The 72,089-nt window shown below is 38.5% G+C and overlaps 1 long non-coding RNA gene and 2 pseudogenes across 6 annotated transcripts; 2 read left to right on the plus strand and 1 right to left on the minus strand.

Moving 5' to 3' along the window:
- Positions 1–2,781: 2,781 nt before the first annotated feature.
- On the plus strand, positions 2,782–6,042 carry LOC116072760 (annotated as a pseudogene).
- A 573-nt stretch (positions 6,043–6,615) lies between these two features.
- Positions 6,616–22,627, plus strand: LOC116072763 (annotated as a pseudogene).
- A 9,034-nt stretch (positions 22,628–31,661) lies between these two features.
- LOC116073007 lies at positions 31,662–59,809 on the minus strand. Of its 6 annotated transcripts, XR_004111633.1 has the most exons (5): positions 59,736–59,809; positions 49,827–49,930; positions 47,417–47,527; positions 42,350–42,434; positions 39,508–39,919 (listed from the first exon to the last, which is right to left on the minus strand). It is a non-coding gene; the product is annotated as an uncharacterized LOC116073007 (long non-coding RNA). The 6 variants fall into 6 exon arrangements; XR_004111629.1 differs by lacking the exons at positions 39,508–39,919; positions 42,350–42,434 and adding an exon at positions 31,662–31,896; XR_004111632.1 differs by lacking the exons at positions 39,508–39,919; positions 42,350–42,434; positions 59,736–59,809 and adding exons at positions 31,662–31,896; positions 56,740–56,799.
- Positions 59,810–72,089: the final 12,280 nt, after the last annotated feature.

Below are 72,089 nucleotides of genomic sequence, written 5' to 3' on the forward strand. Positions count from 1 at the left end.
GTCAATTGGTTATTTTCATCAATTGGTTATTTTGGTGGTGTGGGGAATGGAATTTTATTTTTACTTTATATATTTTTAATTCACTTTACATCCCTATCACACTCCCTCCCATCTCTGTTCTAGTCACACCCTTACATATCCCCCATTGTCTCCTCTTCTCCTCAGAAAAGGGGAGCCTCCCCTTGGGTAGGCTCATTCCTGGGACATCTAGTTGAAGCAGGACTAGGCACATTCTCTCTCCTTGAGGCCCAGCCAGGCAATCCAAGGAGAGGGAAGAGGCTCCAATGGCAGGGAACAGAGACCTAGACAGCTCCTACTGAAATTATTAGGGGACGCACATGAAGACCAAGCTGCACAATTGCTACAAATGTGTAGGGTGTATAGGTCCAGCTACTGCATGCTCCTTGGTGGGTAGTCCAGGCTCTGTGAGCCCACTCTGGTCCCAGGGGAGTTGACTCTATTGGTCTTCTTATGGTGTTCTTGACTTATTTTGCCCACTCTTCCAGAAGACTCTCCCAACTCTGCCTGATATTTGGATGTGGGTCTCTACATCTGCCTCCATCCATGGCTAAATGAAGCCACTCAGGAGACAGTTCCACTGGGTTCCTGTCTGCAAGCATAGCAGAGTATCATTAATTGTGTTAAGGGTTGGCTCTTTAACAGGGGATGAGTCTCAAGTTGGTGTACTCATTGGTTGGCTGTTCCCACAGTCTCTGCTTCATCTTTATCCTTGCACATCTTGTAGGCAAGACAGATTTTCTGCTGAGGTTTTTGTGGGTAGATTGATGTCCACTTTCCCTCCTCTGGAAGTCATGCCCAGGTATGGAAAATGGCTACTATAGTTTCGATCTGCCTCTGGTATGTATCTCAGCTAGGTTTACCCCCATAGGTTCCTAGTATCCTCTCCCTCCCCAGGCCACCAGCTATTCACCAGAGATGTCCCCTTGTAAGTTTTCATTCTCACTCCTAGGCCTTTTCTCCCTTTGACTGCAACCCCTGTTCCCTTCCTTACCTCCTCCCCTACCCAGTTCCCTCTTTCCATCCACCTTAATGACTATGTAGTTTCCTTTTCTGAGAGAGATTCATGCATCCTTCTTGAGGTTGTTTTTTAACCAATTTCTTTAGGTCTGTGGATTGTAACATCATTGTCCTGCACTTTATGGCTAATGTCCACCTATAAGTGACATACCAATCATGTCTTTTTGGCTCTAGGTTACCTCACTTTCTCAAATTTCATCCATTTGCCAACAAAATTCAACATGGGCTGATTTCTTAATTGTTGCAAGTTTCTTTGGATACTGGTGTGACAGAGAAGAAAAGTAGTATAAAGAGAGATGGGCCTCTGAAGGACAAGAATAAAAAAAAGTTCTAGAATAAATAGAAAATATACAAAACATAAAAAATGTAAAAGACCATTTTTAAATACAAGCACAAGAAAGCATATTTATGACCTTAACATTAGTATGAAGAAACCACTTAGTTAACAAGGCTATGCTAAAAATTTCAAATCTATCATAGAGCATTTTTAAGTTATCTGGAACAAAAATGGCAGCTTTGTGGCAACCTATCTCATAAAACTTCCTTTTCTGAATACATAAGACAGCCCCACATTTGAATTACCTATACAGAGCCGTGTCCTCAGTGTTATGGGCAGGGATAGAGCTCCAAAAAACCTAAGAGGGTCAGGAAACATCACACACTCCTAGGCCTCCTGGTCATCCTTCCCTCATCCTATTGGAAGGCAGAGGCAGAAGACAGAGGAAGACAGAGAGTCACAGGACAGGAAGGAGTGGGCAGAGAAGAGGGAAATCACAGACGCCTGGGAGTTAGTTGAAATCATCAGAAAGATTTGAACCAAAATAAATCTAAAAATATTACAGTTGAACCAAACACAAAATGTAGAGAAGGAATTTCAAAATGATTTAAATGGCCAGAACCCATATGCAAGCAAGATCTATGGTTTAAAGGGATAGGTACTATTCAAGGGGAAAGATGATTGAAAATGTTTCTTTAAAATCACTCCCATTCTTTAACATCACAATTAGAGACATGAAAAAGGACAAAGGTGTTCCTTGACAATTTACTAGTGAAACGGAAGCTTTAAAACATGATAAATAGTGCTGTGCATAAACAAGAGTGAGAAGATCAGAGGACACGCAACCCTCACTCCACCAACAGAGCGAGCAAACAAAACAAACACAACGAGCAAACAAAACACAGCACTCAAGGACCTAGACTTTCCTAGACTGTGAGAATCAGATGGCAGTGAAGAAGGAATTGTGGAAGATGCTACAGTATGATTTAAAAACAAAACAAAACATAAAAAACCTAGAAAGCCAGGTCACATCTTACCTGAATCAAAAAAAGAAAATATCCACAGAAAGACAAATCCAGAAACTTTAGGACAATAGTCAAACACAATTGTGCATAAGCAGATGAAAAAGCTGCAAACGTTATTATATTAGAAATTCTGAAAAGCAAAAATGAATGAAAAGTGTGAACTAAAAGAGCTTTGTTCAATCCAGAAAAGAAATTGAAGAAAATGGCATAAATTTCTCAGAAATTAAGTAACTACTTTTTTTTTTTTAACAATCTTTATGCCCACTTAAATGTTGGACACAAATTAAAATTGAATGAAGTGTTAAGAAAGATGGAGTTCGGCTATGGCCCCGCTCTACTCAGGAACAGGTCTATAAGGCATTGTTCTTGGTTCCCATCGTAACTTAAAAGGGAAACTTACACAATGTTCGAAGTCCGAGACGGTCCTGCAGATGAACCCATTTAGTTGGCACCAACCTTGACTTTCAGATGGAGCAGTACATCTACAAAAGGAAAAGTGACGGTATCTACATCATAAATCTGAAGAGGACCTGGGAGAAGCTGTTGATCACAGCTCAAGATATTGCCATTGAGAACCCTCCTGACGTCAACATCATCTCCTCCAGGAGCACTGGCTAGCGAGTTGTGCTGAACTTTGCTGCTGCCAAAGGAGCCATTCCAACTGCTGGCCCCTTCACACCTGGGACCTTCACTAACCAGATCCAAACAGCCTTCAGGGAGCCACCACGGCTTCTAGTAGTGACCCATCCCAGGGCTGACCACGAGCCACTCTCCAAGGCCTCTTTGTCAACCTGCCCACCATTGCTCTGTGTAACACAGATTCTCCCCTGCTCTGTGTGGACATTGCCATCCCACACTACAACAAGGGAGCTCACTCAGTGTGGAGGACGCTGACTCGGAAAGTATTCCACAGGGAGGTTATGCCTGATCTTTACTTCTACAGAGACCCAAAAGGAGATTGAGTATTACCCTCCTGGTTTGAGGCCTGCCTCTCATAGCCACACCTCTCTGCCCATCTCCTGCTATTTGCCACACCTCCAACCTGGTTTCAGTTACATTCGGAAGTTCCACCTCCACAGAGAAAAAAGGAAGTCACTGATTGGACTGACGTGCTGACGTACTTGGGGGTGTGGTTTTGCCTGACTTATTCTACCTGTTGGTGAGAACAAAGGATTCATAAAAGGGAAGACGGCTGAGCTTTTACGACTCCCGTCTAATTTTGTAAACCAACCATGTGGACAGGTATATCTGTGGCCACTCTGTCTTTTCCCTAACTCTCTCTTGCTGCTGCTCTCCTTTCTAAGTCCATTTTCCAGGTACCTTACCTCTTTTAACATTGCTGCTGGACAGCAACAATTGAGGAGGAAGGGCAGGTGGCTGTGGAGGAGGCTGTGGCCAGGGAGGAATTCCAGGGTGAATTCCATCCACACGGGTTCCTGAGCTCACTGCTCCTCAGCCTGAGGTAGCCAACCGGTCTGAGAGTATGCAGGTACCCTCTGTGCCCATCCAGCAGTTCCCCATGGAAGAGTGGAGTGCGTAGCCAGCCACTGAGGACTGGTCAGCAGCTCCCACTGCACAGGCCACCGAGTGGGTTAGAACCATCACTGAATGGTCCTGTGTTGCTCTACAGACAGCAGAGCAAAGGGGGGGGGGAGGTAGAAGGAAAATAAAGTTCCTAAAATCTGAAAAAAAAAGTTAGGGCTGAATATTAAGGAAGTAAAAATTACACAGAGAAGTAAAAAGAAAATTAGTGAAAAGGAAGTAATAAGAATAGAACATCCTCAGAAAAGCAATACTATCCACATCATTAGAATAAATAAAGAAAAAGTAACGGAAAAGAGATTTTGTGAATCAGAAACATTTTCTACAATGAAACAAAATACCTTCTATGTAGCAAGGTTTTCCCAAGTACCTTGGAACACTGAGGCAGGGTGATCATTCTTGAACACATGATACTAAAAACATTCAATTTCCAAGGTAAAGATGAATTCCCCGGGTTTTCTAGGCATTAAGGTAAGAAACATAAAGCACAGTGGAGTCAAGCTCACCCATTTAAACCCACAAGCAAACCAAGGGAACACCGCAGTAGCACGTTCAAAAATCTCAGTGAAAGAATATGTGACTTTATGTCCAGCTACGCTGTCTTTCCAGTATGTGGATTTTAAATACACAGCATTTAGGAAACACTGAGCCCTGAAGCCCATTCCTAGGAATCTGCAAAGGCCCGAGTTCTTCCTAAAGGGTGACAGAAATTTAGCCAAGAAACAGCAGAGTGGGCGGTGGCACGTGAACTTGTACACATAAATAAAATAAATATAAACAACAATAACAAGACAAACAGAACATCTGGACTGTTGAGGGGATGGCTCAGTAATGTGGCAGCCCTGAAAGTATGAGCACATGCATTTACAAGCAAACAAAATAAAAAGCCAGGTGCTGTGGCATACAGCTGTAACTTAAAAACTAGGGATGTAGAAACAGCTAGATCTCTAAGGCTTGGCCAGCCAGTCTAGCACAGTAAGTGCACTTTCAGTTCAATGAGAAAACTCATCTTAAAAAATGAGGAACTGAGAAAAATACCCAGTATTAACCTGTGACCTCCATATATGTACACATATGAACACCACACACACACACACACACACACACACACACACACACACACACACAGCCTGTATGGATAGAGATACATATCCAATGTCCAAAAGACTGGCTAGAAAGGGAAAGAGAAAATTAAATTGGAGAATTAAACATGCAGAGTGATGATAAAACAGTATGTGCCAGAATCCTTGATAGACACTTAAAGCTGCCATCAACTTTCATTCATTGTTCTAAGCGTATTTATTAGTGGAAATGAAAGAAGACAAGTAAACTAATAAATACCTAATTCCACTCCAAACCCTAGAGGAAAGAAACAAAGGCTTGTAAAAATAGAATACCAGGCTGCTTGCAAAATAGGTCAGTTCTGTTTTCAAAGCAAGCAAATGAGTTCTGAGATATCAAAGAAAATGGCAGCATTATTCTGAAATGGATCATGCTCTAATACTTTCCATTTTGCATCTTTGTTCACCAAATGACAGTAGCAGTGGACTGAGCATCACTTCCTCTATTAAGACCACTTATAGCTCTCTGCTTCTTATAGGAAGGCATTATCACTCAAGACATTACTGCCCAGTGAAGTAATGCCTCCCAAAATCAAAGAAAGTTTGGATGATGGCATATTTCTGAGTACTAATTAATCAGTGAAAAGAAAAACGTCTCAAAGTGATGAAGTGAGCCTTTTCCTCTCGGGTACTTTTTCTCTTTGTCGGACAGCAGTGAGTCCCTGTGAACTTTTTCTTGTGTGTGTAGAATGATCCACTATTTAAATGAGAGGCCCATCAAAGCTATCCCAGAATAGACTGTAAACTGGAGAAGGCAAATATTTGTGCAGATACAAGGAGCACCATCAAGCCATGGACCAAGGAGAATCAGAGTCACATGATAGGGTGTGAGGAATATATGTACTGAGCAAGTCAATTCAGTACCCTTTGTAGAAGAAAACCAGGACTTGAAAATGGTCATAAAGATGTGCATTTCGACCTTAGTCCAACAGAGAAATAAAAGAAGAGGAGGTGTAGCCATAGTTGGTTAATCCTCTCTAATCTCCCTGCAGTGGCTCGAGGATTTCTTGCTACCCATCCGAATGCTCTACACTCTTAAATGAAACACACACACTCACCCTTCAGTTTAATATGCCTTAAGCATATTATGCCACAAAACCACCTGAGCATGAAGTAGGAAATGGCTTTTAATTTTACCTGCCGCCTACTCCTTTAGCTCACTGAATCTTGTTTACATTTTTTAAGTTTACTTTGTTCTGATTATCTTGATCCTGAGTAAGTTCAGAGGCAGATATTCCAAGAGTGTCTTGGAGTTAGAGCCTCATAATGAGATCACTGACATCTTTACTTGAGTCACAACCTCCAAGGAAAAATTTCAAGTAGGACCAGATAAGAAGTGGGAGCTGTTGTATGTTCAGGATTTTCTAGGGGAAGCTTAGAAGCAGTACTCCCAGGAGAAGGCATAAATGATTCATAAGGAAGCTCCCATCAATTCAAGATCCTCAAGTTGTGCCTTATGCAAATATTAAAAGCCCCCAAACATGCAACATCTGGAAATCAAGACCAAAAGATGAGAGGTGGCACAAAGGCAATTGCATCATGTGACTCAGCTTTGCTTGATCTTTGTTAAACTGCTGTGCTGGCTGTATGTCTTTTGTTGTTCCCATTACATATGGCTGTGCCAGGTTGTGACCCTCACTATCAAGATGATTCTTCATTACCATTAGAAGGAGTCATACAACATTACCAGATATGGAATGAGTTGATTTTGTACTTGTCTTCCATTTATTTTAGAAGTAAGATATTTCACACTCAGGTGCTTTGTATAGCTGTAACATGGACATTAGAATCAGGTACCCCTGACTCTCAGTATGATGATTTCATTGGCTCTAATTTAGATTGTCTCATTGTTGTCAGAACTGTTTCCCAGACACTGTGCTCTGGTATGTGTTAAGGAAGCTAAACCATCACTTAAATCCATTCATTTAGCTCACATTCCCAGTTTTAGTTCACTTGCCAGCTACAGAGGAAGGAGGGCGTTAGATATGTGTCTTTCCCTGTGACCTGTTTCAAATAATGCTATTGTTTTGTTCCTTTTTTTTTCCTTCTGGGAGCAGTGTTTGTGTCTGGATTTACTCTTTCATTTATGCTAGGTATAAGATCGAAAGTTTCATGTGGTCAGTTTGAATGCATTAATAATAAACTCTGAGTTGCCAAAAATGTAGTGTCACAGTAAAGAAAGAAATAAAAGAACTTTCCCTTGGAGTCATTTACCTGGAGCAAGTCCAGATTTGAATTCTTTACACACCCTGAGGCTTCCATCCTCTGGCTGTCTGTTTCATGAGTCTGAAATTATACCTACCTGACTGCTCTTGTGGGAATCTTTTCCTGTGTCTGTCCCCATATGCTTGTGTGTTTCCGTCTGTTGTCGGACTGTGTGTGTCTGTCCGGGTCCATGTGTGTCTCTATATTTATTGAACAACACAGAAAGCACTGCAAAAGGAAGGAAAGGGGAGTACTTTACAGAATTTTTTGAGAGTTTTACAAGGAATTAAGTAACTGACTCCAACTGATCCCAATTGATTGAGATCGCAGAGTATTGCAAACATCATTGATTATCAAGAAGTATTTATACATTGTGCTCAACATTATCCATAAAAGTTCTCTTCAATATTCTCAGTAGATTCATTTTATAAGTTTGCTTTTAATGTCAATTTTTGCTACTTTCAGCAAATTATTATTAGAATACAAATGTATTGCTCATGTCAGAGGCATTGAAGAGAACATATCTTAAGATTATAGCTCTGAATTAGTTTAGGGTGTAAACATTGATTAAAGGGGAAATACAAGGCAAGTAAGGTTGATTATTATATTGTTCACTTAAAAGCAGGTTAAACAAGCAGGCTGAGTACACAGTAGGATAGCAGTCTTAAGTGACCTCGATGCATATTGTTAACTGTGACTGTGAGATCTGCAAAAGCTCTGGTCTTTCAGACTCTAAGAGTTATTTTTATAATATTGCACTGTCACAGTTTCAAATTGTTTTCTAAGTGAAGAAAAATGCCCAAAGACTTGGCTTGAAAGAAGTGGCATGAAATATTTTAAGACAAGATTTAAAGAAATGAAATGTAAAAATGCTTGTATCAGACTGATGGCATGGGCCAGCAGGTAAAAGTGTTTTCCCCAAGCCTGACCACCTGAATTCAGTCCCTGGAACACACAAAGCAGAAAGAGAAGGGAAGTTGTCTTCTGACTACCATGAGCTCACAGTGAAAGGTACACCTCCCCACATACACAAACATACATAAACATAAAAATAAAAAATAAAATGTTAGAATCTCATCGTGACTTTGTTGTTTTTGAAAGTAAAACCAATCCATTTAAAAAGTCTGTTGGAAACCTAAAAAACTGTCATTAAACCTGCTAACTCATAAACCTCAATAAAGTTTTGGTTTATATGTCTTGATGCCTAGCTTTAAATTGATTTCTAGGAGCGGGGGGGGGGGATAGCTCAGTGGGGTAAATGCTTGCTATGAGAACATTTAGGAGTCGAATTCAGATTCCAAGCACTCAGAACATTTAAACCTGGCGTTCCAAGTAAGCAGTCCAAGTACTGTGTGGGACACAGTTAAGTAGGCTCTAGGGGCTTGCTGTGAGTCTTAAATAGTCTTAAATATGTCCCCACTCAAATGCTTGCCTCAGATACTTGGTTAAGCACAGTTAATGGAGTTACAGATTTCTGACTATATTGCTTCGCATTGCCAGCTCTTTCAACACACACATATCTTTAAGTATTAAAGTATTTAATGCAAATTCTGTAACAAGGTAGAATAACTATATATTTTGAACTTATAATTTTCTTCTTCATGCTTGGAGGTTTGCAATAAGGGGACAGGAAGGGCAAATGTTATGTAGCCTGACATTGCTGATGATTATGTCTATCTATCCCCAGAATGCCTTACTGCTATGCAGGGTTAACTGGATGTGCAGATCAAAACTGGGTGAGGGAGCTCAGAGGACTCATCCCAGGTCCTTCTGGATTATAAGGCCATGGACTGCCTACAACCTGTTAAAACATGGTCACTGTCTATCAATCTGATTATGGTTTGCTTAATAGTCTTGTGGATATTTTCTATATTCTCTTAAGCATACACTTGACCCTTCTGACAAGTCACTGAGCAATCTGTAGTTTCTTCTGATATCACACCATTCAAACATTTCTAAAACAAAGCCATCTAAGGTACATAGAGTTAATAATTTGAATATTACAGACAGTAAGCTAATAATTTCAATATTACAGATGACTTCGGTTTGCTGTTTGTTTCGTTGGTTTTTGTTTGTTTGTTTGTTTGTTTATCTGCTTGTTGATTTGTTGGTTTGTTTCTTTGAGGCAGAGCACTGCTGTGTATCTTAGGCTGGTCTCTAACTCATTATCTTTCTGCCTCTGCTTCCTGAGTGCTGGGACTGCAGAACCCATAGCCCTGTCCTATTTGGATTTCTATTCCTATAATGAACATCATGGCCAAAGGCAATTTGGAGAGAAATGTGTTTACTTGGCTTACGCTGTCCTTCATTGTTCATCATTAAGAAAGTTGAGGTAGAAAGTGGAGCAGAAGCCATGGAGGAGAATTGCTTTCTGAATTGCTCCTTATGGCTTGCTCAGCTTACATTTTATACAAAATCAAGACCCAGGGATGTCACTACCTACATTAGGGTAGACATTCCTACATCAATCACTAATCAAGAAAATGCCCCCACAGGTTTATCCATAGGCTAATCATTTAGAAACATTTTCTCAAATGAGGTTCCCAGTTTCCAAATGGCTTCTGCATGTGTCAGGGTAAAAATAAGTTACTAAGCACAGCCCTGCATGCTTAATTTACCAACCGTTCTTAAACAGATTTAAAACTGCAAGATTGTTCTCTTCTATGGGTAGGCTTAGAACTAATTTTATATATGACTTATAAATTTTAAACATTTTACCCATATCTGCCCCAGACATTCTATAAAAGCTTCTGTTTTAGAGGAGGTTAATTTAAAAACTAAACTTAGGAAGTATAAACAGTTGGGCCATTTTTCTCTAGAAAATTTTAAATATTATGTTCCAGATACAGTGCTCTGAAATGATGTGAGTACTGTATTTTAACTGAAGTGCAACTCTAACCCTAACCCTAACCCTAACACTAGCACTAACCCTAACCCTAACCCTAACCCTAAACCTAACCCTAACCCTAACCCTAACACTAACACTAATACTAACCCTAACCCTAACCCTAACCCAACTGCACATATGTTGTCAAGGGCTAACAGTGTGATAAGCCAATCAATATAGTGTGTAAGGACCAAATCAAGGTCATTAGCATTTTGGTATCTTTCTTGTAAGAAGCTCTATATAGTCTTTCTTTCAGCTCTTTGTGAAATATTTGACAAATTCTGCAGATTTACACACATCCAACTGTGCCAGAGAATATTTGAAGTAGTCCCTGCTATCCACACCTGCAATACCCACAATCCACCCCATCAGTTCTACCTTCAACATTCTGGAGCCTCCAGTGATCACTACTCTGTCATTCAGAATGGTTTCAGTTCCACTCAAGAAATTTCTGAATTGTAATTAATTCATTCAATTTGGGAATTTGTATTTTGCTACAAAATGATCTATCTTCAAATTATATGACTTTATTACCAAAATATTGAATATTATAATAGAAATTATTTCAATTGTCTCTAATGACTTATCAAATTACTCATTGCTGTATTTGTGTCCAATTATTCATTATATTACCATTTTACTTGTTGCTATAAATTTGTGCATTGTGGAATCTTTTTCTTAGGAATATTTCTCAGAATTAGATTCTGTTCTCTTTTTCAGTTAATTGCCCTTAGATTTATAAATACTTATACTTTTCAAAGATTTGTTAATTCATGTTAATTTTCCTTCTCTTAATTTCATTAAATTTTACCCTTATAATTCCAGAAGAATTGCTAAGGGATCAGCTTCATTACTGTTAAAATGCCATTGGGAATTTAAGGCTAGAAATGTCATTTTGTTTCACTTAGATTAGTCCCATTATGTACATTTATATGATTATTTTTTTTTGTTTTTTCTTTCCTGGTTTTTTATTTGTCCTCAAATTCTAGCATATTTCAAAAATAATTTCATCTTGAATGAATTAAACTTTACATAATTGTGAATAAACTCCAGGAACATTTTTCATATTATGTTGTAGAAATGCATATTTATTATTAAAACTATTGAATTGAATAGTTTAAAATTCCTCATAAGGTCAGAATCTGTCTGAAAGATACAATGTTAGGAACAAATATGCTTACTTAAATGTGCCTGCTGTTTGAATAGAGCATTGAAATCTCATTCAGGCTTTGAAGTCCAGCCAGTCACTGTCAAAATCTGGCAGGACCATGCTTCAGTTAAGAAAACTCTCCTGAATTTATTCAACATTTTGGAGTCTTTGGACCATTATTGAATAAACATGTAAATGTAATAGCTAGAGTAATGAATGGAAAATATTGTATGAAGAAAGCAAATGTTTCATGACAGTCACAATACTTTAAAGAAAATTATTGAAAATTTTTTCATCAAAAATTTGCCCCTCCCCCAATTCTTCCAAATTAGTCACAGTACTTTTAACTTTAAAAAGCTATGCATATGTGTGTGGTATAATCCCTTAATAAATGATTCATTCTTCCTAATTTCTCCACAGTCTAAAGTTATATATGTTCTTTAAAATATAAGCCTATGTTTTCCTCTTTTCAATGCAAACTAAACCCTCCTTTTGAGGAAAATAGCCCTTAATTTGTTTTCTGTTGAGGACAATCTTGATGCCCGTAGCTATTTCTGTGGTTACCTCATCCTTTCTCTTCCAAACATTTATGCCATTGTGTGTTATGTGTGCCATTCTGTGTGACATGTATATGCTGCTGCATGAAGATTTTAGGAATGGCATGTGGTCTTCCAGCAGAGAATTTTTATCTATGATTATTTTTTGTTTGTCTATAGTTTTATGAATGTATATTTCTCTTTTACTTTTCCTGTTCTCCATATGGAATATCTCTTCCTTCTATGTATACTTTGAGAGTTATGATTTCTTGTAGGTTACCCTTATCCTGAAGGAAGTTCCTATAAGTAATATCTATGAGTAAAACAATGGCAGTTACAAAACAGCATTCATTCAGATGCTGTCTGTCCGTCATGGAAGACAGTCATTCAGATGCTGTCTGTCCGTCATGAGAGACAGTCATTCAGATGTTGTCTGCCCGTCATGGGAGACAGTCATTCAGATGCTGTCTGTCATGGGAGACAGTCATTCAGATGCTGTCTGTCCATCATGAGAGACAGTCATTCAGATGCTGTCTATCATGGGAGACAGTCATTCAGATGCTGTCTGTCATGGGAGACAGTCATTCAGATGCTGTCTGTTATAAGTGACAGGGGAAATTTTTAAGTCAAAATTAGCCTGAATAACAGAAAACAAACACTTCTCACCAGCATCATTGCTTTTGATAAGAATCCCAGAATGTTTTCAGACAGTATCAGAATGTACATTTCTCTGCTTCAGGAAGTCAGTATTTTAAAGTACTGAGTTCCTTAACTTTCCAACAATTTGCTTAATCAAGAAGCTTCAGAAACTTTAAGGTTATAAGTGTAACTTCTTCCTGAAGTGGAAACTTAAGGGTTCTTTAGAAAGTCAGTTGCATTTTGCTGGGGAAACCTATGAAAGAGTGTTTTCCTGAAGGGAACGCAGTTGAAGGACTAAGGCAGACTTATGAAGGGAGGTTTCACTAAAAAAGACACAGGAGAAAGAATGTTCTTCTAAAGCAAACATGTGAAAGAATACATGAGGAAGAATTCTTTGCTAACAACATAAATGTGTGGGTCCACTTTACATTGCTTAGTTGAGATGCGTTGTAAGGACTCTGTGGACTCAGGTTGATTGGATGTACATGCTGAGACAAGACCCATCATGAAGCAAGTCCCATGCTGAGGCAAGGTACATAGAATACACGGGATGTTTGGAGGGTAGAAATAGGACTCAACAAAGTTTGGCTTGCTGGTACAGCTAGCTGTGCAAGGCATATGGGTATCTAGTCTTTGCTGACTTTCACTTCCCTGAGAAAGGCACAGCTGAGAACTTCTGGTGTTCTTTTTTTTTTTATTAGATATTTTCTTTATTGACATTTCAAATGATATCCCCTTTCCAGTTTCCCCTCCGGGGGAAAAAAAACCTCTTCCCTCCCATCTTGCCCTGCTCAATAACCCACCCTCTTCTGCTTCCTGGCCCTGGCATTCCCCTACACTGGGGCATAGAACCTTCACAGGATCAAGGGTGTCTCCTCCCATTGATGAGGGTCATCCTCTGCTACATATGCTGCTGGAGCCATGAGTCCCACCATGTGTACTCTTTGGTTGGTGGTTTAGTCCCTGGGAGCTCTGAGGGTACCAGTTAGCTCATATTGTTGTTCCTCCTAAGGGGTTATAAACCTCATCAGCTCCTTGGGTCCTTTCTCATGCTCCTTCATTGGGGACCCTGTGCTCAGCCCAATGGATGGCTGTGACAGCATTTTCAACAGATGTGTGCTGGCTCAACTGGAGGTTAACATGTAGAAAAATGCAAATTGATCCATTCCTTTCTCCTTGTACAAAGCTCAAGTGCATATGCTTTCTATTGTTGGGTTATCATCTTCCATTCTAGCAGTTAAAAATGGCTTACTCAGCCATTAAATTCTAACATACATGTATAGTAGTCTTACGATTATTCATCTACACCCATGTGGGAACCAACATTAATCGAAGAGCAGTGCTTATGTTACTTAATTTTGAATCTTCTAGACTCTAGTCATTTACAAAGTGATTTATTTGAGAGTATTTCTTCCCCCCTCTCTTAACTTCGACTGCTTCATTCACCTATAATATAGCTAGTTGATGTTGTCATAATTTACATTCCATCTCAGCATGCCCCATTACTCTAAATGATTGTTTAGTTGGTTTGTTTGTTGACTTACTTATTGGTTTTTCAAAACAGGGCCTCTCTGTGTTGCTTTGGCTGTCCTGAAATTCACTCTGTAGACCAGGGAAACCTCGAACTCAAACACTATTTCTGTTCAAAGTTTTGTAGCTTCTTATAACTATAGACTACAGCATACATGGCTTTGTTTTTCCTTCCTAAAATATGTACTGCTCTTCAGGTCTTCCAACCTTCCTACCCTTTCCATATCATGATCACTGGCCTTTTTACTATCACTGTAAAGTTACCTTATACAAAATATCACATTGTTTGCATAGTATAGCATATAGTAACACATTTAGAATTTTTCATTTATAAATAGAGATTTAAGAATATCCTATTCCTTTTGCTACTTGAAAACTATTTCTTTTTAATTGGTGAATAGCAATCCTTTGTTTATAGGTGTATTAAGATTAAGGATACTGATAACTTTGGGTCTTTTAATTTTTGATAATTCTGGATAAAGCTTTTAGAAACATTCCTGTGAAGATCATGGATCTCTACTTTAAATTTCTTTTCATAAACATTTAAAAGGAAGATTACCTGATTATAATCTGGAGGTATGTTTAACTTTATGAGAAACTTCCAAATTGTCTCCAAAGTAACCATAATTTTATGTCTGTACTGGCAATGAATGGGCATGCTTGCCAGAATTCAAATCAACTTTCATTAGTGAGGTTTTCTTTAAAGTACTCAGTGGCACATTATTTGTTTTCCTTTAATGATTAATTATGTTTTTATATTTTTTAGTACAAAACTTGCAAATATAATCTATCACACACCAAAATGAACCTGAACAAAGTCTACACATTAGATTGTTTTTTGAGATCATTATACAAACCTTCCTTCCTTCCTTTCCTCCTTCCAAACTTCTCCTTGTTCTCTTTCAAATTTATGTCCAACTTTTTCATTAATTTTTGTTATGTGCATATACTTGTATGAATATTCATACATATTTATAAATATAACTTCTGAATCTAACCTGCTCAGTCTTGATAAAGTTACTCTTTTGTATGATTTCCAATCTGACCATTTGATATTGGATAACTAATTGATGTACTCTTCCCTGGGAAAGATTATTCCCTCTCAGCATTTCTTACTTACCTGTAGTTTTTCATGTAGGGTTGAGAAGTTAATGCCTGTCCCCATCTACTTTGGCATGTCCATTGGTGTTGTTGTTTTTCAGTTCCTGTTTAAGCAGTCATGTTTATAAGACTCTGGCACAGTTTCTGACATTATTAGGGGAGACAATGTCAGGGAGAAACTTCCTCATCCTGACTCTTACAGGCTTTCTACCCCTCTTCTATATAGTAAAGGCCCCTGAACCTTTATTTTGTAGATTAGCTTTTGGGACTGGGCTCCACAACTCAGTATTTTGTCTGTTTGTAATTGTTGTTGTTGTTCTTGTTATTGTTCTTGTTTTGTAATAGGCTCCATTTGTTGCAAAGAGAAGTTTACTTGGTGTAAGGTAAAAGCAATACTTATCTATAGATGTAAGGATAAATGTTTATAATCTAATTATGATTGTTTGGTTTTAGTAAATCGTTGTAGATTCTTATCTAAGATCCATGACATTGGGTTTTATACTTTCGCTATTAAATACATTTTATGCACTTATCCACCATCAAGACACACAAACAAAATTCCATGAACAATGTACAATTTGAGTAACATTTTAGTGTACAAACTCAATATACAACAATAAGAACCTTTTAAATACACCAAAAAGAAATTTGAAAAAGAAATTAGGGAAAACATTTTTCCATCTATGAGAGCTGAAAAATGTACCTAGGAATAAACCTAACAAAAGTAGTGAATGACTCTACACCAAAACCTTAAGATATTTCAAAAAGAATATTGAAGAAGGTATTATGTGATAAAATTTCCATGCTCTTGGATTGGCAGAACTGACATTATGGAAACAGTTTTATTACCAAAATTAACCTATCAATTAAATGCAATCACCATCAAGTCAACATTCAATTGAGCCTAGCCTTTAAAGGCTCTTCAAAGAGCAGGGAAAAATTCAAAAATGTGTATGGAAACACAAAATACCAAAAACATCCAAATCAGTCTCAAGCAGAAAAGAACACTACTGAACATACCATGAAACCTAACTTTAAATTATACATCAGAGACCAAGTAACAAATACAGCATAGTGTTACCAAATTTAAAGACTTCTATCCCAATAAACTAGAGGAGGGGACCCAGAAAGAAATCCACACCTAACATTTAACAGAATGTACAAAGTATATACACTCTAAAGCAGTGGTTTTCAACCTTCCTCATGCAGCTACCTTTTAATATAGTCCTTCATGTTGTGGTGATCAACAACCATAGAATTATTTCCATTGCTACTTCATAACTATAACTTTTCTAATGTCATGAATCATCACGTAAGTATCTGATATGCGACACCTGTGGAAAGCTTGCTGAATCCGAAATGAATCATGGCCCAGAGGTTGAGAACCACTACTCTAAAAGAATGTGGAAGATCTTCTCATCAGAGTACTTTTGTATGCTAAGAGCTAGGTTCTGTCGCATGTCTCTTTTCTGTAATTGAGGCAGAAAGAAGGTATTATTTTCTCCACGTGGCTGTCTTATTCTCAAGTCCTTTGACTACACTTTATATGCTCACATTCTTGTGCTTATCTTTCCATTTTCTTTTAAATCAGTGTTTGCTTTTCATTCACCCAGTTCTTTTCTCCCAGAATTGCCCATCATTCACAGAGAACCACTCTGATGTCTAATCACTGGGGCAGTGGAAGTAGCTTAGGTTGAAAGGAAGAGGAAGGGTGGCAGCATTGGTGGTAATGGGGTGTCTATTAGTGATTAAAGTTCCCTGTTGTTGCCATTCTGGCAAGCAGTTCACTGATGAGGCTGATGTGGGGTAGCACCTGTGACCCTACTGGGCTGCAGCTGCAGCTGCAGCAGCAAGAGCAGCACAAGTATTTGTCTCCATTCACTATACTTTGCAAATGTGAAGAGCAAATGCTGGGGAGTTGGAGAGAACATCTTAGTGCAATGATACAGGAGTCTTTTTCATTTTCCTTCCCTTCCATATTCATCTGCTTGCTCAGACACAACTGCTAACCTGCCATCTTACCTGTCACTAGAACCCTATTTTTTTTCTTTTCTTTATAACACCTGAGTACTTTGTTATATTTTCAACTCAAGTCAAAAGTAAGTCAGCTACAGCTTAAAGCCCCTGTCAGTATCTAAAAACAAGTAAGTCAATGGACCCCTTTATATCTTCTCTTCTTGGTCTGCTTTCTGTCACCAGCAAAAAAATTTATTCAGATGTATTTTTCATTATGACTTTCAATTACCATGGATTCTTTCTCAAGATATTCAATATTCTCAGACTAGATTTCCAGACATTATTCTCTCATTTTGATCAGCTTTAACTTTAATTTCTCCTTTTCATTTCTCCTGAATTACAGCCCAGTTTATTAAAACTGCCCTGTATATTCTAATTCAAGACTTCTGAATTTTATCTACTGATGGGATTTTGAGGTCTCTCAGAGTATTTGCCTGGATTTCTGTTTGTGTGTATCTTCTTAGTTCATCTCACTTTTGTAATGGATCCATGTTCCCAGTTTTCAAAATCTTGTTTATTCATAAAAATATTTTATCTTCCAACTCATTAGGAAGGATCTAGTAATTACAACAGTCATGTTTTGTAAAATAATATGAATTATGCTTCTTTCCATCTGGTTTCACGTGAATAAGACTCAAACTATGATTTATTTATTGGGCTCTGTGCAATTGCTGGGAGATCACTCCCAGTATGATTTTCTAACACTACACTGGCTACTCCCCCAACTGTGCTCCCCAAATACTTGTGAAGTGCACAGGCAGCTTGCCTCTGTGCTTTCTCACAGAAACCCCCCTTCCCACCCCATGATCTTTCCTGTAGCAAGTACAAGGCTTCCTCCCCATCCCTGGTTGTTCTGAGAAAGGACTCAGTCCGAATATAGCTGTCCTAGCTTCCATAAAGGCACCCCTTAATGAAAATGCCAGATGCCAGCTTGAGTAGACAAATGGCTACCTCCCTCTCCTCCATGCCACCTAGGCTGGTGCTCTCACTGGTAAATGGATAAGCACTTCCCAGGTGCAGAGAGCCCTGTCCTTGGAAGAGAAACCCAAAAGCCAACCATCCTTGGGAAGATTTAGGTGTCACATTCAGATCAGAGGTTGCAGGCAGTTATAGTCAGCCATAAAACACACGCTAGTTCCTGATAAACACCATAAAATTACTCCCTAGGTCAGAAAAAGGTCCCCCCTTCCTAGTCCCGCAATTCTGCCTTGCCACCTGAACAAACAATATCATGTATTAAAAGTGACTTGCTTTGTCACTCCCCCTTCACCCTACAATCCAAAGACTCTCAAACTATGCTGTATATAAGTGCCAAGCTTTCTAGGCTCAGGATGGCACTCCTGTCCTGAACAGTGGGAAGGTTTTTGATCAATTAAAGACTATTTGCATCTCTGCATGGGACTCAGCATCACGTGGTCCTGCAGAATCAGAGAAACAACACTTGCTGTTTGAATCTTCCTGGGTAATTTCTGCTCTAGCAGTATTGTGTCCTAGAGAGGCATTTCTCTTGGGCACATACTGCTGGTCCTCATGACTAATGGAGACCTCCTGTTCTGTCTTCTCCACCACATTTCTCTCTCTCTCTCTCTCTCTCTCTCTCTCTCTCTCTCTCTCTGGTGTACATGAGAATTGGCTCATCTTGAGACAACTAAATCATGGTGTACAGAATTTAGCATATGAATACAAGCAGCACCAGAACAACCCCCAAAAAGATTCTATGGCTTTCTTTTTGGTCATTATGATGATTATGGAGGGACTTGTACTTTTCTTCTTTGAAAATACTAAGTGTTGATACTGAAGTCCTTAAAACACAGCTACCCTCACAGTGTACGTTTTCCTCTGCACTGTTGAGCAAAGCACCAGCATGGCCTACCTTCTCGCTCTAATGAACTTTTAGGGGTTGCAGTCTCTCATACTACTTAATAGCAAAGACGTTCAGAATGGGCCAACAATATCTCACTGCTTCAGGATGAAATTCATTGCCACAGAAAAATAGATGTCCTCTCATTAACCCAAATCCAGGATTTCTGATCCACAAGGAGTAAGAAATGTTATGTTATTTAATCTTCAGGCAAACACTTATTTACTTACCATTGAGTTGAATCAATATGTCAATCTTTCTTATAGTCTAATTCCCATTTCTTTTTATGCTCTTTTAATTATTAAGTTCTTCCCACAGCTCAACAATATGTTGACTGTAGGTCTTGGTTTTGTCTTTTATAACCAGTGGCCATTATTTCCTGAGTCTCCCTAGGTATCCCACTGAGAACTGAACTCATGAAATCTAGCCAAATGCTATCATATAATGACAAGGAGTATTTGAATAGAAACATAGAATTAATTTTTTTACAAATATGTCATAATATGTTAAAATGTAAAGAAGAAAATGTTCACATGAACCTGGAGAGATGACAAAAAAGTTAGGAAATTTCACCACTCTTGTAGAAGACCAGAACTGGAATTGCAGCACCTCCATGAAGCAGTTCGCAAATAGCTGTTACTCCAGCTCCAGGGGATACATCACCTTATTCTGTCCTGCACAGGCACTACAGGCATATACACACAAATTCCTATACAAGGGTTCCAACAGATGTGCAATTAAAATATATTTTTTTGAGAGCACAGGGCAGCTGCACATATGAACTCATAGAATTTGGACCCCATACACAACACTTGTAAATGTCTAAAACAGACCAAATCCCAGCATGGAGAGAAGAGTTGGGCATGAGGTTCATTCAGCTCACCAGTTCAGGAGTTATTGCCAATTCTTAGCTGCTGGGAGAAGCAGGTAAGTGTTCTCTAAAAGGAAGGCCCCTAATAAGTAAACCATGCTGCAGTGGGAGGCAGCACATTTAAAACTTTTAAGCAACACAAACTGGCCTTGATAAGAAAAAAAAAACATAAAACAAGGGACACAAAGTTGGGGGAGAAGGGAAGGAAAGGTAGATTTGGAAAGACTTGGAGCAAGGGATTATGATCTAAGCACACTGTCCAAAATTCTCAAAAAACTAAAAACAAAAATATAAATTGCATAAAAATTTTTATAAAAATCACAAATCATAAGAAGACTGTAGCTAGAGTATGTTTATAACAATTGTATTTGATAAATTAAATATACAGTGTAGGATATTAATGAACCATGGTGCGTGAGATTTGTATATTGATCCAGTGCACAGGATGTTTTTAGTTCTCTGAAGTGTAAAACACAGTTGAAGGAAGATACATGAGAAGAAACTGAATGATCAATAGTAACTTGGAAATTATAAAGTGGGGAATAAAATGCATGTCTCCAAAATTTTCCTTTCATTCATAAAGATTACCATATAATTTAAAAGGACTTTTAATCAATTTGATAAACTATAGAGGTATAATTTTCATATATATAAATGAGGTAGCCATCTCAAGAGCTGCTTGAATACATGGTCAGTGTATATATTCACATAACCAGTAATACTTCAGTTATGCTCACTCCAGAAGTTTCATAATCATCTTCTGACAAGAAGTCAATGCACTGGAAAACACTGCTGTGCTTCACTCAGTACAGTTTTGGCTTTCATAAAATGCTTTGTAAATAGGATCATACGGAATAACCAATTTTGTGCCTGACTTCTTCCATGCGGTATGTCACCTGGTTTTACCTTTGGTTGGGTGTCTCCATTTATTCTTTATTGCTGAACAGCTCACTGCATGGAGAGCTGACATTGTGTTCATCTGCTCAGCCTTTTCTAAGCATATGTGACCTATTCATTCATGAGTGATGCTGCTGTCGACATTTGCATGAGACTGTTTAGAAGATGTGGGTTTGCATAGCCCTTGGGTAATGGAATTATTGGGTAATGTGACAAGTTTATTTTTAACTTTTTAGTTTTTCATTAGTCTCTCTGTGTGTATAGGTCACAGCTCATGTGTCACACCACATGTGTGGATATCTGAGGACAATTGTGGGAGTCATTCCACCATGTGGGTTCTGGAGACTGAACTCAGGTTTTCAGGCTTGATATCCAGTTTGACCGACTGAGTCTTCTTTCTGACTGTAGTTTTTACTCCTTAAGTAACTTCCAGCATGTTTTCTGGACTTGGTGCATATTTTAAATTTGTACTTACATGAGGCCTACTCATTCACATTGTTATATTAAACTTCATATTGCCAACATTAAAAAAATAGTCTGAATATAAAGGGCACATTTAAAGACAAAAGCTATGTCTGGGTGTCTCTCCAGGTCGACAAGCATCCCTGGTTATCTCAGATTTATTCAGCTTTCAAGCCAGCCAGGCATTCATGCAACATTGATTATTTGTTCTTTAATAAACATGTCTCTCATTTTCAAAATCTTCCTGTTTCCTAAGTGCTGGGGCCACCATTGCCCTTCCTCTGGTTCTTGCCACCTCTCGATCACCCCCTCCCTCCAGATCACCCCTCCCACCACTGGCCCCTGCCACTTCCTAGGCTGAGTCTATGCACTGCCTCAACAATATGCTCACCTGCTCAGTCCCACCAGTGCCAACCACCAGCATCTTAGCTAGCAGAAGCTTCATGAGCAGCACCAGTTCATCCCGTCCAAACTGATGAGTGAGGACAAGTTACTATGCCACCTAAGAGGCCAAAGGTCCCTGATGGGCTTCATGGAATAATGATGTGTTCATTTGCATCAGTTGTGCTGAGCTTGGGGCTTCCTATACTAGTGGATACAAGAACAGATACAGTGCATGCAAGATATGGGGGATACTAAATCAGGAGTACTTCATGAAGCCAGTCTTCCAGAGAACTTTCAAGTACCAGACAGCAAGCAATAGAATTGTTTAGCAGAGATAAATAAGAAAAGTGGAAACATTATGGTGAAATTACTATAGGTATTACTATTACAAATAAAGAAAAGGGGTTGTGGAGGGGGAAGGAGACATTAAAGACTGTTAAACCACTGAGAGCTGAAAAGCTGCAGAGTGCAGAAGATCAATCATTTGAGACTAAGAAAAATGCCAGCCTGAGCAAAGCTGCAGAATCCATAATTGATCTTTTGGGACTTGATGGCCCTGCCAAGATCCAGTGGCCAATGAGAACACAACCACAGTGCCATTTCTGAATGATGACTTGGACATTTTAGTTTTTAATCCCTTGCCTACAATTGTCCTGTCCCTACTTAGGGGACTGGCTTGTTAGCAGCAGCTGTTACCCTGCCTGTCATAACATGTGGGGATTGGAATCTATTCACTAAGATCCAAACTAAGTTAGAAGAAATAGGAAAGATGGACTCTACCTTATCGCTCTATGGAGCAGGAACCATACAACAACAAAGCATTCCTGGTGTGTTTATGGGATCTACAAATACACCGTTTATCTCCCAAGCAGCAGCTGCATTTCAAGGCTTTCCTTCCTTGGATATACCAGTTCCTGTAGTTCCTTGGCTATGTCCAAATGGCTTATGGAAATCACTCAAACAAGAGGGCTGCTACTTCCTCAGAAGGATGTTGTGTCTCAGGAGGAATGGTGGGACAAATGGATAGACCACAGAGTAAGTTTCATCTGCTGCAAGCTGAGCAAACTCGCTTAACCTCTCAATGACACATCAGCAGGGTGGCCTGGAAGCTCCTCAGGTCAGGCTCAGCACACACTGTGAATATGGATGCCAGAACTGACTCCCTGCATTTCTCATTGCAGCTCATCTAGATTTCCTGTTTATTCACAGACAAATTTATTTCCTCCACCCCCAATTGTTCACATTAAGAATTACTGATTGACCCTGTTGTTCTCTGTTGATTAACTTTGATACGATGGAAGCAGCTTTGCTCATATTTTCTGTGATATCATAAGCAATATTGAGAAGACCCTGAGTCAACTTGTGTAACCAGTTGTACTCTCAAAAATATAGTGCTAATGTTTGCATAAAGGGAAGTATTATCTCATTAGTAATACCTCAGACAATGTACTGCCACCCCCAGATACAGTCAGACTGTAGGGAAGTACTATCTGACAGTGTACCGCCACCCCCAGATACAGTCAGACTATAGGGAGGTACTGTGTGATCAGTTGTTTAATCACATAAACAGATTGTGAGTGTGTAACTGAGTACTGTTTTTTAATGTATCAAAGTCTTCCACATTATTCTTCTCTTCACATGCCGCAGTTACAATGTGCTCAACAGAGAAATGTGGATAGTGAATGGAAAATGATACTAAAAAAGTTAATTTTATGAATGTTTGAAGAAATTAGATTTTCTATATCTCTTCTTCTGCACATAATGCTAACATGAAGTCCTTTGTGCGTACAATATGCAGAAAGTATCACTTAAACAAAGCTCCTTGGTTGTGTAGCTCTGGCTGTCATGGAACTTGCTTTGTAGACCGGTCTAGACTTTTAACTCAAAGATCTGTCTGCCTCTACCTCTCAAGTGCTGGGTCTGAAGGCATGTGCCACCATTTCCCAGCTGAACCAAAGCTACTTTTAATCCCTAAAGAAATACCTATGTTTATGACAGCAACTTATATTTTATGGTGACTAGTATTGGCAAAGTATTATTTCCTAATATTAGATGAATTTTCATGCCAAGCAAAAATCTTTTTACTAATTCCTGTTAAAGTTATAGCTTTTCTAAAACCCAATTTTCTTATTTCATATAAAACTTGGGTTTCTGCTATGATAAATTGGACAAGGGTAGTCACTTGTCACTCAGAAGCATCAATTATTCTAGAATAAACCTCTTGGGTCTACCCTGGGCCAATTTCTGTGCTCTTAAATTTTTGTTTTAAAATTTTTTTGCAGTTTGTACTAGTGTCTTGGGCAGAAAATGCCCGGTCTCCCCTCATTTTACTACAGGTTGCCAATACAGAAAAGACACTTTTAGTCTTTTTCTTGTAAGTTGATATATTAGCTACTTCAAGGTACCCACAAACAGAAACAACTTAAGGAGGGAAAGTGTATTGTAGGTGAAGAGTTTCCAGGGTTTCAGTAACAGCTGGGGAGGCAAAGTGGGGCAGCCTACTTCATCAGTATGGGGGAATGTGGTGGCCACTAGTCACATCATAGTGGACCAGAAAGCAGAAGCAAGGTAGGCTGTAAAGGGCTGGGCGAGCATAAACTTCAAATTTCCGCCCCTAGAATCTCAATTCTATCAACTAGACTCTACCTCCTGTAGGTTCTATAAGATCACAAGACAGTGTTGAAATTTAAAATATACATTAGAAAGAGCTGTGCACACTCACGCACTTACTCGCACACATTCACATATACACATATACACACACATATACACACAAACACAAACACACACATACTCACACACATTCACATATATACATATACACACAAACATATGCAGACACACAAACACACACACTGATGGTAATTGCTCCCTTTTTATCTGTCTGAGCCAGGCTATGGAGACTTTGGCAGAGAATATTACTTAGACTATGTACATATGAGACCTGGGAGCTTTTAGGAAATGATCTAGTTTTAATGTACATTTTGTCAAAAGAAATAGAAGGTAAGTTCCAGTAAGACTGAGCTGTGTCAGCCTTGAGTGAACAGTAAAAAGGGATGTGACAATTGTGTCTGTGGATGAATCACATGTTAGTTTAAAGATAATGACGGTCCATTACTCTCTGTCTTCAGTTAGGATTTTAACATAAAAGGAAATGGTCAAGCGTAAACCTAACAATAAGGATACGGTTTCTTTATTGAAAATTTGAATAAGCAATACTAAAAATTATATTATTTTTAATTCAGTTTCCTTTAGTATATTCAAAGTAGAAAAAAAAAAAAAAACACGCTCTGACTTGGAATGTTGAAATCAAATTAAGACAAACCCAAAAATTGTTTGATACTGTTTCTAGACAAGAAAGATAGTGAATGACTCAGCTAAAATGTGGTAAGAGTTTAACTGTGTTTGAGGACATAAAGCCCCACTGTGGTGCTCACTAATGATGCTCTGTCCTCTCCCAGTAAAGTTGTAACATTAAATTGATTAGTACAAGACAGATTTTATATGAGAAGGTGTAATTATCAGTAATGTAAGAGTGTTTCAAAGAACCAGAATACAAGCTTCAAGTTGAGAACAATCTCCATTTCTGCTAACTGTGTTTACATTATTCTCTGCCAAAATAACTCTGGTTTGCTTTAGTTCCTGTGATCTGTGCTTTTCATAAAAGCAACTCTACCCTGATATAAACAAGTCTCCAAGTAAAGACAAAAAATGAGCAAACCATCAGGCACTCTAGATATTATGAGAAGGATAAATATTTCATCCATCTCGGGCCTTAAAAAAAAGTGAATTGTACATACAGCACAAAATTATCCCTGAGGAGAGATGCAAGAAAATCTAAAAGGAGCCATTCAAAGCATTCTCAGTGAGAACCCTCATTTCATGTCTTCAAGAAGAAATTTTATTCTCCTGTTTATGGATTTTGTATTTAGTTGTATTGAAATGAACCCAATTCCAAATGCACCATGCCTTTTGAAATGTCTTTATTTTATTTTGGTCATAATATTTCTGCTACTGCCCTCAGCATACAGATGACTTCAGAGAAGTTAGGCAAGATAATTACTGTGTAACAATACCAGACAAAATTCTATCATATATCTCAAACATAGAGTTTGTACCCAGGGATCATTTTAAAGGCAATTCAAATGTTCCTTCCATCTTTCATGCTGATAGAAGTCTGTAGAGATAGGTTTTTAGCAATCAGAAGAATGGAAATACTCAGAAACATTAATGGGAGGTGTTTGCCTTCTTAATCACATAGTTAGGTAGTAGCAATGACTCATGCAAGGGTTAAGCTCGAATTGAACACCCACAACAAGGAGAACTGTTGAGAAGATTCAGGACCTTCTGATTTGTTTCTGCATACCTCATCTGTACCTACCTAACAGCATTATAACCTCCTAATTTGTGTTTTGGTTTTCTCTCCATGTACGTTTTTGTCTTCTACTGTCTCACAAAATTACCAAAGTCAAAATTTATATCGGTTTTTGGTGTGAATCTTGCAAAGTAGGTTCTTAACCTGTTGAATTGTATACCACAGTTCACAGTGTTTGGTACTGAATTAATTATACAACTTTGTTTTTGTTATTTATGTATCTCTGTTAATATTTCTTTGGTTTATGAAAAGATATCAGCTGAATAAAAGTGGGAAAGTTAAGTTGGGCAGACATTGAAAGTGTATAGATAAAGACTAGTACCATTTAAACTTTATTCTTTCATATATATATATATATATATATATATATATATACATATATGGATATGTATAATGTCTTTTGATTATCTTCACCTTGTTGTTCCCTTTAAAGTCCCCCATTGTAACTGAGCCCCCTTTCTCCAACAATCCCCATGCTACTTTCATGTCTTTGTGTGTTGCTTGCATGCGTGCAGGTGGGATTTTTGTTTTAACTTGAGTAAGGACAACTTAACCAGTAGCTACACTGAGAAGCTTGACTCCTCTTCCTCCAGCAACTATTAAAATCCTTAAATCTCTGCAGGAAGGAGTGGGGGATCCTGAGCTCCTCTATCATCCACACTAGAATTATGGTGGATTCCATCTTGTGCAGGTCTTATGCATGTCACCACTACTACTGCGAATGAGTTCGATGTCATGTCAAAAAGAGAGTGTTCTACAGTACTCCTTCTAATCTCCCTGCTCTTACAATCTTTTTTACTCCCTCTTCATCAATATCACTTGATCCATGGAGGGATGATACTGATTTTTAGGGCCAAGCACTCAATAGTCAATAGTTGTCATCATTTTGACTTGGGAATGAATGTGTGAATTCTCTGCATTCCTCTCTAAAAAGAAGATTTTCTAATCAAGACAGAGAAGCAATAATCTATGGGTATGAACATAAATATTTGGAGTACAGTTGGAAGGTGTATCCATAGCAGAACATCAGCATTGTTTTCCCTGGGTCTTATGATTCTCCAGCCCTGGGGATTTGAGCAGCCTTACAGTTCCAGAGATGAATTCTCTCCAGTGGAGTGGCCTTTAAACCCAGTGAGAAGACTGGTGTTAACACTGATTGTTAAGAACAGTCAGGCAGTTATTTATTCTCAGAGGATGTCAGGTCTACTGCTTAGTATCCTCAAAACTAGTCTAAGAAGAAAATGATACATCTGTTCTGGAAGTTATCATATTCTAGAGAAGAAACAACAATAAATGGGAATTGTAGATGAGAAAAACATTATTGATACCATTAGCAGGTTTCTGTTTCTTTGTTTTGTTTTGTTTTTTAATGTATTTATTGTCAAGTTGGAAAGAACCAGTATACCAGTATTAACAGCAGGATGAAGTTTGTCTAGAAAAACTAGAAAAAAAAATAGAAAGGGCATTTTCTCACTGGGCAGTTGGATGTGAAACAACACAATACTCTAAACAGATTAGCATGGAAATACGAACTATCTCCCTTTGACAGAAACAAATGAATCTCATTAGCTGTGACTTTAACCATGTTGAGAAAAAAAATTAAAACAGCAGGAAATCAAGAATGAAATGCTAACAAACAAAACTGCCAAGCCAACAGAAAGTTTTGCAAGTATTCGAAGAAGAGAGGGTTCCTTTCCTAGTCCATTGCAGAATGATTCCTGGAGTAACCTGGCCTATGTGTGAGACACAGGAACATGGTGTGCTAATGGTGAGGCTGCTGGGAGGTACAGATAGGTAGTTGATATGCTCTGGTCAAGACATCGGTGAGAATGCAGGACTGTTGCAGGAGGGGGGCAGATAAACTGGAGAGAAGAGTATAGACATTTCAGATGAGAGAAGGGCCAGAATATCAACAGGAAGCTGAATGCTAGTGACAATGATGAAAGCTCTCTGAACTAGGGACCTCTACTATAGGCTTAATTTGCTTTATGATGTGGGGTTGTAGTCCAACTCTACTAGTGTAAACCCCTTTATATTTGCTAAGTGTGACCTTAGGGTAAAGAATATTTTGAAACACTAAGTGGCAGTTGGGCATTCAGTTTAAGATGAAGAAATGGTGTAGAAAAAATAAAAATGGTGTACAGGACATGAAAGGCAAGTCAGAAACTTTTAGAATGGGTATGGAAGGAAGTATGAGCTCAGTACTCATAACTGAGAGACCTTAAGAGTCTTTTATCTTCTACTTTGATGTATGGCACTTTGAGGAAATTTTATTCAAGAATTCATGAACAAGGTAACCTGTAGCAGTAAAGAACTTGATACCAAAAGTCTTCTACCAAGTTCCAAGTATTCTCCTACCAAGTATTTTTCCTCACTCTCTGAAGATGTATTTACTGTCTGAAGTACAATTTAGACATGCTGGATGCAATTGTAGATAAATCCATCTAATCCTCCTGCCTCATGGGAATTCTACTGAACTAATCACACTAATAGGGCAGTTGCAAATGTGAGTAAAGTAAGGGTAGCTGGTCCATAGATGACATTCATGAAAATATAATTATCATGAGAATGTTATTATTTGAATAACAGATTTCTTCCAATTATGCTGTATTGAGTTTTGAATTGTAGTCATGACAATTGTCTCAGTTAGTGTTCCAGTGCTGTGAAGAGATACCATATTCAAGTGAACTCATACAAAAGAAAGCATTTAATTGGGGCTTGCTTACAGTTTCAGAGGTTTAGACAATTATCATCATGGCAGGGAAATGTAGGGCACTGGAGAAGTATCTGAGAGCTACATCCTGATCTGCTAGCCAAGAGAGAGACACTGGTCCAAATGTGGGCTTTGAAATACTAAAGCTCACTACTATTGATGCACCTTGTCCAACAAGGCTGCACCTCCTAATTCTTTCCAAATAGCGTCCAAATCCATGAGCTTTTGTGCTTATTCTGATTTAAACCATCACACCAATCAATAAAGTAGCTCTTCACCTTCTCAGACTATTTTCATTACAGTAGAAAAAGAAAGGGGTAGAAATGAAGAACAAAGTAAATATGCTCTTGGAACACACAGTACTAACCAATTTTCAACCCAAGCATGCAGTCTGGACTCTAGATGGGTTCACTTGGCCAGATGTGTGCCAGGAATGTTTATGTATGTACATGCAAGTGCTAAAATAGCATTTAATATTAGAAAACACAAGATATGAGATACTAAATGTTTATAAGTCAAGGGAATAAGGGATTCAAACAAAATAAGGGGGGCTATAAGAAAACCATTAGGTAACATCCTATTTAGTAACCCAAGTCAAAGTTGGTTTTAATAAAGGAGAGTTTTAAGAAAGTTGTGTTGCCAGACCAGATAATACTGGTCCTAGAAATAATGTATCACTAATGATACTCCAGTGAGGTGTACTTCTACAGGATTTATTGTTCAAAGAGGCCTCCAAACACAGCACTGGCTCTTGCTATTCATCCTGTTAACCCATCAAAACTAGTTTATAAAACCCTGTTGCTATAGACACACCCTATATTTGGATTTGAAATGTACAGAAATCAACCTAGAACTGGACTACAAGATTCCTTTCTGCTGGCTCATGTGCTCCCATAGTGCCAAATGATGCTAATTTGGCTGCTGTTTTGTAGAGGCAGTGATGGTCTGACCATCAAAATAGAATGAGTTTGGGGGATGACCAGAATATGTAGTGTGCACAACAGTGAACTCTTTCAACTACAGTGCTACTTTCCAGGGAAGATGTGTTCATTGTTGCCATGGTGCTATGACTGCCATAAAGATATGCAACTACTTTTTAATTGGTCCTGGGCTTGCTGTATATCTGGGAATCCATTTCTAGTAAAGAAAATCTGCTCCAAAATCATGACCAAAGGTGTCATGGACCCTGGGAAAACATAACATCACACTACTTCCTAAATACATATGTCTATACCTACAGGAAAAGGCTACTCTTGCCCTCAATCAGAAAAGCCTCTCTTTCAGCATATGAAGCTAAATGCAAAGATGCATGGCTGTACAAGATGCTGAGAATAAAGGATATTCTAAATCCAAATCTTCCTAAAGAAGATTTTTATAACATCCCCATAAGGCCAAGGAAACACTGTGGAAGTGGAGACTGAATAAATATAGGCACTGACGGAGAGGAACAAGGGCTGTGAAATTCACAGACATTGCAGTCATGAACTCATAGCAGCTGTATATATTAGCACTAGGTCCAGAGAAGTCTGCCATTCATACAGTCAGCTATAAAGGGGTAGGGGACTCATGAGACACTTTCACTTATTGCTAATCTATTGGTAACCAACAGATTCTGGGCAAAGGACAGGTATAGTAGATAGCTGTGTACCCAGCACTGAGCCCACCAGGCTCTTATGGTTAATTCCAACCATAGTTAAACTCTGGGACACACTACCCTAACTAGTAAATATGGGGAGGGAGTTCTAGGGACAATGGGTGCCACTAAGAGTGGGAAGAAAATAGAATGAGTTTGGGGGATGATCAGAATATGTAGTGTACATGTATTGTTATTGTAAAGAAAAAATTTCTAGTGAAACAGAAAAAAGAAAAGAAAAGAAATAATTACAACAATATACTTTGCTCCTAGAAAATGTTAATACTGTTTCACCAAATTGTCTGTTTGTTGTTCTTACAAAATAAAGGGTTATTACAAGACCTTGCTTTTACAAATTCACTGAGGTTATTATTTAATTACTATAATGTTCCTATAATTTTCTCCAGCTCACAATTTTCTTCTTTGCATTTGTCACATGATATGATAATAATAGCTAGCATTTATTACATGTGTGTCAACTGCCTGGTTCCTGGTCACATGATTCTCATTTAGTCTCACCGACAGATCTCTGAGATCACTATCATTTAATCTGCCTTTTATAGGTGAGAAACTTTAACCTGCAGGGTTTGTTATTTTTCAAGGTTAAATGATTAGCAGAGGGCATTATACCTGGCAAACTGAAATCTCCACAGCCAAGATGGAGAAAGCCTGAGTTTCTTCCTAGGTAGTAAGGAGAAAGCAGTATGGGGTTTATTTGAATTTCTACAGAGGTCAACCATGCCACAAACAATGAGTCCTCAGAGGCAAAAATCTAAAGCTGCCCTCATGGTGACTAAAACGCTTTAGCTCTGAAACTGTGTTTACATTTAGGCTTTTGGAATACCATTTTTGACAAGTATAATCATCATCCAAAGAATCATGGGAAGCAGACCATACATCAAATCAACAGGAAACCTCAGATGTTCTGCACAGTCTCAGTGAGGAAGTTTGCTTCTGCTGAATCACACTTCGGCATTACATAAGCAGTTAAAATTTGACTCTTAAAACATATTCACACATCAATATAGCCTGGGATGATGCAGTCTTTTTAAGTAAACTCATTAGTAATTCTTCTATCAGTACTTCCAGACTGCTCATTATTTTGACTACTCTTTTGTGTCCATGAAGTGAGACTGCCTATGTGAAGTCACTACTGATACAGCCTGTCCTCAAAGATGTAGCCCATACTGGCAATTAGCATCAGCTTTGCACCTGAGATATAGGCAGGTGGTTGCTGAAATTTTATTTCAATAGATTCAGAGGAAAGTGCAGCTATAGAAAAGTTTTCCATAGAGGGTTTCTGGCTTTAGCCTCTATTCAAGTCAAGTTTGACTGTGAGTAACATTTAATCAATAAAACTTCTGGGCCAGTGAATGAGCTAACACAGAATTCAAAGCCTTCTTTTCATGAATATTTTTATTCCCCTGACACAAACAGATTCATGGGAGAAACAGAGGCAAGTGTGAGAGGTGATTCAGACACTCATTTCTTTGATGGCATTTGAAGTCCTGATGGTGGTAACAGTGGAGAGCAGCCATGGGTAAGCTGCCTGTGCTAAGCAATTCAATCTTGTGAGTTTCAACCTCAGAGTTTCCGCCATTTTCTTCGTAGAAGAAAGAATCAAAGATAAGATCTATTAAGCAAAAAGGAATTTTAAAAATTTAATCACTGATTTTCTAATATGACTTCTCTTGTCAATACTATTATCTTTTTACTCACTGATGTCTAGGACATGACGTAAGGCTTATATCACAACATTTAACAATGTTTTCTTGGGAGCCTATTCTGTGTCATACTTTAGGGAAATGAAGAGACATGAGCATGGGAAATACATAGTACCGACATCCATGATCCTGTCATCATCCTGCAGAAGAGTGTTAGGAGTGTAGTAATGGTGAGGCATTATCTCACATCCCCTGGTGGGCACTAGATCCTGCCCCTAAGTCTGAATCTCATGCCTATTTGTGAATAGCTCAGTGTCTCCCCAGACTCATGAGCCCATTCATTCATTGCCTTCTGCAAATCCTTCCTATCCCAAGCTTGCTTTGTTGACTTCTTACAGAAGAGCTGAAAGAATAATTCAGAATCATGGCTCTTAGTCAATTATTTAAACTATCACACCTTTATTTCCATATTCCATGGAGCAAAATATGTAACTTTGAAATTTATGGAGAATCAAATTAGATTATGTTTATAAGCAGCACCTGTGCATACTAAGTACTCCATAAACAACTAGTATTTTGTCATTCTTACCACTACTGACTAAAGAGAGCCCTACCCATCACCAAGATGTCCTGTTAGAGTATAATAGGACACAGTCCAATTTATACTTTGTTTTGATATTTATCTGATATAAATTACTCAGAAGAAAGAATCATCTATAAGTTGGCTAACACCCGATGAGCTATTGCTTTTGGAACTCAGCTGACTTTGTTGAGTACAGGTAAGCCATCTCTGGCAGAGGATAGAATTTGCAAATCTTGGTGGGGGGAGGGTGGTGAAAATACCTCCTCTGATGAGGTTCACAGTCTTCATTTTGAAGGTGATAGGACAGTGGCAGAAAAATGTACAAGCCAAACTTCACCTACTATAGAAAGGGATTTAGTGTGGCTTTTTGACCATGTGTGTGCTGAAGTTCAGTGTGTATGCTATAGTTCACTAGGATTAACTTGTTTAATAAAGAAGCAAAAGGAACTTAAAACATTATTTAGTAAAATGGCAATGAGTCTTTGTTCAGTTTTATCCAAGTACCACATAGCTAGCAGTGATGGAATTAAATTTGCAACTGCTGGAATGTCATATCCTGTTAAATCTGCAATAGTCCATGACTGAGGAACCTGCAAAAACTGAATCCTGGGAATTACTCCAGGACAGGTTGTGGGATTTCAAGGAGCCCAATTCATCCTGAGGAACAATTCACACCACAAGCAATACAGATGTGACTTGCTAGGTGCTTCTCTCAGGTGCTTCCTTCCACTCCTCAGTGATCTAAGATGAAATTGTTCACGTCTCATGGTACTCCATAGGCCAGGAAGCAGGCAATGAGAAGATGAGAAACGTCAGAGAATTCATAAGGAAAAATCTAGACTTGCACCTAGGCAGTCTGGTCCCCTTCAGGGGTGTTAGTGGTGCCCCTGCAAATCCATCCACCGACCACTGATACTAAAAGGAGGGGCATTCCTAAGGACAGCCCATTCAGCCATGTGGCAGGCTCCTGTTACTTGCTTTGCACACGTTATCCTAACTCACTCATGACGGATTAACTTTATTATTGCTTTCATTTTATCAAAGAAGAACAGAGGCTGTAAGAGGACATGGTGAAGCAAAGGATATTTACTGTTGGTTACTAAGGAGGGGCCTTAATAGAACCGTAAAGGTGTCAAGGACATGTTATTTCAGGATGCTATCCTTGCATACCATTCTAGACAGAATGCCTTATATAGGTGAAGGTCAAGGAATAGTAATATTTTTAGTGTAAACATAGGCTCTACACTATGTTTTCTGGAAGCTCAGAAATACTGGTAAGGATAGACAGTAGAGACGCAGGCTATAAAAGTGCTTAGTTTGTGTGCGAACATGTAGTCAAATCGTATATGGAGGAATTTGGGAAAACAACTTTTGGACTGTGACAGTCATTCAATGGGAGGTGCTCATAGCTGACTAGGGATGGAGCAGGACAGGTCACGGGGAAATGAAAAGAAGGTAATAGGCTTTTGAGTTGAGTTGTTGATCTGGATAAAAGAGGCTGAGTACAGGGCATGTAGGACCCTGCTACTAGACGGGTATGAGAACTGGTAAGGGTGAATGAGCTCAAACCCTGCGAATCTCAGAGATCTGAGAACAGCAGGAGTTGAGTACCTGTTTCTGTACTTGGTCTGGAGCACGCAACTGTGATACCCACATGGGCACTCAGTTACATAGCGAAACACCTGGAGTTCTTCTCCGTGTGACAGTGGTATCTAGATAGCCTTTGGCTTTAGCCCATGAGCTTCCCTTCCTGGGTATTACTTCCTCCAAGAGGTATTTAACCCCTGGTTCACGCTGAATAAAGAGTATGTGTTCACATCCACCACCAAATAAAGCAATGTGAACAAACAGGGATCATCTCAGAGAGCTGCTTCATTAAAAGATCCCTGAGAGGAAAGCCTTCCCCTAAAAGAGCTTCCTCTAAGACTCCCAAAGAAAGCTTTCCCTCCTCCCGCCCCTCTGGTACTCTTGGCATTCGCTTCCAACCAGGCTGGATCCTGTTTGTCCTGAACTCTGCCTTCTGCTTCCTGCCTGGCATGTAGACAACCTGAGAAGGAAAACATGGACTACAGACCTACTTCCACCCCCTCATTCCTGATTTCCTCTCCCAGCAGCATGTTAGCAGTGCCTGGGCACCCCTGGCAGAGAAGAGACCTGAAACCACTGTAGACTTCGTCATCCAGACTTTGCCCTGCCTTCATTCTGGCTGCATGCCCTGCAGCATCTAAGCACATAGGGTAGAGGCAGACGATGATATGACAGTTGAAGATAGGAAGTCTTCCAAAAATGAATTCCAGGTTTGCAGTATGTGTTATTGGCCTGTGGTAGGCAATGTTCATAATCTCATCGCTGGAAATGTTCATGCTGCTCATACTAAAGAGGGTTTAGTCTCCTGTGAAAAGGAAAGGAGAGCAGTGGCGGGGGACAGCAGCAGTCAAAGTGCACTGGGACAGAACCCTTCAAATACTGTGTCCTGAGTTTTTAAGCTGATTCTGTCCATTGTAGTCCCATTCCTCTTTTTGAATTGGAAACCACGAGGAAGCAAAGCCTAGATGCTATAAGAAGTCACACTTGTTACATGTCACCTTAGGGTAGGACCTTACCTTTTCCCATTCATTTTCAGGTGTTTGAACTATGGCAATATGTGTAATAAAATATTGTACCATTGACAGACCTCAGTTCCTGGCTTTGATGGTTTGTGTGACACAGTTCCACTAATCCAAGAGCAATATGGTTTTTTTTAGTTTTTGTTTGTTTGTTTGTTTGTTTGTTTTTGATTATTTTTTTCCAAAATGAATTTCGTTCCTTTTCTACAGGAAAACATATTTACTTAAAAATAAAAATTTGAGTTTTAAATTGAGTTTAATTTTTCCCATCAGGTTGGGTTCCATGTTTAGGAAAGCTTTTATATTTCCGAAATCCATGTTATAAAAAGGAATAACTATACATAAATAATTTATCATAGTTACTTATAAGCAATCTTAGTTACTTATGTAAACAAATCTTACAAATGTTGAGAAAGGTTTTTACTTCAGCTTGAGATACAAAGACAATTGTAGTAGAGAAAGTTTGTAACTCACTGACAATTTACTACATGAATATTCAAGGAATACCAATTTCTCACCAAGCATCCAGAAACTATAGCTGTGCTCCAAAGGTCAGAAACGAATGTACATTTTCCCAGGATGCTGTTGTGAATGCTCCACCCTACTTCAGAGATAGCCTGAGGAAAGTGAGTTTCTGTTTGGGAACCAGGGAAGAGATTCTGACAGAGCCTTCTAGATCCCCACATTGGATTTTTGAAATATCTCTTCTCAGAAACCATCCTGGTAGAGTTCCACAAGGAATGAAATTTTAAGTAAGTTTGGGCCAAGGTTTAAAGATATTTTGAATTCTGCCTCAATAGGTATAAAAAATAGATTCGTTCCAGCTCAAACTGCTTTACTATTTTTGTTCAAATATTTTAAGTAACGGAGCAGGGAAATGAGCGGTTAGGCTTCTTCTCTGGCTTTCAGACAAGGCAGAGTGCGACTTGCTTTTGTTCTTAAGATGGGCTCTAGTAGGCACCTTGTAGAAATTCAAGACCTAAACACATAGAATGCAAAGCAGAGTGAGCTCACCATTCCTCCAGTCTGGCTTACATCCAACAGTCTAGAGAAGGCATCAGAGAAGACTAGCCAGAGCAGGTAGCACATGCCAAAACTATGGAAGAATATTACAAGGCAGAACACATTTAACCTGAAAATGGTGCCCCGATGGAGCACAGAAGCCTGTTGGGTTTATGGTGAAGTTTAGTGCCAACAGGGCTTTTTATAGTTAAAACCTCACATGTGACTTCTATTATCTTTGTCCTTAGATGGCTCTGGAGGGAACAGAGCACCCACCTGTGTAGATGGAGACTTACCTTATGTGGTTTTCAGAGGAAGTACTGGACGCCAGGCATATGCCAGAGGTCACAACCCAAGATCTCATGATTCGTAGTTGCTCTAAACAGAGGTATGTTTTAAATCTAGATAATTTACTAGAGTATAAAACTTGGCCCTGTAACATTTGATGGGAGCCCAGGAAACCTGGCAATCCTGACCCTGAGTCCCAAAGTAGACTCACCTGTGCCACCTAGTCAGGCCCTGAAGTTATCCGCTCCCACCACACACCAACTGCTTGCTATCACTTAGTTACTGTTTGATAATATCTTACTCATTCTTTGAGAATTTTACACAATGCATTTTGATCATATTTGTACCTCATTCCTGCCCTTAGCTCCTCCTATGTCTGCCTTTCCCTTCTCCAGCCTTGTGAACTTTGTATTCCCTTCCTTTTCTTTGTAAATACCCAACAAGTCCAGCTTAAACTGTCCACATGCTCACGGGTTTGGAGTTATCCACTTGAGCATGTTATCCTACCGGGAGCCACACTCTTAATGAAAACCAACTCTACCTTCCTTGGAAGCTATCAACTGAGACTTTCTCCTTAGCTATCGGTGGGGTTCTCTTGACTCTCCCCTTATCCTTGCTAGAATGTTGACTAGCTTGATCTTGTGTAGGACTTCAAAAAATACTTGTCTCTCTCTCTGTATTTTTACAAAAGTATGACACCAAACAGTGGGAAACTAAACCAAGAGAATCGCAAATCAAATCTGATATTATTTTTAATATATTTTCTCCACAAAAGGGATTGGGCAAGCACTCTCATAGAGGCAGAGGGAGGGGGTTGAGATATTGGCTTTCTGGATGGGAGACATGCAAAGGGGATAACATTTGAAATGTAAATAAAGAAAATATCTAGTAAAAGGGTTAAAAAAAAGAAAAAAAGGGATTGTACCTTTCTAATACCTTTTTGGTTTAGTTAACTCAAGATGGCAAAATAGTAGGGAAGTGGACAAATGCAGAAGTTGGAGTTAGGATGGTTCAAATGCCAGCTCTGCTGATAATCAGTATGAATTTAAGAAAAACTACAACTTCTGCTGCACAGTCTCCTTATTCTTAAAAACAGCTCTAATGTGAACAGCATACAGAGTAATTCTGAGGATTGAATAAGAGATTCATAGCACATAATGGCTATTCAATAAATGACACCCTGTATCTCTATAATCAAAGGAATTTATATTCTGTCTCTAGATTTTAATCAAAATGTTATGCCCATAAAATGAAGAAATTTTGATGGCAGTAGACTTTACTATGTAGCTCTCTAGCAAATAAGAGAAATAAAATTACTCCACAAAAGATAAATTATAAAATAAAAATAATGGATTGCAGAGAGGGTCAGTAGCTTGGCTGCAAAGCCCCGACTGGTACAGCTCTTGGTTTGCCTCATTGCCACTGCCACGGTGACTCCAAAGCAGATAATCCTCATTAACAGACATGGTTACAGTCCCTTAGGACTGTTATGAACAATAACATGTAAACCCCATGTAATTTTCACATCATAAAATATCCTTTCGAATTTTCAATCATTTTTTATGTTAAGCATGTTCTTAGGTTGTAGGCGATGCAGAATTAGAAAACAGTCTAGAGAATTCAGGTTTGCAGAGACGGAGTTAACAGGGCTTATATTTAGATAATCAGAGCAGTCCAAAATGGAGTAAAGCACATTAAGAGCCACTGTGACAGATTTTGGCAGAGTGAATCCTGTCACTGGTCAGCTGACTCCTGCCCCTCCGGAGGGATGAGCCCCATCTGGAAATCTGTATGATGGCCCCATATGAATCAACAGTCTAACTGTAGCTAACGCTCCAGCTCACTACAGCCTCCTAAGGCTGACACACAATTCCATTTTGTTTGACAGCAATTTCTTATTGCAAATTGATAAATTGTGATTCTGACTAACTCATCAGTTCTTCTCTGATGTATCTATTTATTTACTTGATTTTAGTCTTAATCAGCAATTCCAAATTCAATTAACAGAGAGAGAGAGGGAGAGAGAGACAGAGACAGAGACAGAGACAGAGAGACAGAGAGACAGAGAGACAGAGGGACAGAGGGACAGAGGGAGAGTTAGCCTATATAGCTAATGGCCTAACTCTCAACATTAATTAATTAATACTGGAAGGTAATTTCATGTTGAGAGGGCCAGAAACTCTCCATAATGGAAACCTCACATTTAAGCTCTATTATTTTTTAAGAATTATTTATTTATTTTATGTATATAAGTACATTGTAGCTGACTTCAGACATACCAGAAGAGGGTATCTTATCACTTTACAGATGGTTGTGAGCCACCATGTGGTTGCTGGGAATTGAACTCAGGACCTCTGGAAGAACAGTCAGTGTTCCTAACCACTGAGCCATCTCTCCAGCCTGCTCTATTATTTTTTCTCCATCAAAGTTTCAAAATCCTTTCATAAAAGAGGTATGGGGATTCACTGAGTTGTTACAAGTAATATATTAGCAAGTCATAGCACCCACTAAGCTTGTGTTAGCTATCAGAATGATCAAGATTATTCAAACTTCTCCTCACTGCATCCCTGTATTCTAAAATCAAAGGCTTATCATTTGCATGGCATGCAACCAACACACTGTATCCAACTCTTAAACTAATTTAAAATTACTCTGAAGTGATGCCTCTCTCATATCTTGCTTTCCAATTACAATCAAATCACATTTTTAAAAAAGGAAAGAAAACCCCCAAATGTACTTACTTCTGGTATCTTTACATAAAAATGATGGAGGATTGCCGTGTTCTCCCTAGTTCCAAACCACAATGTGAACTCTTCTTTCTGACCTAGCTTCCACATCTCCAGGTATTTAAAATAAATAGGATGAAGGAGAAATGTTTCTTATTTTCAGGTTCACTTCTTCCTATCCCTAAACTTATTTCTCTCCAGAACCTTGTCCTAGTTGAGAGTGTGACTTGGGGTAAGTTAAGGAGCAGCTGTAGCACAGAGATGGATGTCAGAACAGAAAAGGGACAAGATTAGATCATTCCCCTGGGAGAATCTCAGAAGTAAGACAGATTACATCCTGAGAAGGAAAAGATGGGTCAGGCCTTAACACTAGAGTCACAGAAGGCAAAGGGGAATTTCAATGAGACTAGGAAGAGAATTCAGAGCAGATGGAAGCTTGCCATTGGCGATTCTAATATCCAAACCAGCTAAGTTATCATGGTCATGATTTGATGTCCCTTCCTGCAGGTGGCGGGTGTCTTAGGCCAGTCAGATTTTAGTGTTGGGTATCCAAGGCAGGACTAGTCACAGTGTTCCCATCAGAGCTGAGTCAATGCTTGAAGTAGAAACTCAGATGATTCCTGGGTACGAAGGAGACCAGCTCTGTAAGCAAATCCAGAGGAATCAAACCTGGATACAGAAGAGGATCGTGGGACCAAGTGCTTAGGAACAGGAATCTTCACACAGATCAAAGTTCAACTGGTAGATATCCAAGTTCTGAAGGAAGCACAGTGAAGCTGGATGGCACCTGAAACATCCATTTAAAAACTTGACAAGAGTTTATTTCTTATTTCAGGGATTGGTACATAGAACTGATTTGCATATTATGACACATGACAATTTTCCTCAAATCCATGGTGGTTGTGTAACAAGGTATGTACCGTGTGAAACTCAGAGTCTTACTTTCTTCATCTTCATTAGAAAGAAGCCAGTAAACAGAAGCCCACATCCTGGTACTCAAGACTTCTCATTTGCTCCCAGATGTTCTCTCCATGCCTCATAGAGGATAAAGACCTACGTAACTAGTTATTATTGAGGTAATTCTCCAACCCAAATAAGCCCAGGCAATGAAAATACAACTCAATAAATATGAATAAATGTTGTGGGCCTAGATTGAGCAGATCTACCACTACACTGCCATCTTCCCCATCTATGAGACCCTGTATAACTTGCAGTTTCTCCAAGCCACATGCTTCCGCTTGGCTTTCCTTTCACCTCCTCCTCTGTCTTTCTCTCTCTCACACTCTTCCCTCTTTTAAACAACTTTCAGCTCCACCTTTTCCTTTACTGCCCAATCATCAAGCTCTAGCCTTTATTTTACAAATTAAGGTGTGAAGAAGGTTTACAGGAAATCACCTGAGTACTGACTCATTCCTTGTTTGCAGCCCCTCACAAGAGAAGGGAATTAGCATCAAATTACAAATAGCTCCAGAGCTATCCTCAACAAGTTATAAAGTTTGTTTCTAGGCAGAATGGACTCTACAAATGACCTGCATGAATTAACAATGTTTATAAAACCTTCACTGCTCTAATAGGCTAGGGATTGAAAGAGAAACTTCTTATACACTGACACCACTAATCCAAGTTCTCCTTCCACACAGTCTGAACACACGGATCTCTCTATGGCTCAGCATTTCCCGAATGTGAGCCTTCTTTTCTACTCTGATCCTACTCATACATGCCCTTTGGAAAAACCTTTGGTTTTCCTTTTCTCCACTCACTGAAACCCTGTGCATCACTCTAGAATTGTACATAACTATCCTTCTCACCATCACCCTCTAATAGCACCTTCACCATATTCCATTTCTCTTGTTGGGCTCAACATTAAAAGATCTGGAGCACCTGAAAGGAAAGACTTTAGCAGGTTTCCAAGACCTATTTACATTGACCCTGCTAATCTAGAGAACCACCTCAGAAGACGGGCAAGCACATCACAGAAAAGCCTGGGATTGGGGACTTCAGTTTGCAAGTTGTGTGGCTTTGGACATTCTGAATCTTTGGTTTGACTATCTTCAAATGGGATACCTCTTTATGAAATTATTTAGGGTATAAATGAGATGATGTACAAATGCCCAGTACAGAATAACCTGCATATTTGGATAATAGAGCTAATATTCTATCTTTTATCTTTTTTGGCATTTTTATCCTTGACAAAATCAGTTGATGGATCATGCCCCCATATAACTGAGAAACTGAGAAGTCATGAGCTCATCCTACCTGAAAGGCTGGTGCCTGCTGCTCTGTCCACTTACAGTACAGTTTGGCCTTCCATAAGATTTCCTACAATGCTCCTCTTGATTTATTTTCCCTTGTTCTTCAGTAATAATTATAATCACAAGACTAATAGCAGTTCTGGTTTTGGTAAGGAGCACAGTCTATGGGGTACTTTCCATGTGTTTCAGTATTGAAGTTTAACAGTGAGCCTGAGGCAGAGGTACCATTATCCTTCATTTCTTAGATGGAAAAATTGAGGGGCAGAGAGGTTAAATAAGTTTCTCAAGTTCCCACAAACTAGTACAGAGCAGCTTTTGTACAAGCCATTTGTTTATATATGTAAAAAAGAATGAGTCATGAGGGAAAGAACTGTAGGGACAGTGGTTATGTTCAATCATTTACCCTGCAACACACACACACACACACACACACACACACACACACACACACACCTCTTCCCTTTTTATCGCTGTGAAAAGTAATTAGAATGAAAATCAAAACTTTGCAATAAAAAATAGATATAATAGATTACACAATTATTTAGAAAACAGAATATCTAAATCACAGGGAAAGAAAGTTCCTCAGACAAGCCCAATCAGGCCTCACTGCAGGCCTCTGGATTGTGAATACTCTTTTTCTCTGACAGAATATTCTTGTCTACCTACTAATTTTTCAATATAGGAAACGCCCAAGCAAACATGACTTCTACCAGAGCTTTCTCAGAGACCTACTTGAAAGTAAATGTCTTTTTTGCATGCTTGCTGAATCAGTGTTATCATTGAGAATTTGGCAGAGATAAATCTGCTTTTTCCTGTGTCTAATGTTGGGAGAACACTTTTATAAAACATATTTGATAAGGTTTGCTTTGAGAACTTGTTCTGGGGGATGCAGGTACTTGTTCAGTTCCAAAGCTGATAAAGTGTTTTGGGTTGAGGTCAAATATCTCAGTCCTGTAAATATTTACCATATTGGAGCCTAGAAGGGTTTGTCATCTAATTCAGGTCAAAAGATGAAGGAAAGCACTTCACTGTAGGCTTATAGATAATGATCTGGGAAAACCAAAGAAAAAAATCAGAGTCTATCCTTCAGACGTAACCTCTCAAAATATTTCAACATCAATGTCTGCCCAGAAGGTTACTACTCTAGAATGATGTTTCCCACTCCTAGCTTTATGTAGAGCACCTCAAATATCCAGATCCATTCTCTTTATTGCATTAGGTATCAGTGATTCCTTACTCCTACTGACCCACTGTCTACAGAATATCTTCTTAAGTATTATTATAATTATTCAAGCCTGCATATTACTTTCCTTATTTTGTAGCATCAGCATGGCTTACCAAAACTGTTATGGATTTCCCTAATAAGCTCTCTTCCCTACATCACTTGTCTATCTAGTCAAGCCATAGTTTCAAACAGTTTCAAACATAGTTTCAAACAGGAACATCACCCACTGAGGCTCAAAATGCTTCTCTCAGTCACCATTGGATATTACCTGGAGTAACCTCAGAATCCAGGAACTCAAAAGGGACTGTTATCAGAGGTCAGAGAAGGAGTTCTGGGAGAAGGGAGTAGTAGAACACATGGGCTATGAGGGAAGAAATGGGGAAATTTGGGTCATTTGAGTCAGAAGGGAGAGCAACATAGAGAAGGAAGAGGAATAATAACCCCAGGGAGCTTTAAATGGCCACAGAGAACCATTTTATGTTTACCTTAAAACACATATTTGTGTGTGTGTGTGTGTGTGTGTGTGTGTGTGTGTGTGTCTTTCTGTGTGTATGTGTGGGAGTGAGGAAGAGAGGGAGGGAGAGAGAGAAAAAGAGACAGAGAGGAAGGGAGGGAGGGAGGGAAGGAGGAAGAGAGAGAAAGAGAGAGAGAGAGACAGAGAGAGAAAGAGAGAGAGAGAGAATAGGAAGTGGTCCCACAATAATCATAGAATACCTAACAAAACCCCTAGTTGCAGACATTGAAAATCTCCATTTGAATTATCTACCAGGGAAATTGAGGATAATCCTCAAATAATATAGGCTATTGTCTTTAACTTTAGTTGCTCTACCACCTGAATGCAAACCCTTGTTACTGGAGACACTGCACACAATTGGAGGAAATGAATTGGAACAGACTCGGAAGCCCCTCAGTGAAGAATTTTATACCAACCAAAAGTACTGGGCAAGCTTCTACGTGAGAAAAAAAATCAATATCCTTAACCAGTTATACCCACAACAATGTCAGCACAGTAAGATGTCCTCAAGCAGTTATATATTAGAGCTATCAAAAAGTTGTCTAATAGATTTTAGGTCCTATTCAATAGGAGTAAATATATGCCTGGTGTTGTAAACCAACCCAACTACCATGTCTGGAAAGGTCATGGACCTAGAGGAGAACCTATTACTACCACCTTCCATAAATCAGTATAACTTCTAAGTGTATCCTAAATACTTAGCTTTTGGGCACATGGATCATACTACCAGACAAATTAGCATTAAACAGACAAAACAAAGTATGTCAAAATTCCAGAAATCTCAAAAATTAAGATCAGAATCTCATCCTGATTCTGCGCCTCTTGTTTCTGTGCCTGCCTTGGAGCACATAACCAGGCAACCCCAACCAGGTGGTCACAAGTAATTAGTCATGTAACCCTGCACCTAGAATTCTTCCCCATACAAATGTGGCATCACAGTAGTCTTAGCCTTCAGCCAATGATCTTTTTCCTCCCTGGATACTCTCACACCCTTCCCCAAACTATATAATCCTTGGATTACCCTGAGTAAAGTGTATATATTCAAACCCAACCCCAATAAAGAAATTTGAACAAGCTAAGATAATCTCAGAAAGTTACTTCATTAAAGAGTAAGAGTAAACACTTCACTAAACACTGGTCTGTATTGCAGTTGCTACCTCCATTTCCTAACTTAAGTTCCTGCCTTGGCTTCCTTTCATGACAGACTATAACCTGTAAGCCAAACAAACACTGTCCTCTTTTCCCATTTTGTTTGTTTATGGTGTTTTTCACAGAAACAGAAACAAAAGTAGAATAGAGTCCATTGCAGACTTCAGTTAAACAAAGTGGTGTGCCCCATACCAATTGATGCATCTGCAAATGATACAACCCCTATACCTAAGGCCCAGGGAACAAGACATTAGAAAATGGGATGTAATGATTGTAGAAGCCAGAACCAGAGCATCTCCTGTCAAATGACGCTTACTATATATGACAGGGAAACTCCATCCTTGTAATCGTAAACATTTGATCACCAGAATAAGACCTAAAGATAACACCAGGTGACACACCAAGGTGAATAAAGAAAATATCACAGGGTCCCACCCTAATTACATTCTAAATCTTATCCTTATACCCACAGGGAAGTGTATCTCTCACTCCTCATCAGAAAAGATGTAACAGACAAAAAAAAGAAAAAGAAAGAAAGAAAGAAAGAAAAAAGAAAAAAAATCAATGAAGAGCTGCATGCAATTAACATATGCTTCCTGGAGGGAGAAGCCTCTGATAGGTTATGCAGTCACAAATGGTTCATCCTAAACACATATAAGCAACACTAGATGGATTCGTTAATCTCTCCCTCTCTCCATATATACAAGTGTAATAATAATCATTTAAAATGAGATCATAAATTCAAGAAGGAGGGAGGAAGAAAGATATGAGAGGAGTTGGAGAAGGAAAAGATATATATTGCCCCAATATCTTCCATGCTAAGTCCACTTTAATGCTCCTCTTCCCTATCTTTCTGGCTGACATTTTACACCAAAGTCAAATCAAGTATAAAGTTCTCACAGGCAAATCTTGTGATCCTGACACTAAATCTTTCCCTGTCTTCCTGTGCATGAAGGTCACCTTGCTCGGTTGTCAATAAAAAAAAAATTCTCTAACATCTACCATCTTAAAATTCAGCTATTTCTAAAGACAGAAGTGCTACCTCGGGAGAAATTTAATCTAAAAACTACCTAGTTAAGGAAGCTGTAACCAGATGCACCTGAATATAAAATAGAATATATTTGAAAGTTCCTTTTGAATTTGAGATTTGGATATGCCACGAGACTACTATGGTAGATACTTTTCATTCTATTAAACTATAATGTGAAGAATGGTGAGAATTGATGGTGTGGCAGGTTTTATATAAAAAGAGGACAAAGTAATAAATATTTTAAGAAATGTGGAAAACTCTCTGCAGAGTGAGACATCATTCCTATTTCAGCAACTGTATCTATCAGTGTTGTGGTGGGTTCCTCCATCTCCTGCCCTGCTTCCTTGGTTATTTGATTTTACGATTCCCCCTCCTCCAGTTTTAAAGATGTTGATAGATGAGACACAGTCTTGTTTTCCATGTTTTCATTCCCACTGATGTCTCAGAGTGTCTGTGTGGGTGACTCAGTCAATTCCCTATGCCCTTTATTCCTTTATATCCTTGAGACACAAAAATTCCCCATCACTGTGCTTTAGTCATCCAATCAAACTGTTAAGATCCACCTCCCTTTCCTCTAACCCATCTTTTACTACTGCCCACGTTTACAATATCACTTTGTTGGACAAGGTACATCCTCACCTTCAAAATATACCAACTGTTGTCCAAGACAAGGTGTGCAGTGCACACTGTTATATTCTTGGCCTCACAGATTCCTCTCAGTACCTGCAGCATACCTACATCCCTGTCCTTTCTGTAGGCCCTACCCAAAGATAACCTATTTGGATGACTATTCCTTTCTGTCTAGATCAGGTATAGATTTCTATACTTGAAGATCTGAATCTCTGTGGGTTTCCTTCTCCCATTCTCTTCTTTGTACACACTTGTTTATTGTATTGTCTGCCCTAATAGATTATGTGTGTCATAGAATAGGACAGAATGAGAACAGTCAATATTGGCAGCTAGTAGATTCACAAACTACTGAGAGTCCAATTGTAGAGTCCAATTCCGCTTCAGCACTTATTTCTGTGAGCAAAATTTTAAAGCTCTTTGTACCTTAGTACAATTCTACAAAGCACTCATAATTACAAACATTTATAGATCAATATGAAGATAGTGGTGAACAACATTTAGTGTGGTTTAATTGCTAATTAGTTCTCCCAGGTACTATTGGTATAATTACTATTAGTTGAATTTAAAATGTTGAATGATTGCTTGTACTTGAACAACCACAATGCCAAGAACCATGCATTTGACACCCTATGTGCTACAGTTTAAGATGTGCATTCTTACAACTTAATGATTGAGTTGATGGTGTTAACTCAGGAAAAGTTGACCAGAGAAACTGCAATAATGTCTCAAACATATATACTTCCAAAGTGATAGAACCAGAGTCAGAAACTAATTTTCACCAGCAGCAGAAATGTTTCCAATAGTCCTCTCTTCGTGGATGACAGTAAGGCTTACAGACAAAATAGCAGGAATCTTTTCTATTAAAAAGATGGCAGATGCTGGGTTGTGGTGGTGCATGGCATTAATCCCAGCACTTGGAAGTCACAGGCAGGTGGTTTTCTGAGTTCAAGGCTAGTCTGGTCTACAGAGTGAGTTCCAGGACAGCCTGGACAATCCAGAGAAACCCTGTCTTGAAAAACACAAAAAAAAACAAAACAAAAAAACCAAAACAAAAACAAAAACAAAAGTTGGCAGAGTCTTGCTGTGATACCTACAGCCTTGAATTCTGTAGGTATTTAAGTTCTACCTACATTAGAATTTGGGTGTCTCTGAGAAGGTGATATAAAAACCTGTGTGTTTTTCTTATTCCCACTGTGCAAGAGGGAAATGTATCCACTTTGCAAGTGTGGTCCTCTTAGAGGTCTTTCATTCTCATAGCCATGACCTTGATTGTCACTTGGTGAACCTGTGGCTCCATCTCTCATCAAGGGTGTCTGGAAAACTCTACCACACAACTACAATGCTGAAATAGAGTAATTTCACATTTTTTTCTTAAATCATGTAATAAATCTGAAACCAACTTCCAGGAGGACTTAGAAGAAATAACTTTCATTAAATTATAGGGGTGGGAGGAGGAGAAAGTGTCCTGATAGTTCTTTATTTACCTTATTAGATTCTGCTGTAAGGTTTCATAGAAAAAACTTGCAAGACTCAATCCTGAAGAGGAAGGTCTTCTTGAGCCATAGGGAAATGTTTGTTAAGGTATCTGTGCTCAACTAAATAGAAGAACAGGTGTTACCATAAATTATTCCATATTTGAAAAATCCTTCTAATAGTTCTGGCCAGGAAAAATGATTGACATCATGAAATCATGAGCAGTTTTTAGAGCTTGCAATTAGGTTCTTCAATTTCTTTTAGTTGTCATGCAAAGTTATCGATGCTTGCAGCCAAATAATAGCAGGTTGGCCCTATCTCAGTACAAATTTGGAAATGTTCAGGAACATTGAGATTATAATTCCCAATGATCATTTTAGCTTTCATCCTCATTACTGAGACTTACTTTATGGCTAGAAAAAAGAAAGATCCAGTTGTTATCCTTTCCATATATAAATGCAGGTACTGTGCAATGATATGCAGTTAGAATTGTTCTGAAAGTATGTACTGTCCACTGAATCTTTCAAGAAGAGTCATGCTAGATATATGATAACAATAACCTTCTGGGAATGGACTTAGGTCTCCATGAAAAGAAAGTGAAATGATGCTCAAAACTGTCCTAGCCAGTAGGGCACTTAAGCTCATTGCAATGGAGAGACTGAGGCAGGAGGCATCCTCAGATACCATTTATTTGCATAAGTTACTTACTGTGTACTGAAGAAACAAAAACTTTAAAATTCTAGTGACTTAGAAGAAGAGAAGTTCTACTTCTTAGCATCTACGTCTAAAGAAGGTTTGTGTTTTTGCTCAGATATACATGCAGGCAAATCACTGATGCACACAAAACAAGAAATCACACACACACACACACACACACACACACACACACACACACACACACACACACGAACCACTAAATCTAGGTGTCTCCATCTGGAAATATATTTCCTGGATGTATCCTCATAACAGCCCAACACTCTCCTGCCCAGAGAAGAGCATATCATTGTTGAGCACATTTAGTTAAAGGATTTGGTCAGTTATACCTTCATTTAAGTGCTAACAAATCATCCTCACATGTAGAGGAAAAGTAGGAGGAGGAAGAGGAAAAGGGGGAGCAGGAGGAGAAGGGAGAACAGGAGAAGGAGGAGGAGGAGGAGGAGGAGGAGGAGGAGGAGGAAGAGGAAGAGGAAGAGGAGGAGAGCCCAATGTTTATGAATTAAGAAAGGATTCCACATAGAGCAAGCTTAGCATACTGAAAGGCCACAGCTGTATCCTAGGAGAAAGAAGGGACATTCTGCCCACTTAGGGGAGGAGGGACAGCCTTCATTGCCTATGTTGCAAAGGAAAAGTTGCTTTTGCCTGCAGATATTGCTGCAGAATGGTGCCTGAGACTATACAGTGTCTACACAGGGCCCTATTGACAAAAGAAAAGGAGAAACATGGTGATCATGGGCAATCACATATTGGAATAAGGTTGGGAAGCAGTAGCTGGGACAAGAAAAAACGTCTTAAAAATGGGATTCTGTTATTCCTATTTTTTGAGAAATGGTCTAGTGATATAGCTCAGGCCAGCCCTGAACTTGTAGCATACCTATCTCAGCATCCTCACTGATACCTCTACAACAAAAAACACTGAGATGTTTTTGCAATGCAAGGGCCAATGTGACTGGACTGCACCTTCATGCCCACAGAAGAGAATGGCAAATATTGGGATTATAAAGGTGGGTGTGGCCTGAATCTGTGGAAAGCATCACAGGTCCCATGGGGAATGTGCATTTCATTTTAAATGTAACAAGGTGCTAAATGGCTTTAAGTCCTTTCGTGTTTCTAATAGAGCACTTTCATTTCTGTTTGAAGACTGGATTTGGTGAAAATGAGAAAAGGCAGAGAAAGCTGTTATAGTATCCCAGCCATGGTCAAGCTGAAGGTGATAATGACTTACTTTGGGTGAGAAATACATTCTAATTCCATTCAGAGCAAAGGAGAGGAATCCAAGATGAGCCCCAAGTTTCTGACTTGAGTAAAAATAGTGATAACATTTCTTAAAATAGGAAGGAAGTGGTAGAAATGCATAGCTTAGGGAAAACCAAAACTCTAGTTTGGGGTATGTAAAGCATGAAGACAAACTCAAGTAGGGATAGGGAGTTGACAAGTAAATAACTAAGAGGCTCACATAATCAGAAACCAGGAGCAACAGTGATGGCAGCCTCAAGGTCTATTCATTTTCTTACAGCATATGAATTTGCTGATTGACACTATGGTCATCATAGTAAAGATGAATAAGTCAAAGCTCTGGGTTCATGGGCTCCACTTTCTAATAGCTTTATAGTTTCTTCTTAAGGAGCATCCTTCCCAGGCAGGCCATACCATCATCCCCAGCTCATCAGTATGTACAATGAAGCACAAAACAAACAAGCTTACCCAGACACTGGATGCACAGCAGAGTAATTCCAGAGCACATCTTCAAACTCTGGGCTATGCTGCCACTGCTGATGCCTGATGACACGAGCTACCATTTTATGTTCCTGTCATATAGGGTGGCACATAAAAAAGATAAGAAAAGAACAGAATTATAAGTAAAATGCATAATAGAAATAAGCCAGAGAGCAAATATTAAGAGTAAATACCAAGTCATACAGATAAAATACCACTAAGAGCCTCAAGACATTGAGGCAGTTACTAGTTCTCTGTGTTCATTAAAGATGAGGACCCTGTATTGTGATGTAATAACTTCATGTGTATGCTCATACTAGAGAACCTAGCACTCATGTGAATGGCCAGACAATCACTGGGTCACAGAAAACTGTCCCAGCTCCTTCTTCCTTGAAAGAATTTGTTTCTGTCTCACATTTACCAAAGTTGGTTTTGTTAAGTCTCTAGCATCCATTTATACACATGTAGTTTAGTACCAATACCTATGATTCTGGGCACATCACCCACTATTTTGAAACTTAGCTTCATCACCTGTAATAGAGTATGATAGTGTGTTTTCTACTCATGTTTATAATAAGATTGAAACTGATAACACTGCAACCAACATTATGAAACATAGGCTCTCCAGGATCTGGTATTCATTTTAGCTAAAGTTAGTTGGACCTGAATAGGAACTAGTGCAGGATATGTCCAAGAATGGCCAGACAATCACTGGGTCACAGAAAACTGTCCCAGCTCCTTCTTCCTTGAAAGAATATTGTTTTTGTCTCACATTTACCAAAGTTGGTTTTGTTAAGTCTCTAGCATCCATTTATGCCCTAATCCCATTTTGTCCAATTAACATCCAATTCCAATCCATGATCATCATAGGCAATGGAATTTATCACTCAACATTACTCTTAATCACAGATGGGATGTAGTGAAGTCAGAGTTGCCTGGACCTGGGGCTAGTCATGTCAGCCTAAGACTTAACCACAAGAAAGTAGAGACATGTATATGAGCAACTGAGTACAACAATTAAGAGAATCTTCCTTCTAAAGCTATTGGTCCTGCAAAGGAAACCAACCACTACCATAAGGAACATATCAAGCACTACCATAGAGGGAGTTTAGGACAATTTGCTCTCAAGGGGCTCAATTATTTCTAAATATATTTTCAAATAAATGAGACTTTCTTAAACCATTTATCACCATAGCAACTATGCTGGCAGAGTTTGGAGGAAGGGGAGCTTCAGCTTCTACCAACTGTGAAATGTGCTTGCTACTTACAAATCTTTAGAAAAAAAGGCACTATATTGAATAAAGATAGAATAGACTGAAAATTAATAATGGAATCGTGAGAAGGTCTGTAAAGATGTACAACTTTACTCTGAGTTAAATTTTAATTAACAAAAATAATTTGTTTGATAATACTTACATATGCTGTTAGCTTAGTTGATTCATAAGTGAAATATGAATGCTCTCTAATCATTCAAATAAGTATGCCACAGAGCCTGTGGTATAGAGATGAATGGGAAGCCAGGGGTGCTGGTGTTAGCCCTAATGCCAATTAGCACTCTGCTGGCAAATATTCAATTTCTTCACTTCCTATATGATCAAAGAGTATTGAGTTGTAGAATTTACCTTAAATAAGTGAGATTAACACTCTCTATGGGTGATCAAGTTTTCCTTTGTTTCATGGCTGCAATTTATGTATTCATTCTTTAATACACTAGATAATGAGCCAGGTAGTCAGACTCACAGGGCAGGTATGCATAATATCTAACCTCCTACTTTGGAGAGGCTTAGTCATACTAAAGCCAAAGACTGACCACAGGCATTTCTGAAGATGCTTGAGAAACACTTAGTCAGCAAATTTTATGGATGGGTACTTCCCATATATCCTTCTTTAATCTGTGTGAGACCATAGATTAGAATTAGAATTCCCATGATGGAGTTACAGAGATTGTTGAAACTAGCTGCTACATAGGCCATTCCAGGCAAGCGGAGACCCAGGGCTCAATCCACATCTTCTTGGTCACAACCAGGAATTTTGAGGCTGCTGCTCTTTCTAAATCATTAGTCTCAAAAATATAGTACCATGACAAGAGATATGGTCAGAGAGTCAAGAATTGATCTCTAAGACGATTGTCACCTGCCAGCTATCTATCCTCAATTCTGTCCTAGGTCTTCAACATCCTTACTTAAAAGGACTAGTTCACATGCAGTGACCATGTTTGGAAGAAGTGAGATGTCTCAGAGGAAAGGAGATTAAAAACATAGAGACAGAGGGGGGAAGTTTCAAATTTGTCATCACCATGGATGGCATCATCACGGTGATACTGGGAGGCAGCTCCCTGCGCAAGGGCAACATCTGCCCCTTGAAAATGGATTTAGTACAGACTTTAAAAGACATTCCTTCAACATTTGCACCAGCAAATGGAAGTCAAAAGCTGGGCTAAACCAGCACACAAGCTTATTGGGGCACGAGACGACCAATACTTTGAACGTAGCGTGGTACTTTCAGGTTTCTCATAACCATATGCTTCTGAAGGTAAGTTATTGTCCATAAAACCCAGTATCCACCTCTGAAGGCAGAAGACTCTATTGAAAAAGTAAACTTTACTTAAAGAATTTAATGTTGCTTTCTGGGGTTTCCTTTACAAATTATTAGATAAAACATTGATAGGCAAATTATATGTTCACTGAATCATATTATTCTCTCATAGTTTTATAATACAACGCACACAGAGAGACACACATACACATATCACACATCAGAGAAGCAAGGAAGATAAACAATAGCCATCATTTGTCTCCTTACAGCTTCTCATCCATATTTGGGAAGTCCACCAAATACAAGGAGATCCCTACTCTGTAGCTAGAAGAGTAGACGTTAGCATTGCATTTCTTTGCACACAAGGACAAGAGGAGATCATTGCTTTAAGAGGATTTTAGTGAAAAGACACAGACACGTCACAAGCTGGGGGCTGGTAAGGGTGCAGATTCCCATAGTTTTCTGCCTTAGTAGTGTGACATTAGTATGTTACTTAATAACTTTAAAGTTCAACTTCTGTCTCAGCTTCTAACCTTAGTTATTACAATTTTAACAATTAGTTTCCAATGAATATTTGAGGAGCTCCAGAAAAAGGACTCAGTCATGAGAAACTTGAGAAGAAGCAAGGAAATTCAGAGCCAAATGAAGCTCCAAGGCCAAATATTAAGGGTGTTTGGAGACTCAGTATCCAGAAACAAGCAGCAGTTGCAGATGGGTGGGCAGGAGCCGAGGGAATCAAGGACTGGCAAGCCTGTTGTCGAGAACTGTTGTCATAACTGTCCACAGTGACTCACCAAAGCGCAAAGGCAAATGGGGGAGAATGGAAAGCAAGAACTCCTCTGACTCAGTGAGAAGTAACAGCATTCGAAGCAGCTCAGCATCTCCCACAACTTCTTCAGCAGAAAGGTTTCTTTTAGAGAAGAAAACTGGATCAGGAATGCTCAGATTATTCTGCCTTGCATGCATCTTATTTACCTGAAGGATGGTGTATGGAGAAGAAATACAACTTATAATCTTGGTCATCACAAAAGACCTTTTCCACCACTATCTGAGCTTGACCGGAATCATGTGCTTTCAATGTATTAGTGAAGTATGACCAATTGATTGGCCCATGCCTCAGTGTAGAGATAAAGAAACTGATAAACTTTTAGACCGGAAATCATACATTCTCTGGGGCAGCTACCCACTTGTCATTTTAGTACAAAAACCATCTAGAATACAGGAATGAGTGCCCTTGAATGTGTCTATAGCAGGTAGCAGGCTAGATGCAGCCTAAGGGCCAGAGCTTGCCGGCCTACATGTTAATGTAATAAAGTAGAAATAAGAGAAAATGATACAGGCTCATACAACTGGGAAATTAAAATTCAGATCCTGACTGGAACACTTTCTATTTTGTGACCTTGTACAAATTACTTGAGCCCTCTATGGCTCGCACAGCAAGTTGTATAAAGAAAACTCTCCCACAGGCTGAAATGACTTCAGAAGGTAGGATACCTGCCTCAGGTGGAGAAGGCATTGAGAATATCAGCTGTCTATTTTTCCTCCATCCTGTGGGGACAACCGCAATGAATTTCCTAGGGTACTACAACTCAGACAGACAAAAAAAATGGTGCACTTCAAACAGCAGTTTAAATTAGCTTTGGTCAGACGGCAAAGAATCCTCACTGTCCTTAACCTATTTAGTTAAATGATGGTGACAAACTGGAAACCCAGGCTCAGGGCAACAGAAGTCTACAGGCTTTCTTGCTCAGCTCTATCCATTCCCTGTCCCCCTTCTCTATAGATCATTCCCTCTGAAAGATGAAAGGTACCCGGTCCAGGTGGCAGCCTCATTATCCAAGCTCAGGTCTGACTCACAACCTTCCTAATAGTGAGGACAAAAACAGCAATTGAAATGATTTTACCTAAGATTTTACAGTTTGGGCTAGAAGAATGAGATAGTTCTAGTTAAAATATGAGATTGGCAAATACTTTTTAACAGGATTATTCAACAGCTGAGACTGTTAAATAGGACTCACGCCATGCTGAGCATGGGCTGCTGGGAATGGTGACAGCAGTTAAGGAGACACGGAGGTGCCACTGACACTGGTACATACTCAGAACTAATTATAAAAGCAAGCCCGTGCAGAGACTGATCGGCACTTCTACTAAGCAGCTTGGAAGTCAGCAAGAAAATATAATTATCTTATTTGTCATGAAAGTAGTAGCAGAGAGCTGATGGATGAACACATATGGAGAGCTACAAAATACAGATCAGATAATGCAAGGCGAATGAGACACAGAGTCACATTGTCTTAGCGACAGAGCACTTAACTCCCACTGCTGTGGATTGAATGGGGTTTGTCTCTCTTTCCTCTCCCCAAAGCTTCATATGTAGGAAGACTGGTTCCTTTTGATGTGATGGAGCTATTAAGAGACAGGGCTTGGTGGGAGCTCCTTAGCTCAACTGCAAGCAAACTTTAACAGGATGGTCTTAATTAGGGTTTCTATTGCTGTAATAAACACTAAGACCAAAAGCAACATTAGAAGAACAGGTTTATTTCATCTTACATCTCCAGGGAACAGTCCATCACAACACTGGCTGGTTTGAGGTGTCAACTTGAAGCAAGCTAGAATTATCAACGAGAAAGAAGCCTCAGTTTAGGAAAAACCTCCATGAGACTCATCTGTAAGGCATTTTCTCAGTTAACAATCAATGGGGGAGGGCCCAGCCCATTGTGGGTGGTGATGTCCCTGGACTGGTAGACCTGGGTTCTATAAAAAGGAAGTTGAACAAGCCAGTAAGCAGCACTTCTCCATGGCCTCTGCATCAGTTCCTGCCTACAGGTTATACTCTGCTTGAGTTCATTGGCTGACTTCCTCCACTGATGAAGTATGATCTGGAAGTATAAGCCAAATAAACCCTTTCCTTCCCAACTCGCTTTTTGGTCATGCTATTTTCATTGCAGCAATAGAACCCTAACTAAGATAGTCACTTAGGAAAGTCAAGGCAGGAACTCAAAGCAGGAATCGAAACAGGAACTGAAGCAGAAGCTAGGGAGGAGTGCTGCTTCAGGGCTTACCTAGTTTCTTTTCTTAGGACATTTATACCAGGAGTGATACAACCCAAAGTCGGTTGGGCCTTCCCATATCAATTATTAATCAAGAAAATGCCCTATTGGCTTGCCTACAGGGAATCTGAAGGAGGTGTTTTCTTAAATGAGGTTCCTCCATCATATAAATCTGGTCCATGTTGAGTTGATAATAAAACCAAGACGCATAGGGATAAAGACATTTCTTGTGAATCCTTGCTAGTTTTCTTCAGGGAATTATTAGAAGATCTTGAGCTTAACTTTATCCCTTTCACCTCTCTGGCTTCATATATGTGCATACCTGCTAAAAATGTTGCTGTGTGTCTGAGAAAACACTCACCAAAATGAACCAATGCCAACACCATGCCCTTGAACTTCCCATTCCAAGCTAAATAAATTTCATATATATATATGAGAAAAATTCATATTTATATGAACACATATATGTATGGGGAAAGTCCACATATATATATATATATATATATATATATATATATATATATATATATATATATATATATATATGTATATATCCAAATAATGGCAAATGGCTGACATATATGCCCACAAACACTTCTGTAAATGTAGCCCATGTTAGGTGTCATTTGGTTAAAGAGTTTATAGTCCTTATGGGTTTACAGTAGTGTAAAGAGTCCTGGCAATTTATTTTCTCTAATATCTGTCTTTATTGTGCCCTAACATCTAACTCATTTCTATGAATGTCAGGAAAATGTAGACTATAGAGTCTTATAAGGAGTAATATTTAAGTTTGGGAACATGTCAAACACACTGGTTGAGCTAAAGGGATGGTAAACACCACAGTTTTCTGTTTATAAAGAGATAGTGCTGGTTAAGTTATTGGTACAAATCATAGCAGAATTCTGAGCTAAAGGGAATCTTGAATAAAGGCAAGAGTTTAAAACCTTTTGACCTTTGGTGCTATTAATTTTTATGTCAGTTAAACATAGACTAGTCATTTTGGAAGAAAGAACATTAATTGAGAAAGTGCCCCCAAATAATATTGGCCTTTGGGCAACTCTGTGGGCAATCTTCTTGGTTAGTGATTAGTGTGTGTGGATCCATCCCATTGAGAGTAGTGCCAGTACTGGATAGGTGGCCATGGGGTATATAAGAAAGAAGGTTGAGTAAGACTTGAGGACCAAGTTAGGTTCCTGCCTCAGGAGACATACCAGCCTTGAAGGCTCTAGATCCCATACAAAAGTATGTCTTGGACTTGTTTTGTATGCTTTCCTGCTACATAGTACAGAAGTGTCAGGGCTGAAGACCTCTGTCACCTGCCATTACGGTCCTTGGAACACAGAGAAGAGGTGCAGTCATAGCTGTGACATTTCCATGATATTCCTCCCCTTGAAAATGAAACAAAAACTATTTATTCAGTAGCTCAAAGGAAAAGATATAAAGCTTAGAAACTGCACAAATGTCTGCCTTTGTAATGAATGTTTTCAGTTAGATTCTAGAAGTTACAGAATGCTTTTAGACACTATTCAACAGTAGGAAAACATATTCAGATAATAAATGTGATTGCAAATTGAAAAAAGCAGTATTCAGGTCATGACTGGAAAGTTGGATAATGAAAATTGCTAAGAAACTGAAAAAATGTGAACCAAAAGTTCTGTACCAGCACTTAGACAAAAGTAGATGAAGAATACAGTCATAAATAAAAGGACAAGAGACTGAAGAGGATCCCAGAGACACAGCAAGCAAGACAGATGATAGCAGAGAGGAGAGCTTAACACAAGGCAAAACAAAGGAATTCAGTAAACATTGCCCCAGTTAAAGACATATGTGAATCCTTTTCTATGAAAATGGAATTTCAACAGGTCAGACATCAGAAGACAGCAATACCAAAGACAATCATTTGCAGCAGAAAACAGTTAACTAGAGCAGGAAAAACCTCTCTCAGATTTGCACTTTGTTCTTTTATATACTGAGTACAAATGAAAATAGAACTTCTCTAGGATTTTAAGAGAAGCACTACCATACATCTTGAGGGGAAAGAGCTCTGTGCAGAGATGAGCAAACCTATAACATAAAATCATGGTCACTAAGCTATTTTCAGGGCCAGTGGATGGCTCAGTGGTCAAAGGCACCTGCTGCCATTCTTGCTTGATCTCCAGAACCCACATCATAAACACAGAGAAGCAATTCTGAAAAACTGTCCTCTAACCTCCACATACAATCCTGAATACACCAATGAGCCAACATACACACACACACACACACACATACACACACAAACACAAACACAAACACACACACACTCACACTCACATACACACACACAAGCCTGTATGCACTTCTTCGATCATGTGTCCTTTGAGGTGCTTTCATATAGAATAGAGGATATAACATAATTTTTAAATAATATTAATAGTTAAGGTGATTATTAGTAAAGGCAATCTGAACTTAAAGTCCCAATTATCCTAATTATAGCTATTAGAGGGAAAGAAAGCTGAGCATGGTGGGACACACCTTTAGTCTCAGCGTTGGAGTGGCAGAGGCAGGTAGGTCTCTGATTTTAAGGCCAGCTAGGTCTACATAGCAAATTCCAGTGCAGCCAGGGGACTGTAGAGCAAAAGCCTGCCAAAACAAAACAAAACAACAAATAAAACTCAACCAACCAAATAAAAAACAAACAAAACCAAAACAACCTGGTGGTGTTTTGTGTGTGTGTGTGTGTGTGTGTGTGTGTGTGTGTTTATTATAAAGGAGATTTATTAGAATCAAACCAAAAGAAGCTATGACCAACAAGTAATGGCTGTTGGCTATATGGAGAGGTTGAAAATCTGGTAGCAGCAATCAAGGAAGCAGAACTTTCCAGCAATATAATCTGATGTTGAAGTTTGGTGCTCAAGACCTGGAAGAACTTTCAGAGAATGACTGGTATTCTGCCCTCTTAGAGCTTGAAGAGGCTGGATTCTTGACTTTGATGTCCCTTTTACCTTTAAGCATTCCATTAACTGCTGTCAGTCAGAATTTTTAGCACTTACCATCTGCATCCTATTTATGAAGTAAGCTACACACTGAAAAAGTGTACCTTCTGGCTAAAAGGATGTCCTTTAGGTCTACATTTAAGGATCTGTAACTATATATTCTGGTCAGGCAACCATTTGCTCTTGACTTGCCAACTTTGTACCCAGTAGAATTTTAGAAATAGCACAGCTAGGAGCAAGAAGAAATGAAAAGAAGCAATCTTTATAGTGCCAGGGGAGAGGGCTGAGAAGAAATACAAGATGACTAGAGAGATTCCTCGGTGGTTAAGAGCACACACTTTTTCTTGCAGAGGACCCAAGTTAGAGTCCCAGCATCAGGCAGCTCACAACTGTCTGTAACTTTAGTCCCAGGGTTGTGTTACCTCTCCAACCTCCTCCTACATAGACACACATGCACACAGGTGCATACATACACACAAATAAGTAATAATTAAAATTGTAAAAGAAAATGATTTTACAAAAAGGAAAGAAAAGATTAGTAAGTGGTCTATGTAATTCTTGTGTAATTTAGTAACAGGGTGTAATAGTCTGCTTCAAAGTAGTATAAGGATGTTATCGTTTTGCAGATAAAATTTAAGAACCTTCAAATGATATCAATAAATGAAGCCAGAGAAGTATGGAGGTTACCTTCCTGGAAGATAGCCCTTAGATGAAATTAAACCAAATGTTTGGGATGAAAGATTTCTCTTCGATAAACTTGGAAGAGTCAATCTAACCCCAAGAGTTCTCAGTTTGATAAGAGGTAGGAAAGTCAGTCAGAGAAAGCAATATCAGGGTAGAAGCTTTGACTAGAAAGAACATCCATATCCAGACAGCCTCATACACTTAGAAGATATGAAAAAGGATATATTCTAGAACCCTTAAAAGACATCCAATCCTGCCAAACATTTTTTAGGACTCTGGGTTCTAGTATCTTATGACACGCAATAAAGGCAGAACCTTCATGCCCTCAACAAGGTGCCAGGGCACATGGACCTAACCCAAATAATTTCTATACCAAAGCTCAGATCTTTACAAGGGAAGGAGGATGGCAGCAGTCAAAGCAAGCAAATAGAAACTTGCAGAATGGGGTTCCTATGAGTAGAGAGGAAGGCTGATAGCTCATCCAGAGATGGTAGGAAGTGGTCAGCTTCCAGACTGCAAAGAGTTCAAAGCCCTTGATTGCATGAGCCAGTGGTGTTCTGGTCCTCACTAAAAAACTCCCAAACTCAAAGCTAAAGTTATAGATTTCAAAATGACCCCAAAGACATTAATGCTGAACAGAAGTGCCTACTTACTCTAGGAGACCCTGTGGGCCATGTGCATTGCATGTCTAAGAGGTGAGCCTTCTTAGAAATGCCTGCTTCTGATTCTGCTGTGCTGTGACATAATCATGCATCTCTTGTTGCTGTGTGCTGTCAGTGGTACAGGTCACAGTTCCCCAACACAACAGGCACATGTCTTGGACTTTCATAGCCATGGTCAGGCAGACATCATCTGCTGCCTCAATACTGACTACCACCACCATAGCTTAGACCCTATTGTTACTTTATCCTTTAATAAGAAAGCTTAAAAAGGATGAAAAATTGATTAATTTTACAAATTTATTTATTTATTTATTTATTCATTCATTTATTTAGGTTGTTAGGTAGTTAAGGAGTTAGGTAGTTAATTAGTTAGTTAGTTAGTTAGTTAGTTAGTTAGTTGAGTCAGGGTTTCTCTGTGAGGCCCTGGCTATCCTAGAAATCACTTTATAGAGCAAACTGGCCTTGAATTCATAGAGATCTGCCCACCTCTACCTCCTGAGTGTTATGATTAAATGCAATAATTTTTATTAAAGGATAAATAAATATGTAAACTTTTTAAACATTTAGACAACCTGGACTAAATTAAATATCTCACCTTTTCAATGAGTCCATGCAAAACCGTTATAGTTGTATTTAGTAAATTCATTTCTTTAAAATATCTTGGATATCAGTTTAACTGATTGTAATGTTATGAAATTGTATACCTGTCATACCAAATACCAAATAAATTCATACAATAATAAGATATTTGAAATCATAAAAGTATATCAGATATGTTTAGATAATTATAACCAGAATAAGAAACAGAATTAGAATAAAAAATTAATAAATTTAGTCCCATACAAGATTTGTGTTTTGCCACAAAAATACATAAACAAAGAAAAATAAAAAAACCAAAGAACTAAGAATGAATATTTTGGATATTATAGCAGAGAGAAAGCACTTTTTAAAAAAAATAAATAGTTTTCACAAAATAATGAGAAAAGACTAGGTCAAATTAGCAGGGTCTGATGAATTGAAGATCACAAAAATGGACATACATGTGGTCTGTTTTCTTACAGGGTCTTATGATCAAAAAATGCAAATTAAGCCTTTTAGGCTGGATCTCAGACTCACAATTCTATTGATCACCTTTTAGGACTACAGGCACATACCATCATGTCTGACTGCAAATAAAATCTTAACAAGAAAAAAAATCACCTATAGAACTACAGAAATCTAAAAGTATAATCATGGCTGAAGGTCTCTATATAACATATATATATATCTTCTGTCCTTGATGAATTAGAGCCAAACTACTTACCTCTTTCCAAATGGAAAGAGTATGGGAAAGAAGTAGGGGGGGAGAATGTGTCACAAGGAGAAACTTCCCAGTGGAGAAGTCTAACAATTTTTACCTCAGCTAGGCCACTATATCAGCAAGGAGAAATCAATTTTGCAGTTGGATATGGCTGGGTTGCTAAGAATCATACTTTCCTCAATGATCCCCCCTAAACTTAGACTTCAAGTCTAATAAAAGATAAAAACAAAAAATTCAGAGCTCTCTATTTCAGAAATTGTAGAAAATATTTGACTACTATTTCTCCAAATACCACAATTTTCAAAAGCAAGGGGAAAATGCGTATTTTGATTTGCTTCTCTGTGGCTGTGATAAACAGCATAACCAAGAGCAGCTTGGGGAGAAAGAGTTTTATTTGGCTTACAGGTTAGAGTCCATCATGAAAGAAATCCAAGGCAGGAGGTGATGCAGAATCAATAAAGGAACACCTCTTACTGGCTTGCTCCAGGCTCAACAGTCAGCTGCCATTCTTACATATCCTGCTTATGGATGGTACCTCCCATAGTGGGCTTAGCCTCATACATCATTTTGCAGTCAAGAAAATGTTATCACAGACATGCATGCTTCCAGACTAATCTGATGATGGCAATTATTCAATTTATGTCTCCACTTCCCAGGTTTGTCATGTTGACAGCCAATTAATAATCACAGCAAGGGAAGTCTGAGAAAGTCTATTTCCAAGAAGAGCCTGACATAACATAAATATGAAGGGAACTTTGGAGGCAGGTAATTAGGCCATGAGAGGAGAGCCCATATGAATGGGCATTAACGGCCTAACAAAAGAGACCCTGTTTTTGTTGTTGTTGTTGTTGTTGTTGTTGTTGTTGTTTTGTGTTTTGGTTTTCATTTGTTTTTAACTTGTCAAAATAGTACAGCTAAAAATAAAATCCATCTGCATATCAGGAAGAAAACTCCCCACTCTTTCATGACACTGAGTGACTTCCTTCTTTCCAGAATATGGTAAATAATGTTTGCATCATAAGTCACTTAGCCTGTGATAATGTTAACAGCAGCCAAGAATAATTAACATACTATAGACTTGCTGCTTACCTTGTGTGACTCTAAAACTCTTGCAAAAGAAATTGAAATCTATTAGAAAACATCCCAAGCATCAGCAAGTAGGTAGAAAAAAAAGTATTTCTAAGAGCAGAAGTCCTGATCCATTTGTCACTGGTCTCAGTTTCCTCAATTGACCTCAATTCAGAGAACCCTTACTGTGGCTACCATGTCAACCCAGGTATTTGCTTTTATCTGTCTATTACTCATATTCATGAAAGCATCTTCCATTGCCCATGGGCCGATACAAGTATTTTGACAGAGCACTCAATAGGGACGGACTGAGATTTTGATAATTATTTAGCAAACCTTGGGAGAATTTCACTGGGAATACAGATTTGAAAAACAAGAAAATCAATGTTTGTTTTGTTTTGTTTGTTTTGTAATGCTTCAGATACACATGTGCATCCACACATCTCTGATCAGTAGCTGTCTCATTAAAATTCACTGCAGTTACAGAGGGGCTCTTTCACAGGAAAGCACTGTGCTGTGCTGGGTAGTGGAGGAATATTTAATAATTCATTACTGCAGCCCAATGTTACATCACTTGGTGTAAAGAAACAAAAGAAACCAATAGGAAATAAGTACACTGAGTTAAAAGTAAGTGGAGAAAGAAAAGACAATATGCATAGTTAATGACTGGATTGTTTTTATGATCAGGAGAATAAGATGTATGAACAGATAATCCTTGTTACAAAATGGATTGCTTTACTTCATGAGAATCCTTGTTGCTCTTGAAATAGTGCACAGTGACAGTGAGATTTGAGGTACTTTAAAACACACTTAAACCTTATTTATTTATTTATTCATTCATTTATTGGGATGGGGGAAAGCATGCTGAAATTAAAGGACAACTTTCAACTTTAGGGAATTAGTTCTCTCCTGGTATCCTGTGTGTCCCAGATATTGAACTCAGATTATCAGGCTAGAGCAAGTGTCTTTACCCACTGAAACATCCTGACAGCCCCTGAATATTTTTAAAAACACTTAAAATGTTTTTCTAATTATCTTTTACTAGAACTTGGAGTTATTTAAAATACATTGAAAGAACAATTCTGAATAAAGTAGTTGTGCAATCAGAACTCTCATCAATGCTTGTTATTCCAATTTACTCATGATCTTCCCCTCATCTGAAAGCAGGCAGCCACTTTGTACAAAGAAAGCCCTAAGCCAGCCTCAAACCAATGAAAGACTTGTTAGATCCCAATACCTGGTCTTCACATCTACAGGATGTCTTTTCTGTGTCAGCTAGTTTCTGGTGTCTGAGGACTCTTGAGCCAGTTGACTGGAGCAAGCTTTTCCTAGTTATGTAGGTAGGTCCTGGGTCTCAGGAACATATAGGCTATCAGAAGGGTCTATAGCAACCAACAGTTCATGCTTTGAGGAGTATGAACTGATGGATTCAGGAGTAGGGGGTGGAAGATGATTTTTTCCAAGCTCTATTTTGTTCTGCTCTAGAATGAGTAATATGGTGGCTTGATTATTAAAAGTTTACAGGAGATTAGGGGCAATTACTGCCTCAAAATAAGCTGTGTGCTCTTTGCCCAAGATTGCTTTAGCTATTAGGAAAATGCTTTAGTTCCTTAGAAGTATGAAGGTTTTGTTTTGCTTCACTGAAATGTTGTCAAATTTGATTGAGCATTTTATTATCTATAGATAAATTTAGTATGGACAGTTTTTACAAGGTTAATTCTTTCAAATTATAAGCAAAATACTGTTACATTTACTTATGTTTCTTCGGCTTCTTCCCCAAATGCTTTGCACCTGTCAGTTCTCCTAATAATTCAATCAGCTATGAGTTCATTTTCAGTTCACCATTGTTTCATGCCTAAAATCCCAGCACGTAGGAAATGAGACATGAGAATAATTTAAGGCCAGACTGGGCTATACTGTGAGACTCTGTCTCAAAAGTAACAACAAAATAAGAATACTGATCTTGGCTGTCAACTGATTACTTCTGAAAACACTGTGAGTGATTTTCTTCATCAGATTATCTGAGGTGAGAAGACCCACCCTAAATCCGACTCACACCTTCTCTGAGAATCCCACAGAAAATGGACATTGGAGAAGGAAATTTTTGCATATGTCTTAATTGCCCTCAGTCTTTGCTGGCAACAGCATTTGTCCTGGTCTGAGACATCACTTTGCTGGTATCATAACCAACCTCTTTGAGATTCCAACACAGACTGAAGACCTCCAATTCTCACAGAATAGTCTGGGATTCAGAACCAGACTCACACTACTGAGACATCTAGACTGAACAATTACCAGATTCTTGGCCTTTTCATTGTAAGGCAGTCATTGATAGACCACCTGGACCGCATTCAACAAATCAGTCTAACATTATATATACATTTGTGTGTGTGTGTGTGTGTGTGTGTGTGTGTGTGTGTGTGTGTGTGTGTGTTATACATTCTGTCAGTTCTATTCCTTTAGAGAATCCTGACTAATACATATTCTTTAGTCTAGATTTTGTAGTGGAAATTTATGTGTAGTGCCTCCAACTCAGTTTTCAAGCTCTATGTTTGGCAACACACTGTTTTGTGTACAAGATGTCACATTAGTGCTTTATTTTCTTTTAGCTTAATCAGTATCTTAAGTGTATTTTATAGCAATATTCTCAACAATACAACTAGTGCATATATCTCCGGTTCTGTTTCTATGAAGTCATTAAACTGACTATGCTATTTATTAATTACTATATCTTCACTCAAATTTATTTTCCTGTTAGTTTTAAATGCCTTGAATTAAAAAACTAACTAATTTATTATTATTTGCAAGAGCAATTCTATTGTATGAGAACTTATTATGTTGGCACATAGTATCATTCACTTAGGAAAATAGCTGTAAGTCACTACATTGAAATGTTGAATTAATTGTATCACGGTCATTTAATATGATCATATTTTTTACTTTGGAAAAATTACTTGGGCCCAGCCGTGGTGGCACATGCCTTTAATCCCAGCACTTGGGAGGCAGAGGTAGGTGGATTTATGAGTTTGAGGCCAGCCCAAACTACAGAGTGAGTTTCAGGTCAGCCAGGGCTACACAAAGAAACCCTGTCTCAAAAAACCAAAAAGCAAAACAAAACAAAACAAAACAAAAAACAAAAAACAAAATTACTTGGTGTAAACTGTGACTCAGCAATGAGACTACAATTTGAATGCTCAAAATAATGTATATAAATATAGATTGCAATTTTGCTTAAAATAAGAAATAACTGGAAACAACCCTGCATTACGTACCATTATTTTGTGAGGGGGATGTGGGGTGAAAGGGTTTATATACCTTATACTTCATGTCACAGCACCTCACCAAAGGAAGTCAGGATATAAACTCAAGCAGAACAAGAACCTGGAGGCAAAGCTGATATGGAGGCCACGGAGTCTTGCTGTTTTCTGGCTTCCTCCTCATGGTTTGCTCAGCTTGCCTTTTTATAGAATCCCAGGACCACAAGCCCAGGGTGTTTTAGTTTATGTCAAGTTGATATAAAATTATCCAACATTCATGTGTATACACATTCATGTATTTATTCATGTATACATATACACATTATATATACATATATAAATGCATCTATATACATATATAGTGCATCTTTATATGTGTTTTTGAAACTGAATCTCCGGTAACTTAGAAAGGCCTTGAACTCCTTCTGGGTTTTTTTTTGTTTTTGTTTTATTTTGTTTTGTTTTTTGGTGTTGTTTTGTTTTTGAGGCAGGATTTCTGTGTAGTCCTGGCTAACCTAAAACTAGCTATATAGACCAGGCTGTTCTTAAACTCATCACAATAATCTGCCTCTGCCTCCTGAGTACTGGGATCAGAGGCATGTACCACCACTGCCAGTCTCTAATGAATAGATGCTTAATTACATCAGAGTTTCTAAGTACTGTGTTGAGAAACAGCAATTTGGATTGTTTGGTAGAGATGGTCTGCTGTTTCCATATTTTCAGTCTAAAATTTAAAAAAGATCTCAGAAGCTGCCCAGTGTCCATATACTAGCACTCTATTTAGTCCCGTAGAAGAAGGAGCACAGATTTATGGCATTCAAACTGTTTTATAAGATATAATTTTTCAATATAATTATACTAAAATATAATAATTATAAACTTCTCCTATACTCTTTCTTTTGGAGTTCTTAAAGCCCAGAAAGCTATCAAGTCTGTTTTAGTATTTTTCCTGCTAATTGATACTGCGTTTGGTTTTGCAATTGAACTGAAGATTTACTGTAGTATAAATTATTACATCAAAACCTTCCTTTCTTATTTTATTCTTACTGGGAACAGTGGTCATGTACCGTGGAATCAGGTTGCCACAGTTTCAACTGGAGATACCATTTTGATGATGATTACACTCTTTCCTATATAATCCTTGTCTTTGTCTGGTTTCATCACCCAGCCTCATATTTACTGAAGTGAGTTCTATGCCCTAACATGATTAATTTGTTTCAAATAATCACAGCTATCAATAAGCACAACAAAAACTCTAAAGCTGAAGGATGGGAGTTATGCACTTGTATAGAATGTCACTTTCTCAATAAATTTTTCAAGCATGATGTCTATTGAAAAGATAGAATTGAAAACTGGAACATAATATAAATAGAAGTTGAAATTCAAAACTGTCCAATTTTTCACTTGTGTGGGGTGTCAGAGCTGGGGCAGATGGCTTGTGTGTGTTGATCATTTGAACCATACCACCACTGTGTATTCTGACAATGGCAAGTACCAATGCAACCAGATTTGTCTTCATCCTTTACATCTTTTCTATGTCAAGAGGGTGAATTTCAGTTGCATCAACATAGGAGAGTCAATTCCAATCCTTTGTCAAAAACCATGTAAATGGAGAAAATGAACATCATTGATGCATGTGCACTGTGTGTCGACATTTGTTTGTGGAAATACATTCAATATATCAATTCTATAAAACAGCTTCTGCGAGGCCAAAGAATCATATCTAGCAAAAGTCTCCTTTATAGAATTGTAAAATACTTCATGCAGTAGCAATGCCAGGGACCATCTGAACATAACTGTTAGGTTCATTGCTAGAAACAGATGGCATGTCTAAAATCGGATAACTCCAGGAGAATTCTTTAAAAGATTGAATCACAAAGACATAAGGAATATTTAAGAATATGAGGAAGCATAATGTTGTACCTTGGGGCCAGCCATACTGAGATGTAATTACCACTCCTAAGCCTAAAGAGATACAAAGACTTGCTGAGAGAGGGTTATTAACTCCAGTAGGGAACATGGTCACTATAACCATAATAGAATAAGCCTGAAGGAATAAATATCTAACTTCAAATTCTTTGTTTTCCACAGACTCTTTCCAGTGTCCTTCTAAATGGAAGCAAATTGGAAATCAGAAAGTCATAGGTTGTTTATAAAGATAGCTGTTGCAGAGATTAAGAACATGAGGATGGACTCCTCTCTCATGTTCAACTTTGGACGCCCCACCTCCTGCTTCTCTGGTAGTTCTAGGAAGGGAAGTCCTTCCATAGGATCGACATTACCATATGAGGAAGTAGAGGTACAGGAAGGAGCTTTGCTCAGGTCCACTAAGTAAGTCAAGATACTTCTCCTTCTGGTTTAGAAAAATAGGAACAAAATTTTATTTCTGGTCCTGGATGGAGACCTGATATTCTAAGCTATTCAAAACATTACACATTACTGTCTGCTCTTTTAAAAAGCTAATCCAAGCCGGGCAGTGGTGGCACATGCCTTTAATCCCAGCCCTTTGGAGGCAGAGGCAGGCAGATTTCTGAGTTCGAGGCCAGCCTGGTCTACAGAGGGAGTTCCAGGACAGCCGAGGCTATACAGAAAAACCCTGTCTCGAAAAACCAAAGGAAAAAAAAAAGCTAATCCAGCTAGGTCTGTCAATCACCTGGCCAGGAGTCCAGCACCCATTTGCCCCATCAAGGATGAGCTAAGGAGGACAGAAGAGCTATTTATTGTCTCCTAATGAGATACAGTACCAACCTTTCCCAGATGTTCCTCTGCCAGGTCAGACACTCGTAATGCTTTCCTCCATCAGGCAGCACTGCACAGTCTTCCTTTTACTGAGTACAAACTTAGAAAAAATAACTATTCTACTCATTTTTCCTTCTACTTCTTTTTCTTTTATATGCTGGAAATGTCTTTCTAGATTCATCCCTCCTGTGTTCTATAATCCAACTCAAGTAGTCCCATTTTCTAAGGTTCTCACTTCCAATTTTCCCAAAACAACTAATAGCCTTCCTGAGCCTCCTAGTTCGAGCAATTAACAACACTACCAGGATGAATGGTACCTCAGCCTCAATCATCATCAAGATTAAACCCTTGCCTATGAGAGAAACTAGCTCTCTCACCTTCTCTGATGAGATAATCCTCCCAAGATTTATTATGAAAGAGCATGCTTTGTCATGGAGGCCCCTTTATGTCTTTCTTCTTAAAGTATTCTTCCGCATCGACTACTTCAATGCTTGCTGAACTCCATTGCAAAAGACACAACCTCCTCTCTTCTTCTCCATCCCCTCCACCACCAGCCACCAAGATTCTCATGTAATCTGGCCTATCTGTCTGTTCATTTAATCTGATTATATTGCTAGTAAGCTTCTTTCTGAGTCCATTTCCAAATTATTCTGAGACATCAAAGAGAAATCCCAGGTTTCCTTAAGAAGTGCTCCATTTCACAGAGTGAACATCATGGCACAGAAAGGAGATGGTGGACATGGAACAAACACATTTATAGTGATTGTTTTGAGTTACAGAATGAGCTGACATGCTCATATCCAGGCAAGTTTAAATCAGAACTAAAACCAGACTCTTACTCAGTCTCATTTCCATTTCACAGAAGTGTGATGTGTTCCACTTTCACCACACTTTTTCTTTAGGAATCTCTCCTAGCTGACTGAACAGAACCTGACTACGTTCCCTGGGTCAGAAGAAAAGGAAACAAAAGTCTTCTCTTTTCTCATTGTGTGATAAATTGGTGTTCTTTATTTTTATACCTTTCTTTGCAATCGTTGCAAATAAATTGCAATTGTTGGTAAAAAAATATAGTTAAATTGTTTATATTGTTAAATATAGTTATATTGTTTACATTGTTTCTTTCAATCACTTTCCCCCAACTTGCCAACACCTTCACTCTTTCTCAAATTTATTATCTCTTTTTAAATATTGTTGAGATTATTATTCATAAGTACATAAACACAACTTCATAGGCTTATTTAATGTTGCTTCTGTGCAGAGGATTTTAGTTAGCCCTGACCACTTTGTATTAGATAATCAGTTAGGGGCTCATACTTGGAGGTAACTAATTCTCCTTTTGGCATTCCTTAGCTTCTTGTAGTTCTTTAACTAAGGGTGGGGCCCCATGAGATACACCCCCTCCATATGTACCACAAGTGAAGCATCCCTGTCATTTTTAGGAGACACAATCTTATAGTGCACATCCTGAGCTTCTGCATCATACAATCTTAACACCCCCACTTCTATAAAGTTTTCTGAGCTTTAGGTACAAGGGTTGTATTCTATGGGGCTGGGCATTCTATACTCGGCTGTTCTTTGTATTTTTACAAGTTGTAGTTTTCTGTAATAGTATCCTTCCATTGTAAAGAGAAGCTTTTTCTGAGGGAATGGGAGCTACATTCATTTGTGGGTTTAAGGATATGTATTTAGATGGCAGTTAGGAATTATGCTTATTTAATATAGCAATATCAGTAGGTTTTCATCTAAGATGCATGACCTCACTCTCCCTGGGTAGTTGCCTAGGTTTCTAGTACCAGGTGTAATTTCCTTCCTTTGAGCATCCTTATTAGTACAATTAGACAACTGTTGGCTACTGTCAAGATATGTGTACCACTAGTGCATTCTTAGGAATATTTTGCCATGCTAGTCATTGTTGTGGTACAAAGGCATCACAGTCAGGTAAGGTTGATGTGTTTTAAATCACCTCAAGAGTAATATACCCCCAAATTATACACATACTTTTAATGTTCTCAGTATCTATTTATTTCTTGATGGACATATGAGTTAGCTCTGTTTCCTTGCTGAGGTAAATAATGCAGAAACCAACAATAGTTGTATAATTATATATACATGGTAGGAATCAGAGTCTTTTGATTGCATGCACAGCAGTGATATAGCTGAGTTGTGTGATAGTTCTATTTTCAGTTTTAGAAAGGTAGGTAGGATGTGTGTGTGTGTGTGTGTGTGTGTGTGTGTGTGTGTTATAGATGTGTAAAAATGTATAAATGTATTGCTCTTCAGTACATGTCCACCTCTGGAAGTAAGATGTAAATGACTGGAGTTTTCTTTTCTATTTCCCTCTCTATCTATCTATCTATCTATCTATCTATCTATCTATCTATCTATCTACCTACCTACTTACATACCTACTTTGAGACAGTCTCTTTCAATGTACCTAGATTTCACTGGTTAGGTAGACTAACTGCCCAGTGAGACCCTAGGATCCTCCCAGTGCTGTGAATGAAACATGTAGCTATGTCCACCCTGTACTTGGTGCTGAGATTTAAATTCATACCCTCATGCTTGTATATCAAGCAGTTTATCTAGCAAGCCATCTCTCCCAGATCATATTTTTATTTTTTTTTGAGAATTTTTGTCCTTATTTTCATAATATCTATACTAGTCATATCCCTATGGCAGTGTATAATGGATGGTGCCTTTTTTTCTATACCCTTGTTATCTTTTGTGCTAAATAAATGGGGAAAAACAGCAGGAAACACAAGACATAAGTTGATGTAGGTGGGTAGGATTCCAGAGTCAAAGGGCTGGGGAGAAAAGGGGGTTAAAAAACAATAAAAATAAATTTTATTTGAAAATGATACTCAGCACTGCTTATGTTAATTAAAAGTAAGTGAAATAATTTTAAACATCTAAAAGGAAGAAATAAATTAGATGCCACTTCATGTTAGGGAAGGGCAAATAACAAGCTCATATTATAGAAGTGTATGTGAGCTAAAACTATTGTTGTAACCATTGTAAAAAAGAAAATGTCTCAACTCTTAAAAGATTGTGTTGAAAGAAAAACAAGAATTTTTAAAGTGTTTTTTACAATCCTCCCCAGCTCTTTAAAAAGTTTTGTAATAGGGCTGCCTATTTGCTTGGGTTGACCTTGAGATTGCAATGTTCCTGCCTCAGCCTCCCAACTGGCTTGGATGAAAGTCATGGGCAACCATGCCTGGCATTCAGTTTGATAAGGCTTCATCGCTAGTCTTCTGGAGTGTCTTGTGTGGAGCTGGTGTAATTGTTTTGTTGACTGCTTTTAGCTATCCATCTGTGAAGGCTCTGATTCCTAGAGATTTTATTGTAGGAAGATTTCAACAACAATCTTGTCTAAAAGTGATGAGAACAGATGGACTTGCTTTTTCTCTAGTCTCAGTGCTAAAGTGTTAAGTGTCTCAACATAAAGCATGGAACTTGCTAAAGCTCCATCATAGGTCTCCTCTATCTTAATTGAAAAACTTTGTCTATCACTGGTTTCTTGGGGTTTTCATTATGAAAGATATTAAATTTTTGATAAATGTTCTTCTACAAGTATTGAGATATAATTTTTCTCCTATACTCTTTTAACCCTAATAATTATATTAAGAGAGTATGTGACTTTGCTTCTCTATAGTAGTGTTCAGGTCTTCATGCTGTCTTTATATGTTTTATGCATGTAAGTTTAGTATGCTAATTTTGTAAAGAGTGTGCCCATGTGACTGGAACATCCTCTTCAGTTTTCTTTCTTACAATAGTGTTCTACAAGCTGCTTAATTTCTTGAAGTGATTCCAATCTCTTTTAGCTAGACATATAAATGGGGAACTTAAATGACTTTTCTGACGATATTACCTGGCACACATAGGAAGTAAGTCATCTGTTTTCAATCCCACACTCTTCTGGTCTGCCTGAGTCTAAGTTTCTACATACCCTTAGAACAGGTTAGTGTATCTGGGCTTTGTCTT

This window comes from Mastomys coucha, unplaced genomic scaffold (genome assembly GCF_008632895.1).
Source record: "Mastomys coucha isolate ucsf_1 unplaced genomic scaffold, UCSF_Mcou_1 pScaffold23, whole genome shotgun sequence".
Lineage (NCBI taxonomy): Eukaryota > Metazoa > Chordata > Mammalia > Rodentia > Muridae > Mastomys > Mastomys coucha.